This window comes from Mesoplodon densirostris, chromosome 19, assembly GCF_025265405.1.
Source record: "Mesoplodon densirostris isolate mMesDen1 chromosome 19, mMesDen1 primary haplotype, whole genome shotgun sequence".
In the NCBI taxonomy this organism is placed as follows: domain Eukaryota; kingdom Metazoa; phylum Chordata; class Mammalia; order Artiodactyla; family Ziphiidae; genus Mesoplodon; species Mesoplodon densirostris.
The window spans coordinates 2,321,065-2,392,463 of NC_082679.1; the positions used below are offsets into that span (position 1 = coordinate 2,321,065).

The following is a 71,399-nucleotide window of genomic DNA, read 5'->3' on the forward strand; positions in this document are numbered from 1 at the left end:
AGTAGTTGTGGCGCACAGGCTTAGCTGCTCTGTGGCATGTGGGATCTTCCTGGACCAGGGCTCGAACCCGTGTCCCCTCCATTGGCAGGCGGATTCTTAACCACTGTGCCACCAGGGAAGTCCTACCCAGATCATTTCTAAAGAATTTAACCCAAAGACTGACATAGAGCAAATGCCTCATACAAGGTAGCTATTTCATTGTAAGAAATTTGTTCTTGAAAGCCACTTCTAATTTAGTTGAATAAACTGGCAAGCCTTCTGTCTTTTTAAATGCTCTGGAACAATTTATACAGACCAAGAATAATTTGCTCCTTGGGCATCTGAAGGACATTTCCAGTCAAACTGAGATTTCAAGTAATTTCTGCTTCCCTAGAAAGTGATACGTTTCTTTAAGGTTTTTCCAATTTGTTGGCATAAAATTATGTTAGCATAGGGGTTGAAGAGTCTGACTCTGGAGTCATTTGCTAGGTATGCAGGTTTGAGTGAGACTCCATGACCTTCAGTTTCCTTACATGTAAAACAGGTCATGAGGTCACATATCTCAGAGGTATTTTATGAGGAGCTGCAAATACATATAATGCTTGATGCTGTATCTTGCATGCAGGAAGTGCTCAGTAAATATTAGTTTTTAATCTCATAGAGCCTGTGGGGTTGAAAATCCCTGTGCTAGGCTATTAAAATGTTCTAGAGAGTCTTAGTACATAGGAATTCTTTGTAAGGTTTTTCCTACTTTTTTTTCCTATTCCTTTGCTAGTCAGTTTTGGTAATTTTTATTTTCCTTGACAGTGTTCATTTTCATTAAAATCTTCATATGCATTTGTCTAGAACCTTGACTAATATTAATCAAGTTAATATTAATGTGTTTGCTTTACCTTTTAATAGGTAATTTATTTGTGTGGCTCAAAATTCAAAAAGGAGAGAAGGGTATACACTGAAAATTTGCTTCCCATATCCCTTCTCTCAGCCACCAGTTTCCCTCCCTGCAGATAACCAGCATCACTAATTTTGTGAATTATCTTTCCAAAGGTATTTCACGCATATTGAAGCAAATATATTGCGTTTGCCTTTTTGTTTAACAAATGAAGCATACTGTGTTCAAGGTTCAGCACCTTGGCTTTCACTTAACAATGTATCTTGGAAATCATTCCATAAGATATTTCTCATTATTTTTTATGGCTACTATGTATTTTATGGCTTCTATGTATATGTATATATATGTATAATTTATAAAATATGTATCTCTTATCTCCAGCTCTTTTTCTGCTTTCTGATTCATGTTTTCCTTTAATCTCAATGATTGTCTTTTTCCTGTTCTCTTTAGATTTATATTTGATGGGCCTTTGGCAAAATGAACCAGATAAGAGCCCATGTTCTCTCCTGGCCTGACGATCTGCATTGTGGAAGCCAGTTCACCTCTCCATAACATTCTAATCACGTTCTGAGGTGTTGACATGTGAGTATGTGGGGAAATCATGCCACTTTTCAGGAGACTTGTGTGAGGTTTGAGTGCTGGCTGGTCACCCCTGCGGGGAATTCCTGTGGCATGCCAAAGGTTGTGATTGTCAGGGATCTCCAGTCCTTAAATGGCCTACAGGGCTTTGCAAGGTCTGACTTCTTGCTCCATCCTTTGTCTTAAGCCAGTCTGTATTCTAGCTGCATGGTCCTCCATACTCCTCTCTGCCTCCTAACCTTTGTACGTACTTTGTACGTACGTTAATTAGGCGTGGAATGTCCTTCTTCAGCACCTGGTCCAGATCAGATTCTCTAATTATACATGCTTATAGCACAGTGTATCTTCATCACATTTACTGCTTGTCACTCATCTTATTCGTGTGGCTATTTTTAATTTTTTGGTGTCATCCATGAACCATATACCCCATGAAAGCAGCAACTGCATCTCCTTTATCATTTTATCCCTAGTGTCTGGATGTATTTGATAATACCTGTTTATTGAATGGTTGAATAAATGAGTGTCTACCATTTTGCCAGTTCAGGATTAGAGCTTTCTGGTTGGCAAACCAATGTGAGAAAAAAGTATGTGAATAGGGTTTCCCTGGTGGCGCAGTGGTTGAGAGTCCGCCTGCCGATGCAGGGGACACCGGTTTGTGCCCCGGTCCGGGAGGATCCCGCATGCCGCAGAGCAGCTGGGCCCGTGAGCCATGGCCACTGAGCCTGCGCGTCCGGAGCCTGTGCTCCACAACGGGAGAGGCCACAACAGTGAGAGGCCCATGTACCGCAAAAAAAAAAAAAAAAAAAATGTGAATAACCCTGGATTTTTTAAATAAGTATTTTGATTAGCATGTGATAACTTGACTTCAGAGTGATTTTGCTTCCTGTGAGAGAAGGTGCCTAGTGTCCTCTTGGACAGGGACATGTGAGCAGAACTTTGTATAGATGAGCCTTCCTGGCATACAGGAACTCTTGTAGTTCTGAACCTTAACCCCATCTGCCAGACTTGACATAGCATTTTTCTTTTCTAACATCAGACTTGTGACAGGGTTCTCCTTTGCCTATCTTTAATCTTACATGTAATTAACTGTTTGTTTAATATTTGAATTTAGAAGCAGTTTTTCTGAAATAGTTGGTTGCCTTTAATGTGAATGTTTGGTTTTCTGTTATCTTGAAATTCCTTGAGAGGGTTAACAAATAGAAGTAAGTTTACTCTTAAAAAAATTGGTTAGATTTGCATTACTGAGGAACTATACAAATTTGAATACTAAGATAATTACCTATCCAGCACCGAATGTGTACACGAGAGTACTAAATACTGGAGAACTGATTATTAAATTTATTTTGTAAAGTAGTGTTTATCTTAACCTGACTATTCACGCAACAAACCAGCTCTGTGCGGAAAACTTGCAGAGTCAGAGCTCTAGCAGACCTCTCCCGAATACCCACTCAACATCTTCCCTTGCTTGAGCATAAGCATTTCAAATATAGCGTATCCAAAAGGGAGCTCTGGGTTTTCTGCCCTTCCCCTGCCCAAACCTGAGACTCGAAGACTCACTAAACAACACTTCCATCTACCCAGTCACTCAAACCAGAAACGTAGGAATCATTTGCGATACTTTTCTCCTTTGCCACACATACACAAGTTATCAGCAATTTTTGTCTCTTTTGTGTCTTGTATTTGTTCACCTCTCCTTGTCTCCACTGCCACCATGCTAGTTCAGAGCAATGTCATCCTGCCTGGACAGCTGCCTCCTAACTGGTCCTCCTGCTTCCTCTCTTTCCTATCTCTAGTCCTCTAGTTTTCCACACAGCAACGTGAATCATCTCTCAGTGGATTGTGTCAGACCTTATTGAAGTCTTTAATGGCTCCTTATCACATTTAGGATTAAACTCAAGATCTTCATCTGAGCCTGCAGTTCCTAAAGAACTGGTTTTTGCATTACCTGTAAAACCTCATTTTATGCCCTTCCACCCCATTCTTGCTATCCTCCAGCCATTCTGGTGTCTTTTCCATTTTTTTCCTTTATGGTCTTTGTATATTGCTATTTTATCTGTCTAGAATGTTCTTCCCCTTGCTCTTCCCAGGGCTGGCTCTTTCTCACAATTTAGTTTTAGCTTCTTGTCCTCAGAGAAGCCTTCCCTGACTGCTCTATCTAACCACCATATAAAACCCTCCCCCTCCCCACCTCATTTCAGCATCCTGGTTTTTTCTTCAAAGTCCACACCGCAATTTTTAAAGGTTTATTTTGTCAACTTAATATATGTATCTTCCCAGCTAGACTGAAGCTCAAAGACATATATATCAAATAAATGAATTAGGGCAAGGGCTATTTCAATTTTATTTGCAGTGAGCCAAGAACCTGGCCTAGCACTGGTCCTTATATGTAGTAGGTAGTCAAATATTTGTTGAAAGAATGGATGAATAAGCATTCATTGAGAGACTTACATGTATTAAGCTCTGTGCTAATCCATGGGATCATACCACCCAGATAGTAGCCCAATGTATTATAGATTTATTGTAGACCAGAGGTTCTCAAACATTTTTGTCTCAAGACCCATTTACACTCTTGAAAATGATTGAGAACTCCAAAGAACTTTTGTTTATGTGGATTATACCTATCAATATACATAGTTTTAGAAATTAAAACAGAATTTAAAATGTATATTAATTAATTTAAAAATAGGTAGTCCATTACATGTTAACAGAAGCAATATTTGTTAAATTAAAAAAAGACATAATTCCCAAAACAAAAGATTACTGAGAAGAGTGGCATAGATTTACATCTTTGCAAATCTCTTTAACATCTGGTTTAAATGAAAACAGCTAGATTCTCAACTGCTTCAGCATTCACTCTTTCATGATACCACATGTCATATAGCCCCAGTAAAACTCCATTGTACACTTGGGAAAGAAGTGAGAACTACTACTATAGACAATTTAGAAGATAATATTTTTGATTGAGATGGTGCTGTGAGTTCTGCATTCACACTTCAAACCAACCTCTTTTAAATATAAACTTGTAATGATCTAGATATATATGACATCTGTATGGATCAAAAACTGAACAGAAAAACAAGGATTTCTGGGGTTAAAGACATGAACCTGCTGGACTTCTGATCTTTAAATAGGCAGAGGTAGTTAACAATTTGACTGCTGTGGATTAATGAGGTCCAGAAGCCTATTGAGGTCCCAGGCTCATTGTGTCAAACAAGGGCTGAGGTGATATTCTCCTGACGTGAAATGAGACTGCAAAAAGCCAGTAATAGTTACTCAGAGCTCCAGCTTATATTATGAGCAGTGGCAGGAGATAAAAACATGGCCATGCAGAGTGGACCCAGTCTAAGCTTAAATTTTGCTCAGTGACTAATATTAACCCTTTATCGCATGGCACAGAGCCCCCAGTTGATGATATAAGACTTGTCTCACGACTAAGTTTCTCAGGGGCAAAGCAGACACTACCAAAAAGAAAAAAAAAAAGGCTAGATATGGAGGGAAGAGATGGGTGGGGTAGGGGGAGATATCCCATAGGAGAAACACTTAGAAATTAAAATTGCAAAGCACTCAGTTAAACATAGGAAAACTTACAATAAGTAAGACAACAAAGTCAGTCAGGATATGAATTCATTCCTGACAAAATGCCATTCTAACAGTTTTAGTTTGACTTTAAGATTCTTGAAAGATAAAGAACAGTATTAATAAAATGTTCATCCATTTGAGAAAGGTGGATATAAAAAAGTACTGATTAAAAATCTGAGACATGAAAAAAAATAGCCATTGTAAAACACATGGGAAACAGTATGTTGGATGCAGTTAGAAAGAGGAGTTTCTCAGAAAAAAACCCAGAAAAGAATATGAAAAATAGAGAAGATAAATGGAGGATAGATTAAGAAGGGCCAATATACTCTAATAGTTTGAGAAGAATAGGATAGAGTTGGAATGACAGAATATATTGGCCAAGAATTCTCCAGAACGGAAGAAAGACCTTCATTGGTCACACAACTCCTGAGCAGGATAAACAAAAATAAATCCATATGTAACATCTTTTGAAAAGCTACAGAGGAAAAAACCAGTGTTAGGAACATTTAGCAATGTTAAGTGTTGAAGACAATAGAATAATATCTTCAAAATAAGGAGAGAAGGGGCCTCCCTGGTGGCGCAGTGGTTGAGAGTCCGCCTGCCGATGCAGGGGATACGGGTTCGTGCCCCGGTCTGGGAGGATCCCATATGCCGCGGAGCGGCTGGGCCCGTGAGCCATGGCCGCTGGGCCTGCGCGTCCGGAGCCTGTGCTCCGCAACGGGAGAGGCCACAACAGTGAGAGGCCCGCATACCGCAAAAAGAAAAAAAAAAAATAAAAAAAATAAGGAGAGAAGATAAGGGTCACTTTAGAATTCCATACCTAGGTAAACCGTCATTGAAAAAATACCTTTTAAAGCCATTGTTAGAAATACAAATAGACTGCCTGAAAGGCTTATTTAAGGATTTATTACAATGAGAAAAAAAAGAAGCTAGAGAGAAGGAGTAAAATTCAAGAAACAAGAATAAATTATCAAAATATCAATAAATATAATCATTGACTGTAAAAATTGTGCTTTTAGTTGTTTAAAAATGTATAGCTAAAATTCTAGACAGTAACCAGGAAAGTGGGAATAGGAAATTCAATGAATTGCTAAGATATGCCAGGATCCTTTATTATTTTATACTCTTAAAAAATATGTACTTGTATATAAATTAGGAATTTAAAGATAGACAATAAAACAACTGAAATATAATTCAAAGCTTTCAAATTAGCAAAGGGAAAAAAGAGAAGTAAAGAAAACTTGATCAACTCAGTAGAAGGCAGGAAAGTAGAAAATAAGAAGCAAAGGAAAAGGCACATTTAACAAGCAAATATATCAGAAATTTAAAATGTGATCGATTCACTCCCCTGTTAAAGGCAGACTTCTAGATTAATATCTTTGATATCTGCTTTAGAGGAAATCATGGACTTGTTCCTACCTAAAAACATGGCCTTGAAATATATAAAGCAAAAGCTAAAAGAATTACCAGGAGCAATGGATGAAACCATAGGCATAATGGGATATTTTATTATAATTATTTAGAACTGATATATCAAGCAGACAGAAAATTAATAAGAATACTGAAAATGTAAATACAAAGAAAGCTTGCTCTTATGAACATAAATAGAAATTGGTACCTGATAGTTAGAGAATGCTTATTCTTTTCTAATACATTGAACAATTAAAAATTGATTACATCCTAAGACCACAAAGGAAATTTTAACAAATATCCAGTAATCACATATAGGCCATATCATTTGGCTATAATGCAGTTAAATTAGAAATCTATAATCAAAAGATTTTTAAAGAACTTGAAAACCTAAACACATTCCTTAATGTGACTAAGAGGAAATCTAATTGAAACAATGGAATATAGTACTAAACAACAATGAAATAAATACATGGAATGCAGTTCAAGTGGTACTTGAAGGGAATGTTACAGCCTTAAATGTACCTGTTAAAAATTAAGAAAGGTTAAAGGTAAATGAGTTAAATATGCAACTTAAGTTGCTAGGAAAAGAAACTCAAATAAGTAGAAGGAAGGAAATAATAAAATAAAGAACAGAAATTAATTAAATGGAAAAGAATAAAGAATATGGTCAAAAGACCAAAAGCACTTTAAAAGACATAAAATTGTCAAATCTTTAGTGAAACTGATGATAAAAACAAGAATAGGTTAAATGATATTAGTAACAGAAAAGGGGACAAATTATTAATTACCAATGAGGACTAGATTAAAAATCAAAAGAAGGGCCTCCCTGGTGGCGCAGTGGTTGAGAGTCCGCCTGCCGATGCAGGGGATACGGGTTCGTGCCCCGATCTGGGAGGATCCCATGTGCCGCGGAGCGGCTGGGCCCGTGAGCCATGGCCGCTGGGCCTGCGCGTCCGGAGCCAGTGCTCCGCAACGGGAGAGGCCACAACAGTGAGAGGCCCGCATACCGCAAAAAGAAAAAAAAAAAAAAATCAAAAGAATACTGTGAATAATTATGTGCTAATAAATTTAAGTGAGGTGGACAATTTTCTTGGAAAATATAAATGACTAAAATTGACTCAAGACAAAGCAGAAATATAAGTACAAAGCTAAGGAAACTAAGTCAAAAATATTCCATGCAAAAAGACATCAGATTTAGACAATTTTATAGTGAGTTATATTAAACTTTCAAAGATCAGAGAATCTCTATTTTTTATGAACTGTCATAGAGAATATAAGCAGCAAGGTAATAATCCAAATAATTTTATAAGGCTAGTGTAACCTTGATGCCTAAAAGAAACAAGTATAATAAAGTAAGAACTTAGGTGCAAAAACAAAAAAATATAACCCAGTAGTATCCTCCTGTATGTGTATATAAATCAGACCCTCATAATCATGATTAAGTAGGGATTAGGAACGCAACATGTTTCAACATCAGAAAATTTGCCTTAATTCTCCACATTAACAGATTATATAAAACAAAGTATAATCTTCCCAATAGATAATAAAGTCATTATATAAAAATTAAACTTATTCATGATAAAATTTTTAGAAAACTAGAACTAAAGGGAATTTCCTTAACCCCCAACAAAGAGGCTCTACAAAAAAGCTTATTGTGAACATTTTTACTTGGTACTGAAAGAAAAGTATCCCCTTTCAAGTCTAGAACAAGTCTTATTCCATATCACCCCAGAATGCATTATGATAGAAATGAGATATAATTGTCAATAAAAATTAAAAATTGTCATTAATAAACAGTTTAACATTTTAAAATATCCAGGAAAATCTGAGAGAAACTATTAGAACTAACAAATAGAGGTCAGCAAATTCACTGGATTAAAAAAATCAACATATAAAAGGCAAGAGCAGATAATTCTTCTCAAAAACTCATAACCCAAGACAAATCATGAGAAAATATTAGACAAACTCAAATTGAGAGATTTCCTACAAAAACCTGACTAGTACTCCTCAAAACTGCTAAAGTTATGAAAAACAAGGAAATACTGAGAAGCTGTCACAGCCTGGAGTTGTCTAAGGAGACATAACAGCTAAATGTAATGTGGCGTTCTAGATGGGATCCCAGGACAGAAGGAAGACATTTATGGGAAGTTTGTAGCTTAATTACTAGCTTTGCACTAATGGTAATTTCTTCATTTTGACAACGTACCAAAGTTAGGTAAGATGTTAACCTCAGGGGAAAATGGGTAAGGAAGGTTTACACTATCTTTGCACCTTTTCTGTAAATAGGTTATTTTTAAAAAGCTATACTACTGCTGTAACCCCAAAATAACCAGTTAGGTAAGTAATAGGAAGAAAGACCTCCTAAAGTCAAATAAGATCTTAAAGGGAAAAAAATTACAATGTACTGTTGGTGGCTGTAGATGACATGAATAAATGGGTAGCACAGACCATAGGCAAAGATGGGAGGTCTTGATAAAACGTTTTCGGTCCTCTTTAAATTTCTCTATGGATTTAGTAAAATGTCAGTTGAGGGCTAAGAATAACCAAAGACACTTTTGAAAAACAAGCTAGGGCAATTGTCCTTCCAGTTATCAAGATACTGTAAAGCTCCAATAATTAATATGATGTGTAAATGCATACAGATAAACAGATGGGCCAGTGGGACAGACTAGAGAGTTTAGGAACAGGTCCACTTGTACAGAAACATGACATATGTCAAGAGAAAAATTAGATCCATACCACAGAACATACATAAAACTAAACCTAAAAAACTAAGACTTCAGGCTATTATAATATCTTTATGACTTCAACGTGGAGAGGGATTTCTTAAGGTATAAAAAGCAGAAATCTGAAGGAAAAGATTATTAAATTTTACAGCACAAATATTTAACATTCTTCCATGACAAAAGATATTGACGCCTTTTAACCTTATATGGATTTTAGACTTATATTGAAGTGTGTTTGGGGTAGGGAATAGGAGGTAATTCAAGCTGCAACACGATGTCTTATTCTCAGTTAAAGAAGATCACCCTGGATGCTGTCTAGAGAATATTGGAGGGAAGGGTTTGGAATGGAAGCAGGTAGTCAAATGAGTGGGCTGATATCTAGGGGAAATCGTGGTAATTAGGACTATCATGCAGAGGAAAAACATAGGACAAATTTGGGATGTATCTCGGATGTAGAGTCAGCAGGACTTGCTGACGAATTGGATGTTGATGGTAAGGGAAAGGGGAATCGAGAACAATTGCGAGATTTTTGGCTACTGCAACTGGTGCTGTTTATAGAAACGGGGAAAAGGGAAATTACTATTTGTTTTCAATGTTTTGAGTTGCCTGTTAGGCATCCTGGTAGAACAGTCAGCTGTTAAGCAGATAGTTGGATATATGAGACTGGGCTTCTGCGGAGAGTTCCGGGGCAGAGGGAGCTGTTGGCATGCAGGTGCTATTTAAACCATAAGGCTAGGTGAGACTACTACCTAGGGAGTGGACGTTGACGGAGAAGGCTAGTGACTGAGTTCTGAGCCTTGGGAGGTTGAACAAAGCAGAAGCCAGCTAAGAGGACATGGGAAAACCAGGGCAGTAGAGTGTCTCTGAAAATAAGATAGTTTTTGTTATCATTGTTTGTTTTAATGAGGATGTTGAATGTTACTGAAAGATCAAGTGAGATTAAGAACAAGTTTCCTAGCCACATGGAGAACTGCTGGAATTGCCAAGCAGTTCCAGGGGTGTGGAAAGGAGGGAGCCCGTGTGGCATGCCAGGGGGAGAGAATGTGTGGAAAGGCTGTTGAGTCGGTGACAGAAGACCGCTCTATCAAGAGGGCTTTTTTGGTGGGCGCAGGGAGAGAGTGCTGAGCAAAGGGGTAGTAGGTGGAGAAGCTCTGAGAGCACGTGATATTTGATGGGAATGAACGACCTGGGATCCAGAGAAAAATCTGTGTTGCCGATAGAGGTCTTTGAGGAGGAGAGAGGGGATGGGGTCCCTAGAGTGCATTAAAATCACCTCCTAAACCATAACCAGACTTTAGGATCCCCTGAGGAGCTCCAAAACAAACACCTCTCTGGGACCCTGGGCACCTGCAATGTTTGACAGCTCCCCCAGGGGATCCTAATGTGTGGCCAGATTTGAAAACGTCTGACCTAAGGGTAGTACCACAGTCACTTGTAGTGGTGCCTCTAGAATTTCTATAGAAGCTCCCGGGGAATAATTTTCAAAGGTACAGAGCAAACACAATGTTTTCATTCAGATTTTATGTTTATGTGGCACTGCTGGGTGAGAAGAGACTGCTGAAGACTTGGGGAGTTTCAAACATCCCCCACCCCAAAAGCCAGTAGTTCTTAATGTACCCAGCAACCACTGATTTATAAATATTTATACTTACTAAGTATAAAATTTAAATTTGGGTATCATGTTCTTTGTGCTTAGGTAACCTGCTTTTTGTAATTAACTGTATCTTACGAATCTTTTTTTAAAATTAAAAAATTACATTTTAACTGGCCACATAAAATTGCAGTGTATGGCTTTGCCAGAATACAATTTATTTCTTCCGCAGAGTACATTTTTCTAATAAAAAATGATGCTACGTGAATATGCCTGCATATAATCGTTCGTACCTCTTAGCTTATTTCGTTTCCCTTAGCTCCTGGAGAGTGGAATCGTTGGGTCAAAGGGTGCATCCGTGAGCTTTTTGTAATTCATTGATTCTACTACTGGGAAAGAGATGCGTATTTCTGGCCAGGAGATTCAAAGAGTATGGACTGGAGACGGGAAAGATCCCTCCTCCATCTTCCTTCCCCTCATCCCTTTTCCCTAGAGGTAACCCGCTAACAGTTTCTTGTACACTTTCCCAGAGGCTTTACCTGCGTGTGTGTTCATCCTTAACAAACAAATGAAAACACTTACCGGGTCGTGTCTGCAAACTTCGGCCACTTGAGTGTTTGACTAACTCTATTGAGTCCTCGGCCGTCGTTCGTCCCGAGTGGCGCTACTCGTCGTTTCCCGCCGCACACGGGTTTCCTCACGCGTCTGTGTGCCCTGCGCGGCCGACGGTCTGGGTGGACCACGGGTGGGAATGACCCAGCCTGTCCCAGGCGGCGACGCGCGAGGCCGCCTCAGGAGAGCATCCGCTAAACCGTGCTGGTCCGGGCTCTCGGTTTTACGTTTCTTTGGGAGTCAGGTCGTGAGTTTTGTCCTGTAGGTCTGTCAGCCATTTGTATTTTCCTGTGAATTGCCAGTTTCCTCCCTTTTTGCCCATTTTTCTGGCTTGGTTTGGTCTTTACCATATCGGTTTCCAAGAGGTCTTCGTTTATTAGGGAAGTTAGCCCCGTGTCTTTCATGTGTCCCAGGCGGAAAAGTCTCGTCTCCCACTTTCTCGTTTGTCTTTAACTTCGACATACATATTTTTGTCTGCCGGATTTTCATTTTCTTAGACAAATGTATGGGTTTTTTTTTTTTTCTTTTTCTTCAGAGGTTTTGCGTTTGGGAGTCGTTAGCGGGCCTTTCTCCGCGTCACCCCCCTTCTTTGTTTGGGGGTCGCACACCCATTCCCCCTCCCCCTTTTCCAGACCCTTCCTCAGGGCCCCTAGCGTTGGCTCCGTTGACGTCAGCCTCCTGCCTTCGCGCCAAGCCATCGCCACAGCAACCGCGGCCTGATTGGCAGGGCTTGGGGGCGTGGCGAGGGGGCCCAGGGCGTGTAGCGCTGCCTCTGATTTGCCCGCGCCGGGGCCCCGCCTCTGCGGAGAGCCTGACAAGGAGTCGCGGGCCAGGGCTCGGTGCAGACGCCGGGAGCTGCGGGAGGACGAGGTCGGAGAGGAAGAGTGGACATGTCCACCATGGGCTGGTGGCGCCGCCGGGTGCCCGGAGCCGTGTGGGGGCAGTAGACTGTGCGCGGGCTGCGCCGTGGCCGACCTTCGGCCAGGGGCGGGGCGGTGCCTTGAGGTGCGGTGTGGTGAGGTGAGTCCGGCCGCCTCGGCCCGCACATCCGCGTCTGGACGGTGCGCGGGGATGGGACGCCGGAGGTTCGGGACCCTGGTCAGCGGGCGGGGGCTGCCGCGTTTGCCGCAGCGGCGCCATCTTGCGCTGCCGGCCGGAGTCTGTGGTGGGGGCTCCCGTGCCACCTTTCCTGGGCGTAGTGGGGGACAGGGATGGCTGGCCGTCCTGGGCAGGGGGCGGGAAGGCCGCGGGCTCTTGTCACCGCAGTCCGCTGGGGTGGGTGCCAGAGAAGTGGCGGGCCATCCCTAACGAGCGCGGGAAGGCTCAGTGCGCCCCCCCCCACGCGCCCCGCCCTCCCGTTTCCACAGCTTGGTCAGAGGGCTGCAGAGGACACCCCATCCCACGGGGTTCCAGATTGGCCAGGTCCCCTCCGGCCGCCCCTGCATCCTTGCTGGTCTTTGGGGGCGGGGCTTGCTTGCCGCAGTGGCAGCGGGAGGAGCTATGGGGCGGGGCCGAGGGCAATCGTGCCTGCGGGATGTTTTTCTCTGGGCGGTGACAGACTGCGGGCCCGCCCATCCTGGCGTCACTTTTGATATGTCGGATAAGAGTGGCTGCGCAGGCGCTGTCCTGATTGGTTGGTGCGGGCTGGGGTGGGGCCAAGGGCTGTCTTGACTGCAGGTCTCAAAAGAGATCGACTGGTCGAGCCCTGCCTACCTCTGCGCCATCTTTGATGGGGGCGGCTGAGGATCGCTGCGCATGCGCGGCCTGGTCTCGGCTGGGTGGCCACAGGGGCGGGGCTGAGGGTAGCGGTGCCCTGTGTTCTTTGCCGTGATTGAAGGCTGCAGGGGTCCTGCTACCTCACACCGTCTTTGCTGGTCACGGGCCTGGCCGCCGACGCTTGCCGCCGACGCTTGCCGCCGACGCTTGCCGCGACGTGCCACCCTGACTAGCGTAGGTTTTGAGGTCTGACTTGAGATTGGGCGACGGCTGGTGACTGGGGGGCTGTTTTATCGGCAGGGTCCATGTGGCCCAGAGTTTGCCAACACTGTTGTTGCTGGAGAGCTGTCCTGAGGGACAGGGCTACGGGCTGTCATTGTGCCCGCTGTTTCTCCTTGGTTGGTCTGGGGGTTGCAGAGCATCACTCCTTGCCCTGTCGTTGCCTTCCCGGACTGCTTTCACCTTGGGATGTTTCTGGCTGCATCTTTTGGCTGGGGGAGGGCTGGGGCGGGGGGTGCCGCCCAGCCGTGTTTCGCAGGTGCCCTGTCAACTGGGCTGAAGGGGTGGGGCCGCGAGCCGTCTTTGGGGACAGACAGCATTGCAGAGCCCTGCCCACTCTGATCCTGTGCTTGTTGGCCGACAGGTGGCGCCTAGGCTATTTGAGCAGGCACTGTTATGAATGAGGGCGAAGCTGCAGGGGGCGGGCCGGGGGAGGGGCTGCAGAGCCCTGCCCACTCTAGCACTGTTTGTTGGCCGTCAGGTGGCGCCAAGGCTTACTGCGCAGGCGCCATCTTGAACGACTGTGGGGCTGCAGGGGGCAGGCCGAGGGAGGGCTACAGAGCCCTGTCCAGTCTAGTGCTGTTTGTTGACTGACAGGAGGCGAGCAAGGCTTACTGTGGAGGCGCCGTCTTGAATGCTAGCGGTGCTGTCTGCTGGGGTGGGCCCAAGGGAGGGGCTTTTATGCTTTGTATGAGTAACAGGGCACTGCAGACCATTTCCCATCTAGCGCTGTGTACTTTGGCCTAGGAGTGGTAGCTGAAGCTTACTGTGCAGGCGCCATCTTGAATGACGGTGGTACTGCAGGGGCAGCCCGAGGGAGGGGCTGCAGACCCTTGCCCACCTAGTGCTCTGCCGGCCGACAGGTGGCGGCCGAGGCCTACTGCGCAGGCGCCATCTTGACTGACACTGGGCCGGCTATAGGGGGCGGGCCCGAGGACAGGGCTGCGGAGCCCTGCGGCCCTTGCTTTCTGCGCATGCGCCATATTGAGTGCCAGTAGGACTGCGGGGCGGGCTGTGTATGGCGTCCTGGGAGATGGAACTCACCCCGCCGTCTCCGCTGCGCAGGCTCCAGGTGGACCGCTGCTTGCCGCTGCGGCACATCTTGGCTGCCGCGCGACGGCGCCGTGTTCCCTGGAGGGCATGCAGAGCCTTGTCCCTGGGACTGTGGGACGGGTTTCAACTGCGCATGGCCGGGGTCACTTAGGAAAGTGGGAATTTTAATAGATTTGGGGAAGGGGGGGATCCAAGTGAGAAGGCGGAGGAGAGGGTGGCAGGCTCTGAGGGCGGTGGGAGGTGACGTGAAGGAAAAGGCCTCAAGCCCGTAGACAGCCTGGAGAATGTGGAGCGCGGACGGTTATGAGGGAGGCGTGGCGTGAGAAATGATGGGACGGGGGAGGGGCTGGCAGGTGAGGCGGGGCTGGGAGGGGCGGGGCGAGAGGGAGCAGCCCTGGATTCCTTGTTTGTGGGCGGGACCTAGTTATATATCCGCCCATGACTGATAGCGTTAACATAAACCAGAGCCATAGTCCTGAAGGTGCGTCCCCTAGGGGCCTCTGATTGATCGAACGCATGCTCTGAGGCACAGTGGGACTTGAAACATGTTGTGTCCACGGGGATCATGTTGACAACCTCAACTATTGTGTAAGGTTAACTAATAATACCATTATCTACTGGTAATGTTGATGATAATAGCATTAAGATTGTAATATAAGCTAGTCTTTCATGCTACTTAGATGTACAGCACAGTAAAATTTCTGGCATTGCATCACTGGCTATCGCATGGCAGAACTGGAATTTTACTCACCTTTCTAAGGGGTGCCTATATCATTATTCCACAAGGTTTCCATGAAAAATGTCTGTAGATGTACTGTTTTCCAAACTGACGTTAGTTGATCTGTAATTGCCATGAGTTCTGAGGTTGAGTTTTCTGAGCCTCTGCTTTTTTGTGTGTGAAATAAGTAGAAAATAATGTGGTGGTGGAATTAACAGAGATGCTAAAAGTAAGGTGCTAATAAGCACTGTATGAGGCACGTAATTAGCAGTAAATAATACTACCTTCTAAGCCATTTTTTCCCTCCAATTTGTACCTGCAGTGTGTGTCCCTTGCGTTTAGAGGGATGGCCAGTGCAGCATAGCTAATAAGTGGGAGATTGGGGTCTTAAATAGGATTTCTCAATCCCAAGTCTTTACTGTTTTGCTCTGCTTATTAGAGAAGTTTCTAAGACACTCAGAGATTGGCTTGCACACGATTGACATACCCTCACTGGAAAAAAGCTATGATTATAGCCAGGGTACAACATACACCCCAGGGAGCAATGCCGATGGCCCTTCCACCCTGGGAGGAGAAGCTGTTCTTCTTGGTCTCATTTTACCTCTACCACTGTAGGAGATAAAGATGCAGCTGTGTGGGGTCATTTCCAGCCTGGAACTTCAGTAATTGGGAAGTAAGTTCGGTGTCTCACGTTTTCTTTTCCTTCCCCAGCTCTATCTCTTCTCCGAGACGACGTGCAAGAGGAAGAGGGACTAGGTCCAAACGCCAGGTGGCGGTCTCCAGGTGAGCTGAGTTCCCTCCTCACGGTGCCACGCCCATCCTTGAAGTGAGCACATTCTTCCTCAACCTGACACTTTCCTACTGTACACGTGTTCCATATGGCCACACGAGCACCCTGTGTGCTCTCTGAGAATGCACAGGCTCTTCTGGTGGATCATGTGTTCACCAAATTCTCCTTGGTCTTCGCAACATTCAGCTACTCCTTCAGGCCTGCCCTTTCTTTCTTATTGGGTGAATAAAGAAACATGAGAAATTCATTGATTCATCTATCAAACATGGCCCCAAGTGGAAAAGGAAGTGTTTTCCTGGAGCTCATAGTCTTTTGGGTAATGAAAGACATTGAAAAAATAATTGTGTGATTCATGCCTTTGAAAGAGAAGGTTCACTTCAGGCAGTTAACTTAATCTGGGAGAGGCCATGTAGGGTCTCCCTGAGAAGGTGAGGGACATTAAAGCTGAGCCCTGAAGCGTGGTGGATGGTAGTATGTCGTGAGAAGAGCAGTCTTAAGGGAGCTGGGAGTCCAGGATCTAGTCTAGGCTAGAAGCCTAGAACAAAGGAAAGAAAAGAGTGGTGTTTGAGGTGAGAAAAAGGTAAAGTGGGGCTGCACTGTGAAAGGCTTTGCAATCCATGGTAGGTAATTTGGCTTGGTCTGAAGCACCATGGGAAGCCATGGAGGTACCTAACCATGGCAGCACCATGATAATCAGATTTGTGTTTTAAAAATATAATCTGGTTGCAGGGTTCAGAAGGGGAGGGTAGAAACAGTGGGTCCAGGAAGACCACTTCAGATCTGGGTGAGAGATGGTGGCTTGGGTTAGGGTCACAGAAGAGGGATAAGTGAATTGGATGGATCTGAGAGAGGTACTGAAGAAAGGGACTCAGTAGGGCTTGTACTCTTTGTTCATGGTTTGCCGACTGATTCAGACCCTACTCAGTGAATCATATCATGGGGGGAAGTGAGCAAAATAGCCAAATATTGCTCATTCTGTCAGCAAGCATTGATACTGTGCCTGATCCGGGACATGATCCTGCTGGACTTCGGGTCTCTGGAAGTGAGTGACATAATCCGTGGTCTCAGTGTCTATTGAATGAGAACTCCAATTAAGTAGAGAGTAAGAAAGCATGCTTACCAAGATTGGCGGCCATGCTGATGGCATATTACCACCCAGGGAAAGACTAACATGCTGTCCCAATGAGCCCCCGGGGGTGGGTTGGTTTTTTCTGGCCTTGGTGAATGCTCCAGACAGCGGTCCAGTGTCTGGCGCTCAAGCCTTTGCAGACTCAGGGGCCCTACTTCACCTGAGGACTCATTTTACATCAGTAGATTCACGTTAACGAAGCTAAGCCATAATGAATTACTGGTTTATGTTGGAAAATAGTGTGACCAAATACGATGTTCCTGTTTTCTCAATTTTGGTAATCGATTCATGGTGGGAGAACACTACCACAGGAACCCAGATATTCAAAAGTACGCATGATCAGCACATTCTCTCCTTGTAGGCAGACCTAAATGGGAAAGGAAGCCATAGTGAGAGCTCGCTTGGTGAGTATGGAATCAGAATGAGAGGATGTGGAAAAGCTTTGGTAGCACTGGCCTGTAAGGTCGCCTGGGGATACCATCTGGTTTCAATGAAGCTCTTGCTAGGGTCACCAGGACACCAGAAGCCCCTTGTCTGCAGCCCCCGCCCTCCCCAGTCTCCATTCACATTAGGTCTGACCGGAGTAGCGTGTGCTCTCCTATAGATGGTTAAATGAACCATGCTTTGTGGTCTGCCTTTTCATGCCCTCACCCCTTTTAAGAAAAAAAAAATCTGATCAGCCAGTTACTGATGTAAAAATTGGTCAGATATGTCCTACTGGCACAGAAGAGGTTTTATCTCTTTAAAGTAACTCTTTTTCTTGAATCATTTGGGGGCTGACCATAAAACTAAACTCTTAGTTACTGTTTCCTCTTTTTTGAAATTTTTGGGGAAATTCCTCCAGAATGGACAACGATAAGGAACTTTTGCTGCAGAGTGGTAAGTGCTCAGTGTATATGATGGAGGTAAGCCCAGGGCGACATGGCGACTATCTGCCAGGAGCCACCTGAGAGTCCAGAGGGTGGAGTCGCGGCTGGTCTGGTAGGGGTAGTGTTTGTTTACTCCATGCTCACATTCCCCTGTGAAATTGTTACCCAAACAGCCTCTATTGTCCACATGTACCTGTTCATGGTTGACTGGACCACACTGGACGCATCAGCCTAGAGCAGTGGTTCTCAAAGTACGGCTCCTGGCATGCTTCCTGGATGGCTGTTTCCTGGGGAGCCACAGACCTCCTAAATACCCACCCCGGAAAGGCTGGTGCCTTTCTCCCAGGCACCCCAGGCTTGAGAGCCACATCCTGGAAGGCATCGAGCTGTAGTGTGCACTCGTAATGTCGGAGAGGGGGTGAGCAGAGGCACAGGCTGGCCCAGCTGGCAGTGTTGGGTACCTGAGCCGGGAGGTAAGGCGGGCCCAGGCTGGGACAGCACTTCCCTCCACGTGGCGCTGAAGGAGAGAATGTCGGTTTGCAGAAAGAGGCAGGAGAAAGGAGCAAACGAGCAGAGAAGAGACCGCACACCCTGCTGTCCCTGAGAAGCGAAGAAAGTAACTTCCTCGGTTCGTGACTTTAAAGTTCTCAATTCCAGCCCCCTTTAATGAGGTAGGTAGAATGAGAGAGGGGCTGAATCTAGGTGCGCTGTGATGAGGCACCAAATTAAGTAAGTAGAAACGGGCTTGGAGAAGAGACCATGAGCTTCTCTCACTCGTGGTGGGATGTGGGGAACCTGAGGTCACACAGGAGGCCACAGAATTTCTTTACCTCTCCTCACGCATCCAACCACATTTCCAGCCACCACTAGTTGAGTTCCTCCCAGTTCAGTTGGACACTTGACCCACTGGTCCTTTGATTGAGGCCAAAGACCCCCCCACTTGTGGCAGGGGTGCCTGATGACTTCCATCTTTGTTTCAGATGAATTAATTGTGAGACTGTGCTTTTGTTTTCTATGCATTTTTATGAAATAGAAGTAAAGGGCTATAAAATACTCAAGAGAATGGCATAAACACCTCCACATGGACCACAGGGGCAACACTTGTCCAGCAGGCAGGACCACTGCCCTGTGGTTGGAGTCCAGCTCTTGCCCGAAACTAACTCTGCATACACTGCTTACGACGCACACGTTTCATGCTTAGATGTCCCGTGCATTTAAGAACAGGTCTTTGGAGGTTGAAGAACAGCTGGAACCCCGTAATCCCCTCTGCCCGGTGTGGGGGGTGAGACCTTTTTCTGACCAGCTGTCCTTGTTTGTCTCCTCTCCTTCCCTTTCCTTGGAGTTAGTGGCCTCCCTTGGCCCCTATGACCAGAGTCAGACTGGGTCCCTGTGTGTCCCCATCTTCGCCCCCGTCCTCTGAATGTGGTCAGACCTTTGGCTTTTAAAATCCTGCCCTTGGGTACTACTTGACTCACGCTAGGACTCCTGCTGCAGAGAGAGTGCAGAGGGAGATGTGGGAGCTTCAGTAACTAGGGTGTGTGGGAGCCTACCTCCAGGCCCAGAAACAAAGCTGATGGGTTTGCCACGTGGCCAGAACTGAGTGTGAACAGTGAGACCGAGAGGACAGCTGGCAGTGAGGTCGGGGTCTAGGTGTGGCGCCCCAGCAGTGGTGCTCTGGCCCAAAGGGTGTGTGGGGAGGGGAGGACTCCACGGGAGCACTGTGGGTGGTCGGAGAGAGGGGGAGCCACCCAGGGGAGGGGGTGCTGATGCGCAGTGACTGGCGCAGAGGAGAGGACGGACAGACAGCAGCTGAACTTCCAAATTTATATTCAGGGTTTTTTTTCTGATGGTGAACTTAAACTCACATTCTAAGTTGAAATGCAAAATGAAGTATCTTTTATTAATCATTTATTTTTTTGATTTTCCCCACTTTATGCATGGTCTTCATACAAGTTTTTATGGAAGTTTTCTTCCAGTTTGGTTTTGTATGTACTTCCATACGTTTAAGTACCTATGTAGTTTTTTGGGTTTTTGGGTTTTTTTTACGTAAATGAGATCATGCCCAATTCACTAACACTTCAAACTCAGGCTACCAGAGTGAAGTATGTGGGGTGTTAGGCAGTAATATTTGGTTGTGGGAGAGTGCATGGTGTGCCATCTGGTGAGCTCATGTCACGTGCCCATCACGTTTACAGTCTCCATTATATGTGTGTTTCTGTGTGTGTGTGAACGTAATATTGTGCAGCTATTTAACAACATCTACAATAACTTCTGTATAAATACATCTCCATCTGCAGCTTTGATTTCCAAAACTTCATTTTATTCCATTGTGTGGACATCCTCATTGTTTTCTGTGTACATATAAATGAGTATATTTGCAGTAAGAATGCCACATATGCTGTATAATTTTATGCCCTTGTGTTTTCATTTAATGCTTTAAACATTTTTTACATTGGTCATTTCCATCAAGTGTAAATAAACTGGTATATCCATAGAATGGAAGACTATGTGGCCTTTAGAAAGAATGATATCAATCTATATGTACTGGTTGGAAAGATGTCTATCAAAAATTACTGGGTTTAAAATACACACAGAACTCCTGGTATGATCTCATTTTGGTAAAACCAAGATGTTATCTGTACAGACTTTAAAAGGTTTAGTACAGGAACAAATAGGATCACTGGACGTGGCTTGCAGTTTCTACGTTGGATAATCTGTAATGTTTGAATGTTGTACTGTCTTCTACGTTTGTAATCAGAAAATAAAGCTACAAAGTTTCTTGGCAACATGACTTAATGTTACATGACATTTTCTTAAAGATTTTATCTGTTTTCATTTCTTTTTGCATGATGAAATTTTGGAGGAATGCTCTCTTTTGAGGACAATGATTTATTTTTCTGAGAACAAAGTATGTTTGTCATTGGCCTTAGTGGCCTTTGCCTTCTAGAGATGAAATACTGAACTTCTTGGAGGAGAGGACAGACACTGGCACTGCTGTTATTGGTCTTTCCTAATGTCAGACAGAGGCCTGCTCCAACCTTCTTAGAAATCCATACTCGAATAGCCGGTCAGAAATGGAAGTGTTGGCTGACTTTTCTTGCCACTTTCCTTAAAATGACCCTTTATCATTTACTCCTAAGGAAGTTCCTAGTTAGTATTTAAACAGTTCATGCTTTTCTTGATTTAAAAGTCTTTCTTTACTATAAACTAAATTCCCACATGTGTATATACTTCCACACGCGTCAGATTCTGGAGTGTGTTATGTTCCATCAGTGTATTTGTCATTGCACCCCCACCCTTGTGTTGGAAAGAATACGTTATGTTCTTATATGTTTGGGTCACTTTATAGACAATCCCCCACCCTTGCTGCACACATACCTTCTTGTTCAGAATTGTCTTGATATTTCTGTACATTTAGTCTTCTGGAGAAACTGGATTCTCAGTTTGTCAAAACTCCCACATTTTGTTGGATTTTAACTTATATTCAAGGGAGGATTGACAACAATTTTCATGGTCCTGTGCAAAAACATATGTCGTCATTTATTTAGGACCTGTTCTGTGTCCTTCTGTACATTAAAAAAATTTTATTTGGAGTTGCAAATACTTTACTGAATTTATTAATGAGAATTGGTTTATTTATTTTGCTATTCCTGGCATTTTTTTTCTTGCTGTATTAACTGACAAGGTTCTTGAATTCAAAATAATGCTTTTTCCACATTTATACCTTTCACTTCTTTTTTATCAGTTGCATTAGCTAGGACTTCCAAAATAGTGCTGAATGGTGGGTATGGTGGAGGGCTTCCCTACCTTTAGTGTTTAATGCTTGCTTGCATTTGAGGTAAGTCTTTATTGTGTTTAGATGGTCTCCTAGTCTTACTCTTTGCTAGGGACATACAAGGAAAGGTTGAAGTTTGCAGATGCTTTGTAACGTGCGACAGTGCTCATGGAATCCCCTTCCCCCTCTAATCCCTTATATAACAGCCTACCCTAATGGGATATCATCCTTGTATTCCTGGAATAACCTTCCATGGTCAAGGGCTACTATTTAGACTTTTCTAGATTGGGTTTAAATGTTTTTGCATCTAAGTAGAAAAAAACCCAAACACACAGTTTATTGAACACCCTCTACGTGCCAGTCCTGTGAAGGTAACAATACAGTGATCAGAAAGGCGACGTAGTCCTTGCCTCAGGGACTTTGCGGCCTGGCGTAAGTACAGGTGCTCCCTTTCTCTGTTGGGCTGTGCGTCCCCCAGCACATCTTGATTCTGTGATGGCCTTTCTGGGCCGTCCTTGGACAGGCGTCCCCCTCGGCCTCAACGCTGCCTTTGGTCATGCCAGGCAAGCCCGTGGATGACTCTTCCCTGATGCTTTCTTCCTCTCAGCCACCCCCGACACATATCTTCTGTCCTCTTCAGTGGTAGGCATGGCTGTTGCCATGGAGGCAGAAGCTGGACTGGGGAAGTGGGGGCGCAGTGGGCAGAGCAGTTATGCTTTCGATTGGCCAGAGTTGCTGTCACCAGAGGAGTTCACCTGGGTCTTCCCAAGGGTGAGGTGAGTATGGGGCCCTGGCAGGTGCTAACTCAGCACCTGGCCTCACTCCTGGGTGCCCTTTGGGCTTCCAGCGGAGGACAGTGTGAGTCGGGGCTGAGGGCTGGGTCACTCGCCTCCTCCTGAGGAGCCACGTGCAGTCAGGTAACCCTGTAGGAGAACGTTGACCAGTGTTTCCTCTCCTGCTTTGCCTCTGGTTGCTGTGCAGGGATCTGCCCTGTGTTAGGACCGCCATTGCATAGTGGCACGTTCCCAGAAGTGCTCCTTGGGTGACGTCATGTCGCCTGCCATCACCTGCAACATATTTGAGAGTAGATGTACGTACAAGGACGTAGAGTGGTGGTGGGCAGCTGACTTTGTAGCTTTTTTTTTTTTTTTTAACATATTTTTATCTACTTGAGTGTCTTTGTCCTTAGGTGGAGACTTGCTGTTTCAAAAGGAATAGGCATTTTTAATGTTTTTTAGATATATGCCAAAATGATATCCAGAAATAGGATTCACACTTGTACCAGCTGGCTTCCCACCAACACTGATTTTTATTTTGAAATAGTTGACCATTTGGTAAGCGTAGAAAGTGTTCACTATAATATTTTTCATTTCTTTGATTTCTGATATAGATATTGGCTCCTATCACTAATTTTATGAACTGTGTATTAATGTTCTTTATTTTCATGTGGAGCCACTTACTTTTTTCACTGCTTTCTAAGACCTATTAACTGTCATCTATGTTACAAAATATTTTTCCCCCTCCTTTTCTGGTTTGCTTTTATTGTGATCGGTTTTTATAGTGTGGAAAATGTGTACCGTTCTTATTTTCACGTCTGCTGCATAGCAGTCAGTGGTCTCTGCCATTGAATCTGCTCAAACATTCTCCTGTCTGTCCCTGTTCTTTACTGTTGTAAACAGTGCTTCTGTGAACACCCTTGTGAACTGTGTCTCTGCTGGTGGGCACATAGGTCTGTCAGTTCGAGTTCAGAAGAGGAATCGTCAGGATAGGGAATGGCCTTGCATTTATGTACTAGTAGTTGCTAGAGTTGTGAGTGCTGTTTCAGCTTGGGGCTGCAGTTTCCCTAAGTACTTCTTGGGTCTGAGGAGTTTCAAAGTTGATTTTTTGGAGGTTTCTAAATTGCCTATCATATCGTCTGCAGACGGTCAGTTTAGGGTGTGACCTTGGACTCAGACCCGGGTGGGGGTGGGGTGGGGTGGGGTGGTGGGCAGGGAGGGGAGGAGACCCCTCAGCATTCAGGTGGTAGACCCACTCAGCGGGCAGCACAGTCTCGAAAGGCCTCCACTAGTGCTTTTGTTTATTATTTTGTTTTAACTGTGAATTTATTCTTTTGACTAGGTAGTACATGTCATGATAAAAATAAATAAAAACAAAAGGGGAATATACAATGAAAAAGTTAAGTCACCCTTCCTTCCCTGGCCCCCAGTTCCCTTCCCCAGGGGCAATCACTATTAATCACTATTAATAGTCTCTTCTGTGTCCTTCCAGAAATCGTCTAAGTAAATGACGTCTGTTTTTATAGTTCCTTAGCATGCTATGCACATTGGTGTGTCCCATTTTGCACTTAACTACCTTAGAGGTCGTCTCATATCCATTTATTTACAATTGCCTCATTATTTTAAAAGGTTTCCTAATCATAATATAAACATACCATATTTTGCCCATTGTCATAACAGTACTTCAATGAATATATTCTTGCACATATGTCATTACATATCTCTGGGATAAATTCATAGAAGTAGAATTAATAGGACAGGATATCACATTTTAAAATTTTGATCAGTAACCAATTTGCCCTTTATAAAATTTGCAGGATAGGTGTATGCCAGCTTTTTCTTCACACGACATGTATGTTATCTATCTTTATGATTATTCTGTCCCCAAGGCCCTTTCTTACTCTCAAGTGAATTTCCTCTGCTGTTGTGGGAAGGAGTAGGTAAGGTCCCACTGTTGTTCCGGTTTTTCTATGAAAAATCTTTTCTTTTTCAACACCCTTGCTGACCAAGGGCTGTTTCGTTGGCCTGGTCAGAAAATATTGAGCACATTTAACAAAGATCCCATTTGTTGACTCTAGTCCTGAATTTCTTGAGAAAAGGAATAGGTGAATTTTCGTCAAAGAAGTTGGTATCTACCTTGTGACAGGATATTTATGGGTGTTCACATCATCATATTATCAATGAGCAGGAAGTCCTCCATCTCTCTTCTGTGCTCTAGAAGGGTTTTTATAACATGGTAAATACTTCGCTCATGGAAATTTTATGGGAAGTTGCTCCTTCGATCATTTCATCTTTTTAAATTTCTTCCCTGGATTTTCCTCTGCTTCCTGAGTCAGGTTTGCCAAATATTTATATTTTCTTAGCAAAATTGTTGCTTCCTTATCAAACTTTTTAAGCCTACAGTTCTTAAGTATAGTTTTTACCTACTGGTGCTTTATGCTTCACACATGCGTAGTGGGAAGAAAAAATAATGTAATTAGAGAAGTATGTATACAAGGTCAAAGTTGTCCCTGTTTCCCAATTTTATTGTCAGATTAGAAGATCCCGTCCCTGCTCCAGGATTATAAAAATTAATCTTTTATTTATTTTATTTTGATTTTAGTTTTAGCATTCTCATATATGTTGTGACCTTTTTCCCCAAGTGAATGATTGGCTAGATCTCCTATTACCATTATTATTTATTGAAGTAATCTATATACATTCCTCACTATTTTTTAATGCCACTTTCATAGAGTCCTACATACTCAATTGTGTACATACAGTAAACTTATATTACAATTCTTAAGTGAATCAGTCTTTTTGTCCTTTTTGGTGTTTTTTTTAGGTGGTTGATTTATTGCTTTGGCTTTGATGGTATAGACAAGAACATCATTTGTTACTTTTATGTCATCTTTCTGCCTTTAGGCATCATACTAGAAAAGAACTTTCTTAACCCTGAGATTATATTAAGATACTTCTTTTTTGTGTGTGGTTTGTTGGCCTTTTGATGTATGAACTTTCAAAATATTGATCCAAGTGAAATTCTTTCAGGTCAACTTTAGAACCATTGTCAAGTTCCCCAACATTTATATTCTTTGAAATTCCACTAGGTAGTATAGGTTAATTTGGGGGGGGTATTTAGAGCTTTCATATGCTAGATCCCTATATCTCCCATGATTATCCTGTGTCTCTCTGGTTATATTGCCTTTTCTATTGCAATATATAATGTATAAGTTTGTTCCTATGGGTGCTGTCTTCTTCTGTTAAATCTTTTGTATTTTTACAATGGAGTTCTTCCCATTTTTTCAAATTGGTTATTGTCGGTACACATTTAGGGAGTCCGTTATAAATGGGTTTCTTACTAAATTATTATTATAAGGTCTTTTTCCACTGATTTGCAATATCTGAGTGGATGGTCTTACATAAGAGAGTGATAATTTTATATCTTTCTTTGTTCATGCCCCAGATTTTCTTGTAATTGGCTGAAACTCTGTAGAATGATGTTCATTAGTCACAGTGTTAAGACTGTTATGTCTGCTTTTATAAGTGAGTTTGGTCTGCAGTTTGCTAGTGCTCTCTGTGTCTTAGATGTTTTAATTATTCTGGTTTCATAAAATTTGAAAGCTTTCTGCTTCTTGTCTCTGGTTGGTTTGTATGACATGGGAATGGGCCTTTTCTTGAATATGGTATATAAGGCCTCACCCCCAATGCTATCTCAGTCCACAGCCATTTGGAGAGTGAATTCTCTGACACTCTTTACATTTCTTCCATGTTTATTTGTCCATGTATTTCTTTAAAATGTCTGCAGGTCCCTGGCATTTTGACTCTGTTCCTGTGGATAAGAACACTTGTTCTGAAGTTCCAGAAAGGATCCTATTCCCAAACAGGTGATTTACGTACCCAAGGGTGTCCTGTGGCCTCTGAGAGGTGGCATTGCTGTCATCTAGGGGACCGGAGTTCTCTCTGGAATTGGATGCCACAGAGCAGCCTTGGGCTCCCTGCCCACCCCTCTGTCCCGCACAGGCCTGCTGGCTTTTGAGGGCCCTGCTCTTGTCAGGGCGGTCCCTTTTAGCCAGTTGCTGGGTAAACTCGACGGTGTTCTCTTGTCCCAGCCGTCTCACCAGCTCTCCAGAGCCTGGACGCTTGCTCTTTCTTTCCCCTGCCCAGCAGGGTGTTATCTAGTGTCCTGTCCGTCATCGAGGAGGGCAGGGCCGGCAGGGCGGGAGTGGCAGGGTCTCCAGGGTCTCCGAATGGAGGTGCATCTGTGTGGTTGGTGCTGAAGCTCCAGAGGACGATGCAGAGAGAGTGGGAGGGCAGTTTACATGGGGCGGAGCGGAGCCCACCACTGTCTGGAGGGAGTCCCCTGCATTCATGCCCAAATGATGAAGGCTACTTTGAGACTGAATAATTGAAACACCTTTTGTTTTCTCTTTAGACATTAAAAAAAAATTCTTTTTAACTTACTGGTTTTTCCTTTTAAAACAAAAAAGAATTTTTGCTGCATGTGGTTTTGTTCTTCTCTGGAAGTAAAGCCAGAAGTACAAAACTGTCAGGTAAGTTAATTCACCCAAACCTAGATTTCTTTCCTGTATTGCCTACTTTCTTGCTCCAGTTGTGGCTGACCACTAATAACAAGGCTACATAATAGAAACCACATGCAACTAAAATGGTTTAGGTGAAGGGAAACGTATAGCCTTAGTTGGTTACGTTACACCAAAAGGAAAATGGAAAATCAGCTTTTATACTTGGTCTAAAAAGTTTTCTTAAGAAGGGAGGGGGCAGATACTAAAATAAAGACAAGTAAGGAAGTAAATGATACAGAGGATTATCAAAGTAGAAAGCTGGTTCTGTGGAGGCAAGCTAGATATTTGACAAGGTTGATAAAAGCAGGAGGATGTGCAGGGGTGTGAAGAAGTCTGATGGTCGCTCGATCACATTCTCACCATTGATGTGAATAATAGGTGTTTATCACCTGTGTAGGGTTTCTGTGGGTCCACTGGTACTTCATTTAACCTTCCCCCTCTGTGCTAGGCAGCGCTGTAAGAGAGCTCCACATATACCTCCCAGTGCTCCCCATGCCTCTTTGTCGGGAATACCGGGAAGGGGCTGGTAGAAAAGTGGGCAGTTGAGGGTAAGTGAAACGCCAGGGTGTTCTTTTGGAAACAGTGCCGCAGAACTTAACCCAGAAACTGCACTGTGCTTCTGCAGGCCTGTAGTAAGAATGCATGCCTGTGTCTAAAACCAATTTTAAAATGGGTTTGCGTACGTTATCTTCAACATGCTCTATCAGTGTTGATACCTGACTTTTCCAGTGACGGAAAAGTTCGTCTCTCATCCCTTTACCAGAGTTAACAGTGGGGGCACAGGCAAGCGAGCTCAAATATTTAAGACCAAGTGCAGCAAGTGCTTGGAACACTAGTAGAGGAAGTGAGTCTCGGGAAGGCTCCCAGAGGACGTGGTGTTCGCACGAGCCCAAGGCTGGGCGGTGGGGCAGACGCTCCTCAGAAGGGTGGGTACTGCTGACGCAGGGGTCCTGAGCTTTCCTGCAAACTCAGACGCTGTCTAGCCACTCTGGCCAATAGAACTTTCCCCCACAAGGGAGATGTTCCGTGTTGTGCAGTAGGGTAGCCACTGGCACTTGGAGTGTAGCTGGTGTGACAGAGGAGCTGAACTTTTAATTTCATTGAATTTAACTTAGTAACGGCGCAGGTTCAGAGAAGTGAAGAGCGCTTGCCCTCGCATTACCCAGAGCTGAGCACGTTTAACATGTTTATGCGGTCTTCTACCTTTCACGTGTTGTATGCTGTTGTAACAACCGTGTTAGGGGAAGAAATGCTCCGAAATGGCAGGATTGAGCCCCTCACGACCCCCTTTCCGTTTTTGCTAAGAAAAAATACCGACGTTCCATTTTAGTAACGGCCAGCACCTTGGGCATCCCCATGTGCTGTGTGCTGGGTGGTTAGGCCTTTTAGGTGTATTGGCTTATTTAAGCCTCACAGTTCTAGAAGGGGTGTAGGTCTGTTGTTCCCATTTTGAAGATAAGGGGACAGACTGCAGGACATAGGCTGTGTGGCCCAGGGTCACAGAACCAGTTAGTAGCAGAGCTCACTCCTCACATGGGTGTGTGTGGTGCCTTAACGCCTGCCTGTGCATGTGTGTGTGTGTTGGGGTTTGATGGCTCTCTTCTTCCCTTGGCCTGTTCACAAAGCATTGTTGGCGCCCTTGTCGGGCAGCCCCACACTGCTGCCTGGTCCTCGACTTCTGGGACACTTGTATGTCTCCTTACGATCCACAGGTCCCTGAGCACTGACTGTCCCAGGCTGCCGCGTCTTTCCTGTTGACTCATGTTGGGTTCCTCCAGTGAAAGTTGTCCTTAGAGAGATGCTGCCTCCAAAGTACTTGTCTGCCACCAAACCCAAGAGGTCTTGGGCCCCAAATCTGTGTGAGCTAGACAGTGACTTGTCTCAGGAGCCGGATGCCGCCATAGGAGAAGCCGCCACTGACTCTGAATTCTTTCATCAGAGGTTTCGGAACTTCCTCTACGTGGAATTTGTCGGGCCTCGGAAGACCCTGCTCAAACTCCGAAACCTCTGCCTCGATTGGTTGCAGCCGGAGACTCGCACCAAGGAGGAGATTATCGAGCTCTTGGTCCTCGAGCAGTACCTGACCATCCTTCCAGAAAAGATCAAGCCTTGGGTGCGTGCAAAAAAGCCGGAGAACTGCGAGAAGCTCGTTACTCTGCTGGAAAATTACAAGGAGATGTACGAACCGGAAGGTGAGCGGGAGAGGAAGGCGGAGCTCCCTGGGGTGCCCTGCGCAGCGCCCCTGATGTTCTAGGCCGATCGTCCTCTTCGCGGGGGGTGGGGGACTGCCCTGTCATAGGACGTACGTGGCCTCCCGGCCTTTCTGCCCACAACGTGCCAGTTGCACCTCCCTCCCCACCTGTGACAGCCTAATGAGAGCCGGTGCCCCGTGTCCCCGGGGAGCAGAATCCCTCCTGGTTAGGATGCGAGAGGGAAGGAGACCGTGGGCCTCTGATAGGAAGGGAGCCTGCACACACCGCGCCCTGGCCCAGGCTCCCCTCTGTGGAACCGGGGCGGGGGCAGGGGACACCCGAGCAGGTTGTACTTGGCGCTGCCATCGGGAGGGTCACAGCCTTGTTCCTGCCCAGCAGGGGCGGAAGGGAGGGGCGAGAGGGGCTGACCACTGCAGCAAGGGGTGGGGGCCACCCGGGGGGGCTACTTAGAGGGGACCAGCGAGCACAGATGAGACTTTAAGTCATGTGTGGTGCCCTCTCAGACGACAACAGCAGTGACGCCCACAGCGAAGGCAACATGAGCCGGAAGGCAGCAGAGTCCCCGCCGCCACACTCCGCCTGCTGCAGTGAGTAGCCCGGTCACCGCACCATCCAGGCCGCGCAGGACTTCCCTGGGGCAGGGCTGCTGCTCAGAGGTCTGAGGGGGCAGGAAATCAAGTGAGGATGGAAGGAGTCGTTCTTACGTCGAAGCAGACACGTGTGTGGAGTGAAATACAAGTGTTTCTCTTAATGATGAGAGAAAATGTTTAAAGCTATGTGAAATTTGCAGTAAGCTGTTTCAGGTTGTGTCCACAGCCTCCCAGGAGGGGCAGAGTTCATCACCCCTTTGCCTCCAAAGCTGTTTTATTTGTTAAAGGTTCTTCGGTGAACTTTTTGAAGGAGCGTTGCTTTTGGGGCAGGTGGGTGTTTCATTTCTTTGGGGTAAAGTTACGTGCACATTAAGACTGACCGGGGTAAGCCAGGCGGTGGAGGGTCTGAAGTCCGTTCTCGACCAGGAGAGTCTGAAGGGGGAACCAGCTCCTCAGCTCAGCGTTGGCCCTGACTGAGACCAGGCCCACCTAGGCGAGGCCCCCAGAAACAGTGGTCCGGGGCCCGGGTGTCGGGTTGCACTTGGGACCCCGGTTCGGGATCCGTCTCCTAGCATCCCTTCCAGGGGGCATGTGCACGTGAAGTGAGCACACTCGTGTCAGGGCACGTGGTCAGCTCCTGAAATGTCTGCTTCCTCAGGTGACCGGGACTGGGACCAGGACTGGGACCGAGACTGGGAGCGAGCCCGCGAGCGGGAGCACCGGAGGGGCAGAAGCAGGGACCTGGAGTCCCGGGCCCACTGGCCGTACGCCCGGAGCCCCAGGAGCAGTAGGTCCTCCTCCGACCGCTCCCCGGTGCGCGCGCCAGGTTGACTGTGCCTTGTTCCTTCATGACACCTGTTGTCTTCCAGGGTTTCATCAGCGGGATCTTTCCCTTCCTCTGATGGAGGAAGTGGCTTTTGCAAAGGAAAGAGAGCACAAGCGTTGGGACTCTCTGATGGATTATGAGACGAGATCGCAGGTATGCTTAGGTCTCCACTCATTCTGGGAAGGCTGTCTTCATTTCATGGCAGAGATGCCTTTCTTTCCCAAGAGGCTGAGTTATCTGCCCGCTAGAATCCTACCTGGGTTGGGGAGAGCCCCAGCGACTCCCCAGGAGCCTGTCCTGTCCCCAGGGCTGACTGGTGGCTGGGGAACTGCTGCCTGTTTTCTGGTTTGTCCACGGGGTCAGAGGAGCGCTTTTCCGCTCAGCGTTTGTGTCATGTGGTGAGTCGGCCGCAGCAGCTTTTCCTCCTGGGCCAGGGAAGCCCATCGACCCTGCAGGTGTTTCTGGTCCTCAGTAGGGAGCCAGGAAAGTTGCACATCCACAGAGCAGACTTGGGGGGAGAGCAGAAGGCCCCGGGGCCGGGAAGAGCTGGGTCTGGAGCCTGGCTCTGCCACCTACTAGCTGTGCAGCCTCAGACCATGGACGAAGCCGAGCCTCGGTTTACTCATCTGTGAAGTGGGCAGGCTGTTGTGAGGAATGGGTGAGAGTCACACTTAGATACAAAGGGCGCAGTGCGATGCCTGGCACGAGGGAGGCGCTGTGGGCATCGCTGGCTGTGGATGCAGGGAAGACGGGCCTTGAGAGAGAGGGTCACGCGTGACATGGCAGCGTGGAGGAGGGTGCGGGGCCTGCGGCCCTGGGCGCACGGTGGTGACCAGGCGGGGCCCGTCCTGGGAGCCTCCTGTCTTGTAACAGGAGGGTGTTCAGCAAGCATGTGGGGAGTCTCTGTAGAGAGAGATGCTGTGCCTGACGCTGGCTGTCCAGCTCGCTCTTAAGGAAGAGCCAGGGTAGCGGATGTCACAGGGACAGGAGCAGCTGGCCAGGTGCCCCCTGGGGCAGGTGATCCCAGGTGTTCAGGAGAGCCCGGCGCAAGCCCCGAAGCGGCACCAGATGAAAGCCAGAGTGGGTGGAATGCAAGGGCAGAGGTGCAGTCTCTCCCCAGTGCCCCAAGATGCAGTAACGGTGCTCCCTGTGGCGGGGTTTGAAAGGTGGGGTCAGGTAACACAGGGCTCTGAATTCTACCCCGAAAACTCTTGTCATTTGTCCTGTGTCCTGGAGACAAGCCAGAACGCGCAGGTGTGTGAGAAGGAGGGGGATGGCATCCCGTTACTGAAAGCAGAGCTTCTAAGGCAGCAGTACCGACGGGGGAGGGGATGCGGAGGGTGGGCAGGGTCGGAGGTGACCCCGGTGCTCCAGATGTGCATTATGACCTTGTCCCAGGGAGAGGCCCCTATGTGTGGGACACACTTAGTTTGTCACTAATTTTGGTTTCTTATTTGGAGAAACCAAATTGACCAAATTTATGAATCCAGATGAAAACATTAAATCGTAGAAACTTTGAAAAAGAAACCTCTTTAGTGTGCATTTGCCCCCACGAAGTGATGAACGTCAGTGGTTTCCAGTTAACTGCTCTGTGAGCCTGGGACCAAGCGTTCACTCATCTTCAGGGCAAACAGGAACTGTGGGTGTCCTTATTTGGGGGTGTTAAAGTACTCTTATGAAATGAAGGTGATAGCAGATTGGCAGTGGGATTGTGTCTTATTTTGCTTTTCAAATGCCCGTCCTCGCTACTGGAAAGCGTTGGTCCCCTGTGTGTGGTCCAGAGGTCTGGTTCCTCCTACCTTGGTGTCATAGAAATAACAAACAAAGTTCTCATCTTCCTTCAGCATGCATTGTTCATGTGTGTAGGTCACGTGAGGATGCAGCAGTGTGGGTGCTGTTCTCCGGACAGCATCTGGCACGGGGAACGTGGCGGCGGCTTGTGCCACCTTAGATCCGTGGTTGATCACAGATACAAAGAGGACAACCGCTTAGGGCTGCCCACTTGAATAGGTCAACTTAATTTAAGTCAAAGGAGCATTTTTCTTTCCTAGCAACAACGTAGTCCAAAATTTAACATACATGACATTTATGTTACTCAGATTAGGCAAACAGAGAGAAATAGATGAAAAATGCCCCTTCCCTTTTGCCATTGCCCTTTGGGGTCTGTTAGCACCAGGGATGGTGCCCTTCTGGCACCCTCAGCCCTCCGGGTTCTTGACCTCATCTGCTCTCTGGCAGCCCGCAAGTTAGGAGTTCTGGTTCCCTCCCTCTCCTACCACAAATACATCTGTGCTCCCAGCGGGCTTCTCCTGCATTGCAATAATCCAGGGCTAAGGCCTTAGGATGGAGGCACTATCGCCCCCGAGCATAGCGGGGTGCTCGCTCTGGGGAGCCGCCCTCTGACAGGAGGAGACGGGCTTCCACCAGAAGGGGTGCAGTCTAGCTTTCTGGCCGGTGGTGGTACCAGCCGATTTTGCAGAGAGTGCTTCCTGATCTTTTGTAGTGTGTTGTCCTAAAAATCCGAAGGCCTGGCCTAGTAAGAGTTTTCAGTTTTGAAGTTCTGCTTAGTTTTGGTGGTGGCTTTTTGCTTTTTAATCACTGCACATTGGCAGTTGTATTACAAATGAGGCTTTCCTCTTAAACCCCAGTGCCTGTGCCTGTTTATTTTGTTCAGTAGGCGATGCACCTGATTTTGTCTTTTTTTTTTTTTTGCATTTGCGCATGGCTGTAATATCTATGCCACTTCCCAGAAATGTAGCAAATTTAATATCAAAATATCTTTACATAATAGTTCAGTAGTGACAACAATTTACATTTCCTTTACACAGTTTTCCTCCATGCTTGAACAACAGATCACATTGCAGGACATCCACTCCCACATGCTGCAGGGCAGGCCGATGCCCTCCTCTCCGTTTCACAGATGAAGGACCTGAGGTTTGGAAAGACGTCTGCTCCCAGGGTTGCTCGGTCATAAACGGTGCATAAGCTCCTTTGACCTTGGAGTCTTCTCTGACCCCACAGCCTGTGGGCTTCCACGGCTCCACCTCGCTCCTTGAGTCTGTCTCCAGGCTCCCTGGGACCACGACTCCCCGAAATTAGTGACGTTCTAGTGCGGCAGTGAGAAGAGGTCCTGTGAGGTCCTGTGCAGGAGGCTGTCCTGTGTGATGTGGGGACTCCTAAGATGCTTTGCAGGGGAATGTGCGTCAAAGCAGAAAAGGCAGCTGGGAGAGGAAGGTGCTCTGTGCTTAGGTCACACCCGGGTTCTTTGGAACTTGTCCATACCCAGAAGGGCCCACAGAGTAGCAACAGTATACAGCGGAGGCGGACAGAGGACACAGCGGGCCTAGGGATGGAAGCCGGTCATTCTGCTGACCAGGTGTCTGGAAACGCTGTGTGCAGTTGACACTGAGCCTGTTGAAGCTTCCCACCCCCCCCCCACCCCCCACCCCTGTCCGGGCTGGAGTCCCACCACCACTTAACCACCCCACCCACGGCCTCTGCGGTCTTTGCTCACCATCCCAGCCCACCCTGAGCTGTCCCCCCGCTAAAGCCGCTTAGCACTGACTCTCTGCACCCCACTTTATTGTTTACTGTTCTCTGATTGTTTCTCTCCAAACAAATGATAAGCTGCATGAGGGCAAAGAATATGTGTCCTCCATCTTTGGGAGCTTCCTCAGAGTGTAGCACCAAGGTAGGTGCCAAGTAGGTCCCTGGTAGAACCTGACTTGGATCATTCGGAACCCCAAGTGGTGTGAGCACTTGCTGCACACCATGTGCACGTGTGTGTGTGGCTCCCATGCCGCCGGTGTTGTCCTGTCCTTGTCGTCCACGGGAGTGGACTCCACTGAGGAGAGGTGTGCATTTGCTGTTGCAGGATGCGGTGTCGTACCAGGATGTGGTGGCCCTCACCGAGGACCGGAAGCCCCAGAACCCAGTTCAGGACAACATGGAGAACTACCGGAAGCTGCTCTCACTGGGTGAGTGCTGCACTCCCGGCCTGGCCCCTCAGGCTGCTGCAGGGAGTCAGGGTCCGCAGTGTGTGTGGACTCGAGAGGTCAGAGGCCCTCAAGTGGCTCCCAGCAGAGGCATAAACGATGAGGCTGTGTTTTACGAATCCTCTGGCTTTGGGGGAAGAGTGTATAGTGTGGGGTCAGGGAGCCCAGGAGACAACTCTTGCCCCCAAGAGTGCTGACCCTGGAAACTTAAATACTCATTTCGGATGGGGTCCCAAGTTCCAGTTTGGATTCCCCTGGAAGACATCTGGCTCAGGTCAGGTCCTAGTAGGCAGTTGGCTCTGCAGGAGTGTTGTGAGGGCAGTGGAGCCTTGAGGTGCTCCCGTGTTTGGAGACCAGGTGGGGAAAACAGGCACGAGTAGGAGGAGAGCCAGGAAGCCCAGTGAACGGAAGTCAGGACAGAGGAGGTGGTTACGAGAAGGGGAAGACTGAAGAGCACGCACTAAATTGCGAAGGCACTTGGAGGTGGTTGTGCAAACTTCTAGGTGGAGTCAGGAGAATTAACTGGAATTCAGACCAGCAGAGGCTAAGGAACGAGTAATAAGGAAATGAGACTGCAAACAGAAGACACGGTAGGGCCTGCATAGGGGCCCCTTCACACTTGGTGGCTGAGAGAAAGACAGACATCATTTATGGTGATGAGTCTTGGTCCCCAACTCGAGTGTGAGATGTTGTGTTCTTCCTGTGGACAGGGGTTCAGCTTGCCGAGGACGACGGCCACTCGCACATGACCCAGGGCCACTCGTCACGGTCAAAGAGAAGTGCCTACCCGAGCACCAGTCGAGGTGAGCGCGCGAGGCCCTGCGGAGTGGCACTTGCACCAGTGAGATGGGAGCCGTCCGTACACACTGATACATGATGATACACAATTGATGCACAGAAATACAAGCATTTTACAGTTTATCTTCACACCACCATCACGGAGGTCCCAGTGTTACTTTGCACAAGTACAGGGACGAGGGAGCACTTACATTTGGGATTTCTTTTCAGGTCTGAAAACTATGCCTGAAACCAAAAAGTCAGCCCATCGGCGGGGGATCTGTGAAGATGAATCTTCCCACGGGGTGATAATGGAAAAGTTCATCAAGGACGTTGCGCGCAGCTCCAGATCGGGAAGAAGGGAACCTAGCGACCGGCCGCAGAGGTTCCCCAGGAGGCCAGACGGTGACTGGAAGGAAGCTCCATTCAGCAAGAGGGAGTCGGTGATTCAGGAGAGGGGCCATGAAGGCAATGCCTTTGGGGGAGGAGGCTTTAATGTGAACTCAAACCTTGTTTCCAGAAAGAGAGTTCTTGAGAGAAAAAGGCGCTATCATTTTGACACAGACGGGAAGGGCTCTGTGCACGGTCGGAGAGGTGGTGCAAGGAAGCGGCCCTTTGAGCGCAGCGAGGTGAGGAAGGCCGGGAGCGGGAGCAGCCTTAGTGTGCCGCCCATCCCCCAGTTGCAGCCCTTCGACTTCGGGGCGACGCCCTATGTGTGTGATGAGTGCGGGAGGTCCTTCAGTGTGATTTCGGGGTTTGTGGAGCATCAGATCACGCACACCAGGGAGAATCTGTACGAGTACGGCGAGTCCTTTCTTCATAGTGTGGCCGTCAGTGAGGTTCAGAAAAGGCAGGCCGGAGGGAAACGCTTTGAATGTAAGGAGTGTGGGGAACCCTTCAATAAGAGCGCCGCCCTGGCCGAGCATCGGAAAATTCACGCTAGAGGTTGCCTTGCGGGGCGTAAGGGCGAGGAGCACGAGGAGCCCTTCCTGCCCAGCCCAACCTTCAGCGAGCTCCAGAAGATATACGGGAAGGACAAGTTCTATGAGTGCAGGGTGTGCAAGGAAACCTTCCTTCATAGTTCTGCCCTGATCGAGCACCAGAAGACCCATGGCCGAGATGACAAAGGTAATGAGCGTGGGGAAGCCTTCAAACCCAGCCCAGTGCTTAACGAGCTTCAGAAGATGTATGGGAAAGAGAAAATGTACGAGTGCAAGGTGTGCGGGGAGACCTTTCATCACAGCGCATCCCTGAAAGAGCACCACAAGATCCACACCCGAGGAAACCCATTTGAAAACAAGGGCAAAGTGTGTGAGGAAACCTTCATTCCTGGCCAGTCCCTTAAAAGACGCCAGAAAACCTACCCAACAGAGAAGGCCTACGACTTCAAAGATGGTGGGGATGCCTTTAGGCAAAACTCAGACCTCATCGAGCATCAGAAAATTCATTCTCGGAAGAACCTCTTTGAAGGCCGGGGGTACGAGAAGTCTGTCATTCACAGTGTGTCTTTCCCCGAATCTCAGAAGAGTCACACTATAACAAGGCCACCTGAGGATGAGGAAGACGAGAAGGCATTCACTGTCAGCTCCAATCCTGATGACAGCCGGGAAGCCCTGTCCTATGAGAGGAACCCCTATGAGAGGTCCTTCATTCACAGCTCAGCCTTCCCTGGGGCTCAGAAAGGTCACAGCAAACCGAGAGTGATAGCAGAGGCGACCGTTCAGAGCTCGGGTGCCACCGAACATCAGAAAGTCCATGCTGGGGAGAGTACCTCTGAAAGAAAGGGGTATGAGAGGTCCGTCATCCACAGCCTAGCCGCTTTCAAGCCTCCCCGTGGTTGTGGTGGAAATGAGCTCCTTGGCTGTGACGAGCAGCGGGAGTCCTCCGCTTACCTCTCAGACCCTTGTGGCCAGCCGCAGAAGACCCCTGCCCGAGAGAGCCCCTATGCAGGGGGTAAGAACAACATCTTCAAGGGCTCTGTTGTCCACGGCATGTCCCACACCGGACCTCAGGACAGTCTCGCTGGGGAGGGCCCCAGTGGATGGAAGAAGGATGGTGAACCATCTGTTCCCAAGTCAGATGTGCGCGAGCATCAGAAGGCTCGTGCTAAGAAGAAGAACATTGAGCGTAGGATTTACGAGACCTCTGTAATCCACTCCCTGCATTTTGGTGAACCTCAAACGTTTCGCCCGAGAGAGAAGTTGTACGAATGTCCAGAGTGTGGAGAGTCCTTTGTTCATAGCTCCAACCTCACTGAGCATCAGAAGATTCATGATAGAAAGAAGCTCTCTGGAAGTGAAAACTACATACGATCTGTCATTCGCAGCTTAGCCTCCACGGATCCTCAGACCAGTTATGCGGGCCAGACAGCACAGATGAGTTATGCTGAAGAGCCAGCTCAGACCAGTTACGTGGACCAGTCAGTGCAGACAGCTTATGCAGGACCACCAGCTCAGACCAGTTACCCTGAACCGCCAGCTCAGACCAGTTACCCAGAACCACAAGCTCAGACCAGTTACGCTGAACCACCAGCTCAGACCAGTTACGCTGAACCGCCAGCTCAGACCAGTTACCCTGAACCACCAGCTCAGACCAGTTACGCTGAACCGCCAGCTCAGACCAGTTACGCTGAACCGCCAGCTCACACCAGCTACGCTGAACAGCCAGCTCAGACCAGCTACGCTGAACCACCAGCTCAGACCAGTTACGCTGAACAGCCAGCTCAGACCAGTTACGCTGAACCGCCAGCTCAGACCAGTTACGCTGAACCGCCAGCTCAGACCAGTTACCCTGAACCGCCAGCTCAGACCAGCTACGCTGAACCGCCAGCTCAGACCAGTTACCCTGAACCGCCAGCTCAGACCAGTTACGCTGAACCACCAGCTCAGACCAGTTACGCTGAACCACCAGCTCAGACCAGTTACCCTGAACCACCAGCTCAGACCAATTACCCTGAACCACCAGCTCAGACCAGTTACGCTGAACCGCCAGCTCAGACCAGTTATGCTGAACAGCCAGTCCGCAATGAATGTAAGGAGTGTGGGGAGTGTTTTGCCACTGTTGAAGACCTTGGCATCCATCAGAAAATCTATTCCCGAGAGAAATTCCATGGCAGGGAGCTGTTTGGAGACGCTGTGATTCAGGGTGTGGGCCTTGATGGGCCTCGACAGGAAGAGCCTCGGCAGGAAGGGCTGGACGAGCCGGATGAGCCTGAAGACACCATCTATGGGTGTAAGGACTGTGGGCTGGGCTTCGTGGATCGCACAGACCTCAAGGACCATCAGAAGGTTCACGGCAGAGAGTACCTCATCGACAGCCGCGAGTACGCGCATTCTGTGATGCACATGCATTCTGTCAGTGAGTATCAGAAAGATTACATTGGAGAGCAGCTTTATGAGTGCCCGGCATGTGGGGAATCTTTCGTTCATAGCTCATTCCTTTTCGAGCATCAGAAAATCCATGAGCAAGACCAGTTTTACGGCCACAGGAGGTATGATGAGCCCTTTATGCAGCCCTTGGTCATTAGCCCACAGCGGCCTCGGGCCCCACAGAAGAGTCCTCCTGCGGGGACGTCCCTGCAATGCCAGGTGTGCGGACGAGACTTCATCCACGGCTCTGTCCTTAACGAACACATGAGAGTCCACGCTGGAGACAGCCTGCTGGAGCGGAGCCAGGGAAGCACAGATGCGGTCAGCCCAGGCTCGGCCCCCACAGACCTTCAGAGAGACCAGGCCAAGGACAAGCACTATGAGTGTAAGACCTGTGGAGAATCCTTCCCCAGCCAGGCAGACCTTCGGGAGCACATGAGAATTCACGAGAAGGATGAGCCCTATGACTATGGGGCCACCTTTGTCCACACCTCCTTCCTTACCGAGCCCCCCAAGAGAGATTCACCCTTCTATGAGTGCAAGGACTGTGGGAAGTCCTTCATCCACAACACAGTCCTCACGAAGCATCAGAAGCTGCACCTCGAGGAAGAGGAAGCAGCAGCAGCCGCCGCCCAGGAAGTTGAAGCCAACGTCCTCGTTCCACGGGAAGTTCTGCGGATCCAGGGATCAAATGTGGAGGCCGCAGAGCCGGAGGTGGAGGCTGCCGAGCCGGAGGTGGAGGCTGCTGAGCCCAACGTGGAGGCCGCCGAGCCCAACGGAGAGGCCGAGGGGCCAGAGGGGGAGGCCGCCGAGCCCAACGGGGAGGCCGAGCAGCCCAACGGGGAGGCCGAACAGCCCAACGGGGATGCTGATGAACCGGATGGGGCAGGGGTCGAAGACCCAGAGGAAAGAGCCGAAGAGCCAGAGGGAGACGCAGATGAGCCGGATGGTGCAGGGATCGAGGACCCAGAAGAGGAAGGTGACGACCAGGAGATCCAAGTGGAAGAGCCCTACTACGATTGCAGGGAGTGTGGAGAGACCTTCACCTCCAACTCGGCCTACGGTGAGCACCTGAAAACCCATGCCAGGGTGATAATATTCGAGCCTGGAAGCGTCTACGGGGAAAGCTCCCACTACACCGAGCACGCCAGCACCAGCAGCAGTGACAGCGGCAGGGCTGATGACAAGTACTTCAAGTGTGACGTCTGTGGGCAGGTCTTCACCGACCGCCTGTCACTGGCCAGGCACCAGAACACCCACACTGGCTGAGGACTTGGGTGTCAAGGTTGGAAAACCTTCACTAGGACTGGACCCTTACTAAACTACAGAGAATTGGAACCAACCCACGATGAGGTCGGAAGGAGGCTTCCCTTGGCGTATACACACCTGACTTTGAACATCAGACAACTCAGCCTGGAAAGAAACTGAAGGTGGAGACTCCTCCGGACCTAGCTCTTCCCCATCAAACCTCCGCGTATGCATGTGGGAAAGCCATAGCACACAGCTTACCTTCCACCCGAGCATCTGCATTGACGGAAAACTAGAGGGGTTTTCAAGGCCACAGAAATCGCCCACATCTGTAAATGACACTCCTGGAACCTATATATAATGAATGTTTCCTGAGATGTATATAAAATAGCAAATCATAGCAAACAGTACTCATATTTGGACTTAATATGGTATCCAGTTACAGTTCACTTGCAGAGGTACCTTCCTTACCTGGTACTCTTTTGATTTTTTTTTTTTTTTTTTCTTTTTGGAGGAGGAAGAGAGCAACAAATTAGAATATATTTGTAAGCATCTTAGATCCTTAGAAAGATTTATTGTGCGTTATTTGAATCCCATCCATATTTTTTTGAGTAATGAACTGTTGTTCCTTACTCTTAAATATTCCTGTAGAGGTGTAGGCATGAAAGATAAAATGTCTTTTCCGCTTTGCTGTTTGAAAGGGGAAGTACTTGGAGCTTCCTTTTCAGCCATTTCGTCTACACCAACACTTTGGAACCTAATGCTGTGTAAGCCTTTACGATACGTGGATTGGCCTTTTGTAACCCCAAATTGATTGGTTGCCACCTTGTACTTTGCAGTGGTTCTCATGCAAAAAATAGTTACAAGTTTTGTTATTTGTTTTTAAACCAACTTGATGTCTGTTGGATAGCGAATTCACAAAAGCTGAAGCTTCTCCCTGTGCATCTTGCATCTTTGCCTTTCAAGAGTGGTTGCAGCCATCCCTAGATCGCGCGCGGGCCTGCCGAGGTTGAGAACCGCGGGGGCTCTCACGTAAGTTAGGACGGGGCTGCTGCCTTGTCACTCCCTTTGCGCGCTCCCTGCCTTAAGCGACAAGTAGCAACGGGGCTTCGTCCGTGTGTGCCGCTACAACTCAGTTTTTGCACCCTGGGCGCCCAGGGGCGAGTATCCTTAGAGCTTTCTAGCGTGAAACTTAATTCTCGTCTTTACCTGTCTGACCCTCAACCCCATGTCTAACTTGCATTTTAAAAAAAAAAGCTTTCTTTACAGTCGACTCAAGCTTACCGTGGACTCAGGTTCCCCAGCAGCCTTAATTTGTTCCGTTGCCATCTGTTCCTTCCTCTTAACGAGTGCCCCCCTAAGTAAGCAGTTGTCACCTGTCCTTCAGAGTGTCATGTCTGTTTCCCGTGCGATCACAAGTCGACCTCACAGCTCGAGGTTTCCTGTGTCCTCTTCTGTGGACCACCTGTGCTCCCTTTGCTTCCCCACCCCTCGCATAATGACTATTAAGAAATTTTTTTGGCTTTGAGTTGGCTGGAAAAAAAAATTAAAAATTAAAAAAAAATTTTTTAAAGAGGATCTGGTAGATGAAGGGAGCAGAAGATAAGAGCTAGATTATTGGGGCGAACAAAGTTCAAGTACCTGCCGGGGAGATGTGTCTAGATCCCCCTCTCCTAGGTCCGCACGGTTAGGGCTCAGGGAGAGCATATCGCAGCTGGAAGGAATGCCACAGTCGAAGGAGGTCGGTGGGGTGAGAGCAGGACGCAGACACGAGCAAGCCAAAGAACGGAGTCCTGACAACCTCACCAGACCCAGGAGGGCGAGGAAGCAGGTGGAAGCAACATGAGGAGCAGGGAAGGGAAGGCCAGTATGGGAAGAATGAATGAGCAGGATATCCTGGGCCTCTGAGAAGAAGGGGCCGTCTTGATGGCATGGTGTGGGCGAGGGCCAGCTGCGTATGAAGACCCGAGGTTGGATACCTGGGAGAGCTGAGGGACAGTGAGGCACGGCCTCAGAGGAGGACCCCTGAGGTGGGGGCCGGCGTCAGCGTCGGTGGGGTGAACCTGCGTTCCCCACTGTTGCCAGTTTTAACTGGTAGAACCCTTCAGAAAGCGACTTGCCAGATGTCAGGGTGTCCATCCCAGCCTTTGCTTAGTGGAACATGAGGAACAACTTACGCCAAAACTGGGAGGACAATTAAGGGAACTTGTCGGTGGACTCCTAATGCAGCTGTTTAAAAATGATAATCATGGAGAGTTATGTAGCAACATGGAAATATATTTACAGAATACTAAGTGGAAAAAACAGGACACAGAATTATATTTATACTACAGTTATAACTGTTCTAAAATGTATGCTTATAGTCAAAAGCTGTCGTGGTGGTGGTGTTGTAGGCTTATAGTCGAGCATTATTTTCTTAAATTCCTTGAATGTTCTTCATCGTAGTGTTACTAAAAAGTTTATAATCACGTTTCCATTGTGAACATAATTTGAACTCATTATCAGGCACTTGGAAAATACAGAAAAGTGGAGGAAAAAAAAATCCATATACCCCCCCATCCAAAGATGGATATACTCCTCACTATATTGTTTATCCTTGTTTCTGTGCACAGGTTTATGATTATAACTGTGTCAAAATGTGTACTCAGAATAACTGTTACCTTTGTGGAATTATGGTTAAACACTTTCATCTTAATGTTTTCAGATGTTCCTTATAGTAGTGTCCTGATAACAAAGTTTATTATGTTTGTTTCCATTACAAGCATAATACGTACCCAGAGGAATAATTGGAAAACACAAAATAAATTAGAAAAGTCGCCCATATCCCCAACACCCAACAACTACTGTTCACATCTTGATCTATTTTCTCCATCTCATGTCAGTGCACAAGCTTGTGATTATGACAGTGTTGAGTACGTGTGCCTAAAGTCTAAAATGAAAAAATATGGAAAATAATTAAAAGAGTGTTGTCGTTGTGGGATTATGGTTAAACATTTTGTCTCAAATTCCTTGAATGATCTTTGGTGTTTTGGTACTAAATCTTACGTATGTATTTTTCCATTACAAATATAGTCCATACTCATGGCAGACTTCGGGGAGATTCAGCAAAGCAAAAGAACAGACATTCACCCATATTCCCGACACCCAACAACCATTGCTGTTGACACCTTGACCTGTGCACAGTCTGACGACTGCGGTGTTTGTGATGAGTCTGCAGAGGGTCGAAGGTGGGAAGAGACACGGAGAGCAGTGAGGACATGGTGTGTGGTCACGGTGGGGTCACAGTGAAGGATTTCGTCTCGGTGTCCTGGGACAGGCTTTCGCACAGTGTTTTGGGAGCCTACCTTTATTACACGTATTTCCATTATAAACACGGTATGTATTCATTACAGAGACTTGGAAGTTACAGAAGTGTAGAAGAGAAACTCACCCATACTATCATCATCCAAAGACTGTGGTTAACATCCTCATATATTTTCTTCATCTTGTTTCTGTGCACAGGTTTTTGGTTTGTTAATATGGTTGTGGTCGTTCTATCTATCTGTAATAGTGTCAACAATAAAAATAAAGTTAAAAATAAGATAGTTCTCAGTCTCTTCTCTTGTCCATTTTAAGTGTTCGGGGTGGTTAAAAATCCAAAAACTTAGCGTCTCCTTAGGCCTTTAGGGTTAGTTTACAAATCTTATTCCAGTTTTAATTATCGCATATTTCAAGAGTTACTTCTAAGGGATCTTTTAGTACACACGATCCCACAGTTTTAACTGCATGAATAAAATTAAAACATATTCCAATAGTGGATTTTTTTTGCAGTATGCAGGCTTCTCACTGTTGTGGTCTCTCCCATTGTGGGAGCACAGGCTCCGGACGCGCAGGCTTAGCAGCCATGGCTCACGGGTCCAGCTGCTCCACAGCATGTGGGATCCTCCTGGACCGGGGCACGAACTCGCGTCCCCTGCATCGGCAGGTGGACTCTCAACCGCTGCGCCACCAGGGAAGCCCTCCAATAGTGTTTTCAACTCGATAATAACCGCAACAAGTATGTTTCAGTTACTTGAGTCTGCATTTAAAATTTTAATCTCATTTAAATATAATATTCTGTCAAAAACGATAATGATCCCGTAACATAGAAAACATGTTGCTGTTACGGAGTCTCTTTAAAGTGTCCGTCCCTCACTCTTCCGTGAGGTTAGCTGGTTACCCCTGGTGGTGCCTGACTGACTCCAGGGTGGTCACAGCGTCGGTGATCCTTCTACGATGAGCACCAGCGTCGGTCAGGGTGCGAGGGTCAATTCTCTTTTAAGACTATGAAAGGAAGTCTAGGAAGGGAAGGAAGTGAGGGTCGTTGGGGTTGCTTGACGGGCACTTTGGGAATTCTTTTCTCTACCTGCACCTCACTTGCAGGGGTAACTATGCCCCTGCCATGTTTATACCCTGAGGTTTGACCCTTCCCTGGCCTCAGCTGATTGGTGCCCATGGGTTCCCCGTGTCCAGTCAGACTTGGACTGAGGGCCACCTGGGTGGTCACACAGGCTGGGGCTGGGTGTGTTGGTGAACAAGGCCACGCGCCAGAGGGAAACTTGGTTCCTGGTGCTTCACCCACCCCAGTGCCTTGGGGATCCTGGCTGAACTGCCTACCTGTGGGTTCCCTAAGAACTCCTGCCTCATTACAATAATCGTCCTTGCACTTGAGCTGGCTTTGTTATTGGTGTAGTGTTTTGCTGTTTTCAGCAGCCCCAAATCATTTCCCCTTTCTGGGAACCACCGAGTCTTGTGGGAATGCCACAGTGCCCTTGCCCCTTCCCTGTCCAAAGGCTGAGCCCTGTGCCAATCAGGCTCCCTGAGCAGAAGGGCACACAGAAGTCATCCCAGTGGCAGCCGTGATCATACATGCGTTCCTGCTGCAGAGAGAGCCGAGAGCTGTCCGGGTAACTGTCCTTCCTGAGCCCTGATTGTTTAGTTCTTCCTTTGATTCTCTCAGTACCCATTATCCTTCCAGGCTACTCCTTACTTGCTTTACTTGGCCATAGTTATTTATAACCCCAGAGAGTCCTAACTGATACAGAGAATGGGTTGGAGATAATAAACCCTGAGGGAAATTGGGATACTTGGAAACATTCAGTAGTGGGCCTTGGAATGGGAAACTCAAAAGACCAAGGCATGTGGCAGTAAAATATTTAAGTACTGCCCATGGTCGGTCATCTGGAGTCATCTCCTTCCTGGGGTGAAGGGCTTGATAGCAGCTGTCACAAACAAATCCAAAGACTATGAAGGATGTCGTCAGGGGGCTTCCCTGGTGGCGCAGTGGTTGGGAGTCTGCCTGCCGATGCAGGGGACACAGGTTCGTGCCCCGGTCCGGGGAGATCCCACATGCCACGGAGCGGCTTGGCCCGTGAGCCATGGCCGCTGGGCCTGCGCGTCCGGAGCCTGTGCTCCGCGGGGCGGGGGGCTGCAGCGGTGAGAGGCCCGCATACCACAAAAAAGGGGGAAAAATAAAGATGTCGTCAGGGAGCTCAGCTCTGTGCTCTGTGGTGACCTAGAGAGGTGGGATTGGGGGTGGGGGTGGGGTGGGAGGCTCAAGACAGAGGGGATATATGTATACATACAGCTGATTAACTTTGTTCTACAGCAGAAACTAACAATACTGTAAAGCAATTTTACTCCAATTGAAAAAAAGACTATGAAGAGTGTTGAGATCAGAGGTACAGGTGGGTTTCTACCTTTAACCTGCATGGCTCTGACTTTGGTCAGTTAAACCCATAGCCTTGCCCTATTCCCAATGTGAAAAACTTGGGCAGCCCTAGGGAAACACGATCCTGGCAATCAGAATGGTGGGTCTAGGAGACCGGGAAACACTGAGACCACCCCGAAGCTCCAAACCCTTGAAAACACTCCTCATTCACCACTTCCATCCCACACAGAGGAAGTCGTGGGGGCTGCCCGTGGGAGGGGCAGCCGTTGAAATGCTCTCTGATGTTCTTGGCAATGGGAAAAACCTGAGTATTGAAAAGGGGGCCGCTTCTCAGAGGAAGCATGGCTGGTGTAATCAGATCCTGGGGGGATGGGAGTCCTGACACAGATTCATGGATGTGATGCCCCCCGCAAAGGATTTATATAACAAAATAAGCCAAAGTCTAGGTCCAAAAGAGGCTGACTAGGGCCACCATACTCAGAAGGAGAAAGAGAGAGAGAGAGAGAGAGAGAGAGAGAGAGAGAGAGAGAGAGAGAGAGAAGAAAGCCTATTTAAAGAAATAATGGCTGAAAATTTCCCAATTCTGGGGAAACAAATGAACATCCAGATTCATGGAGTCAAAGAATCCCAGCTAGGTTGATTTTTAAAAGTTCTACCTCAAGACACAAAATAATCAAATTCTCAAAAGTCAAAGACAAAGAGAATTTTGAAAGCAGCAAGACTGACCACAAACAAGATAGCCCTGGTAAGACTGTCAGCAGCTTTCTTTGCAGAAACTTTGCAGGCCAGGAGATAATGGGATGATACATTCAAAAGTGCTGAAAGGGGCTTCCCTGGTGGCGCAGTGGTTGAGAGTCCGCCTGCCGATGCAGGGGACACGGGTTCGTGCCCCGATCCCGGAAGATCCCACATGCCGCGGAGCGGCTGGGCCCGCGAGCCATGGCCGCGGAGCCTGTGTGTCCGGAGCCTGTGCTCCGCAACGGGAGAGGCCACAGCAGTGAGAGGCCCGCGTACAGCAAAAAAAAAAAAAAAAAAAAAAAAAAAAAAGTGCTGAAAGAGGAAAACTGCCAACCAAGAATACTATACCTGGCAAAGTTGTCCTTCAGAAATGAAGGAAGATAAAGGCTTTCCCAGACAAACAAGAGCTGAGAGTTCATCACCACTAGACCTACCTTACAAAAAATGCCAAAAAGTTCTTCACGCTGAAATGAAAAGACACTAATTAGCATATGAAAATATGCTAATTGAAAGCACATGAAAGCATATGAAAATAAAACTCACTGGTAAAAGTGAGTATATAGTTAAATACAGAATACTCTAATACTGTTATGGTGGTGCACAAATAACTTTCAATTCTTGTATAAAAGTTTAAAGACAAAAGCATCAAAAATAACTATAACTACAATAAATTATTAATGGATACACAATATAAAAAGATGTAAATGGTGATATCAATAACAAAGTGTGTGGGGGTGGTGGAGGAAGTGTAAGTATAAAGTTTTTGTGTTCAACTGAAGTTATCCATTTAAAATAGACCATCAAAGCTATAGGATTTCTATGTGAGCCTCAGGATAAACACAAATAAAAATAGTAGATACACAAGATATAAAGAAAAAGGAAATCAAAGCAGACCATTCCATAAATCATCAAATCACAAAGGAAGACAGCAAGAGAAAAACAAAGAAGCTACTAAAAAAGTCAAAAAACATTTACCGGGCTTCCCTGGTGGCGCAGTGGTTGGGAGTCCGCCTGCCGATGCAGGGGACGCGGGTTCGTGCCCCGATCCCGGAAGATCCCACATGCCGCGGAGCGGCTGGGCCCGCGAGCCATGGCCGCGGGGCCTGTGTGTCCGGAGCCTGTGCTCCGCAACGGGAGAGGCCACAGCAGTGAGAGGCCCGCGTACAGCAAAAAAAAAAAAAAAAAAAAAAAAGAAGAAAAAAAAAAACATTTACCAAAATGGCAATTATATGCCCTAATTTATCAATAATTACTTTAAATGTAAATGGATTAAATTCCTCATTCAAGAGACATAGAGTGACTGAATGGGTAGAAAACAAAACAAAACATGATCCAAATACATATTGCCTACAAGAGAGTCATTTTAGCTTTAAGGACACATATATGCTGAGAGTGAAGGTTTGGAAAATGATATTTCATGTAAATGATATGGTAACCAAAAGAGAACAACGGTGGCTATTCCTATATCAGACAAAGTAGACTTTAAGTCAAAAAGTGTCACAAGAAAGTCATTATATAATGATAAAGGGGTCAAATCATACAGAGGATATAATAATTATATATGTACCCAATATCAGAGTCCCTAAGTACACAAAGCAAATATTAACAGAGCTGAAGGGAGAAATGGGTAGCAATACAATAATAGTAGGGGACTTCAATACCCCATTTTCAATAATGGATAGATCATCCAGATAGAAAATAAACAGCAGTTTGGAACAACACTATCCAAATAGGCCTAGAGACATATAGAGCATCCCATCCAGCAGTAGCAAAATACACCTTCTTCTCAAGCACACACAAAACATTCTCCAGGGTAGATCATATGTTAGCCCACAAAACAGGCTTAACAAATTTAGGAAGATGGAAACCATATCAAGTATATTTTCCAAACACAATACACAACAATAGAAAAGATCAATGAAACTAAGACCTTTTTTTTTTAAGATTTTTAAAAGCTGACAAACCTTTATCTAGCCTAAGAATAAAGAGAAAACTCAAATAAATAAAATTATAAATAAAATAGGTGACATTACAACTGATATGACAGAAATGCAAAAAACATATGTATCATAAAATCCACCATGGGGGGCCTCCCTGGTGGCGCAGTGGTTGAGAGTCCGCCTGCCGATGCAGGGGACACGGGTTCGTGCCCCGATCCCGGAGGATCCCACATGCCGCAGAGTGGCTGGGCCCGTGAGCCATGGCCGCGGAGCCTGTGTGTCCGGAGCCTGTGCTCCGCAACGGGAGGGGCCACAGCAGTGAGAGGCCCGCGTACAGCAAAAAAAAAAAAAAAAAAAAAAAAAAAAAATCCACCATGGGACAATTATATGCTAGCAAATTGGACAACCTAGAAAAAACAAATACATTCAGGGGAACATACATTCTTCCAAGACTGAATTATGATGAAACAGAAAACCTGAAACGGCCAATAATGAATAAGGAGATCAAATCAATAATAAAAAAACGTTCCAACAAAGAAAAGCCCAGGATCAGATGGCTTCACTGGTTAATTCTGTGAAACATTTAGCAAGGAATTAACATCAATCTTCAAACTTTCCCAAAAATTATAACTGGAAAGAACACTTCCAAACTCATTTTGTAAGGTCAGCATTAACCTAATACCAAAGTCAGACAAGGCCACTATAAGAAAACTACAGGCCAATATCCCTGATGAATATAGATACAAAAATTCTCAACAAAACACTAGCACACTGAATTCAATAGCACATTAAAAGGATCATACAGGGAATTCCCTGACCATCCAGTGGTTGACACTTAGCATTTTCAGTGCTGGGGACCAGGTTCAGTCCCTGGTCTGGGAGCTGAAATCCTGCAAACCACGTGGCACAGACAAAAAAAAAAAAAAAAAAGGATTATTCACCATGATCAGGTGGGATTTATTCCTAGGTTGCAAGGATAGTTCAATCTCAACATGATAAAGGCCAAATATGACAAGTCAACAATTAACACCATACTCAACAGTGAAAAGCTGAAAGCTTTTGCTTTAAAATCAGGAACAAGACAAGGATTCCCACTTTCACCACTCTATTCAACATCTTACTGGAAGTCCTAGATAGAGCAATCAGACAAGGAAAAGAAATAAAGGAATCCAAATTGGAAAGGAAGAAGTAAAAGTCCTTTTTGCCATGGAAGGTAACGTATTCACAAGTTCTGGGGATTAGGATATGGACCTCTTTGGGGAGCTATTATTCTAACTAACTACCCCCTTTCCTTAATTTGGAAAGAGGTAAGGGACAGGATGTTGCCCGCTTTGTTTCCTAGAGTGAGAAGGGGAGGAGCTCTCCTTCTGGATGAGTCTCCTAAGGGCAAATATCACCTAGACCAGTGGTGAAAAGCACCCGCACTTGAGCCAAGCTGAGTCTGGGTTCATATCCCAGCTTCCCATGTTCTAGCTGCTCCTTACCATCTCTGTACTTTCATTTTCAGCAAAACAGAAATAATAATAATATCTATCCGGGACCAGTTGCATAATTTGGGGGACCCACTACCAAATTAAAACATGGAATCTCATGTTCAGAAATTATGAAGAATTTCAGACATACACAGCCGAGCATTAAACCTACCTGGGGACACATCTCCAATCCCATCCCCCACACCCAGAAAGGGGGTTTTCTGGGCATGGTGGGGGTTAGGGCTGGTGACACAGTGAGCCCAGGTTTTCCTTTCTGCTCACCCTCTCAAATAACCAGGGTCAAGGAGTCCCAGTGACCTGCAACTACCATCCAATCGACCCCTGAGAGAGGAAACAGGAATCGCTCCCCATACCTACTCTGGGCAGAGTCCTCCTGGGTAAGTGGCACAGACCTCTCTGGGTCTGAGTGACTCCAACCTGGACCTGAAGGGTTCCCCACCTCCACTGAGCCTGCCAGATCTGGAGAAGTAGTGGAGGAGCCCTCTCAGACCGAACCGCCAAAAGACTTCCTAGGGTCAAATATTTTCTGCTCTGGGTTCCAGCCACTGTCCTCCTTGCTATTCTTAGACACATTACTCATGTCGTCATCTCATCTCTTTGCATTGGCTGTTCCCTCTGCCTGGAACACGTCTCCTCCAGATATCAATAAATCTTGTTTCTTGGGATCTTTCAGAGTTTTGTTCAAATGTCATCTTTGGGGGATACCTTCCTTGGCCACCCTGAAATTTCAGCACTTCTCAAACACACCCCCTGTTTGATTTTTCTCCATAGCACTATTTTCCACTATCTGATTCACCACTTACCTTACTTATTTTTCATTGTCTCTCTTTTCCATTAAGAAAGAAATGCCACAAGGTCAGAGATTTTTGTCTGTTTGATTTGCTGTTTCCTCAGCACCTAGATTGGTGCCTAGCATAGTATGTACTCAATAAATGTCAGTTAAATGAGCAGTCAGCTACTTAGGCTCTGGATCTAGATTTCCTGGGATCAGATCCCAGCTTTGCCCACTGGCCAAATGTTGCCTTGGGCACATATTTTATGCATTCTGACCTCAGTTTTCTCATTTGTAAAATGAGGTTGTTTTCATGATTCAAAGAAGAAATGCATTACCCTGGTTACTCTTCCATAAATGACAGTTATTTTTGCTATTATTACCACAGCTACATCCCCAGATACCCAATGAATTAGCTTCTTTTGTTTGTTTGTTTTTATTTTTTCCAGCTTAATAGAGACAATTGACAAATAAACCTTGTATATATTTAAGGTTTATGATATGATGTTTTGATAGCTATATACATTGTGAAATGATCATCACAATCAAGATAAATAATATACCCTTCACCACAAATGGTTATCCCCCCTTTTTCTTGGTAAGAGATTTACTCTCTTAGCAAATTTCAAGTATACAGTACAATGTTATTAACTAAAGTCACCAAGCTGTACCTTAGCACTCCAGAACTTATTCATCCTGCAAAACTAAAACTTTATACCGTTTGGTCAGCATCCCTTCATTTTCCACACCTCCCAGACACTGCAACCATTATTCTATTCTCTGTTTCTAAGAGTTTGACTTTCTTAGATTCTACATATAAGTGAGATCATGCAGTATGTATCCCCATATTATTTTCCTTAGTAGCTGTATCAATTTGCACTCCCACCAACAGAATAAGAGTTCCTTTTTCTCACATCCTCACCAACACTAGTTATCCTTTGTCTTTTGGATAGTAACCGTCCTAACAGGTATGCAGTGCGGTCTCATTTTTGCTTTGATTTGCATTTGCCTGATATTTAATGATGTTGAGCCCTGTTGGATATATCTGTTGGCTACTTGTATGTCTTCTTTGTAGAATGTATATTCAGGTCCTCTGCTCATTTTTTAATTCGGTTGTTTATTTTTTTGCCATTGAGTTGTATGAGTTCCTTATACATTTTTGATATTAACCCCTTATCAGATGTATAGTTTGCAAATATTTTCTCCCATTCCACAGGTTCTCTTCACTCTCCTGATTGTTTCCTTTGCTATACAGCTTTTTAGTTGGATGCAATCCCATTTGTTTACTTTTTTTTTTTTTTTTTTTGCGGTATGCGGGCCTCTCACTGTTGTGGCCTCCCCCGTTGCGGAGCACAGGCTCCGGACGCGCAGGCTCCGGACGCGCAGGCTCAGCGGCCATGGCTCACGGGCCCAGCCGCTCCGCGGCACATGGGATCCTCCCAGACCGGGGCACGAACCCGTATCCCCTGCATCGGCAGGCGGACTCTCAACCACTTGCGCCACCAGGGAGGCCCCATTTGTTTACTTTTGCTTTTGTTACCTGTGCTTTTGGTGTCATATCCAATAAAACAATTGCCAAGACCAATGTCAAGGAGCTTTCCTGTTATGTTTTCCTCTAGTACTTTCATGGTTTCAGGTCTTATGTTTAAGTGTTTAATCCATTTTGAATTGCTTTTTTATATGGTGTGAGATAAAGGTTCAATTTCATTCTTTTGCATTTGGATATACAATTATATCCAAAACTGAGTATTCCAGCACAATTAATTGAAGAGAGTATCTATGCCCCATTGTGTGTTCTTAGCACCTTGGTTGAAGATCAATTGACTGAAGATGCATGCATTTATTTCTGGCTCTCTATCCTGTTCCATTGCTCTATGTCTGTTTTTATTCCAGTACCATACTAGTTTTATTGCTGTGGCTTTGTAATGTATTTTTTAAATCAAGAAATGTGATGCTTCCAGCATTGTTTTTCTTGCTCAAGATTGTACGGGCTAGTCAGGTCTTTTGTAGTTCCATCTGAATTTTAGGATTTTTTTTTCTATTTCTGTTAAAATGCCATGGAATTTTGATAGGGATTGCATTGAATCTGAAGATTGCTTTGGGTAGAATAGAAATGTAAACAATATTAATTCTTCCAATCCATGAACATCATATATCTTCCCATTTATTTGTGTCTTTGATTCCTTTCATCAATGTTTTATATTTTTCAGTGTACAGATCTTTTGCCTCTTTGGTTAAATTTATTTAATAGTATTTTATTCTTTTTGATGGTATTAGAAGAAGAACTGTTTCATAATTTGTTTTTCAGATAGTTTGCTGTTAGTATATGAAAATGCTATTGATTTTTGAGTGTTGATTTTGTATCCTGCAACTTTATTGAATTTGTGTATTAGTTCTAACTGTTTTTTGGTGGAATCTTTTGGTGGGGGTGGAGTCTTTAGGATTTTTGTTTGAATATCATCTACAAACAGAGAAAATTTTACTTCTTCCTTTCTGATTTGAATGCCTTTTATTTCTTTTTCTTGTCTAACTGCTCTGGCTAGTGCTTCTAGTACTATGTAGAATAGGATTGATGAGAGTGAGCATCCATGACTTGTTCCTGATCTTAGAGGAAAAGCTTCCAACCTTTCACCATTGATATGATGTTAGCTGTGGGCTTATCATATATGGCCTTTATTAAGCTGAGGTACAGTCCTTCTATAGCCAATTTGTTGGGAATTTTTATTTATCCATCATGAAAGGATGTTGAACTTTGTCCAATGGTTTTTCTGCATCTATTGAGATGATAATGTGGTTTTTATCTTGTCTATTAGTGTCGTATCATTTATTGATTTGCATATGTTAAACCATCCTGAATCCCAGTACATATCCACCAAAGATAACGACTCTTTAAAAAAACTAGTCCCAATACCACTATTGCACTTAAAATAATTTCTTAATGTCTCCAAATACCCCGTGTTCAAATTTCTCCATCAGAAATGACAATTTATTTTAAAAGTACTATTTTAAATCTATTTTTTTAAATTACTCATATAAAATGAGCATAAACTTGTGATCTTGTTGAATGCAGGTTTTTTTGTTTTTTGCTTTTCATTGGTTGCACATAGCTCTTGGCTGCACAAGGCTGCCGAGGGGTGCTGGAAGTTTTGAGGCAGGGTCTCCAGGGACCTCTGTGCTGCTTAATACTTTGCCTCCTGGTAAGGGGATGAGGTGCAGAGCGTGAAGCCCCCCTCTGCCCCATGCTCCCTCCATCTGCAGGAACCCAGGGCTGGGGTGAAAGGAGTGAGGCATGCCACTTCTTGCTCCCACCTCCGTCACTCTGGCGTCCCTGGACCGCCCCCTTCGGTCTCGGGACTACATTTCCCAGAGGTCCTCGAGCGCCACCCGGGCTCGAGCTCCTTAGCAGACACGGAGCGGCTAGCGCGGCGAGGCGCGGTGCCTTCTGGGACAGGTAGTTCGGTGGGCGGCTCTCGGAGCGCTTTGGTCCAGGTTTGAATTCCGCCCACCCGCATTCGGCTCGGAGGGAAGGCAGACAGTGCGCCGAGCGGTGAGTTTTCGATAGGAGAGGATGGGAGGTGGGCTGGGAGAGGGACTGTGTGTGTGTGTGTGTGTGTGTGTGTGTGTGTGTGTGTTTGTGTGTGTGTGTTGGGGGGAGGGCTCTGTATCTGCCAGTGGAGGAAGCGGGGATGGCTCGGCTGCGCGCTAATGGGGGTGACAGCGGGCGGGTCCTCGGCCACCCCTTCCTGACCTGTTGTGTCTCCGAGGGTGAAGGGTCTGGGTGTGGGTGTGAGTGAGTGACTGGCTCGCCAGCAGGTGGCTGTGTTAGGGTGGGAGTGTGGCTCTGCGGGGGTCCGGGGAGTGTGTGGCCTTGTCTGTCCGTCCCAGGGCGGGAGATTTTAATGGGATTCCACACAGCACGAATTCTGACTTTGTGAGGCGTCTGTGTGAGTCTGCGTCTGACTCTAAGGAGTTGTGCCCAAGGGTGTGCATTTTTGTCTGACAGGTGGAGTCAATGGGTACTTAGGTGTGTGTGTGTCTCTGTGTGGGTGTGTGACTGCAGCAGAGTCTGATTGTGTGTCTGAATTTGGGGAGCTCGTGTCTTCACTATGTGAGGGGCATGCTAATCTGATGGCTGTGGCAGACGGTTATTAAGGGGCCTCCAGGACCGTGGAGGGGTCAGTTACGAATTTGGCCGGCTGGGGGCATGGTTGAATGATTTGGGGGGAATACCTGAAGCAGTTTGGGGGGCGTTGGAGCTGCGAAAAGAGGGTTCTCGGAGGACGCATATGAAGTTTTGGGAATGAGAAGGGCCTTCGGAAAACGGCTTTTGAGCCAACGGTGGTTATGCGCATAAGTGCCCGGCTGTCCGGGGGGCCGGGAGCAGGACTGGTCTGCACACGTGACAGGGGGCAGCTTCTGGGCAACGGGACCTGGGTCTGTCCTGGGTGTCAGCCAGAGGGAATCATGTGTCTGGAGGGTGATTTTGAGTTTTGACATGTGGCTGCAGGTGTGTTTGTGTCCTTATGCCCCAGTGTCCAACGTGTTTATCTGAAAACTGTGTGTGTGTGTCTGTGTGGGTGTGTCTGCGTGGGTTACCTGTGGTTTGAAGTTGTGTGAATCTGAATCTGCACATTTGTAAGTGGGGAGCAAGTGGGTTTTATTGTTTTTAAAAGGCTTGCAAGGCTGAGGGGGTGACTCCAATTTTCCAGGTGTGTGTGTGTCTGTGTCTGTGTGTCTGCATGCCTGTATTTCTGTGGATGAATTTCTGCATATTTGTCTGTCTGATCTGCTAGGAGGTCTAAATTTTTTCAAGCCTACAAGGCTGAAGGAGTGATTCTGAGGTTTAAAGTGAGCCATTGTGAGTAGGAGCTGGGGGCGTCCAAAGGGGAGTGACAGGGGGCATCTGAGGCGGGAGGCTACTGGGGGGATGGGTCCCCAGGTGAGACTGAGGGTGGACCCTGGAGTGTGAGGCAGAGGTGGTCTGAGTGTCCCATAGGGTGCCCTTTGAGCTTTAAGTGTGCAGATGTGGGTGTCCTGCGTGTGTCTGTGCCTGGTGTGTCCAGTATTTGAAGCTGTGTGTGTCTGCACATTTGTGTGTGTGTGTGTGCGTGCAAGTGCCTGAGTGTTACTGAACCTCAGGTTGTGTTACTGCCCATTTGTGTGTATTTGGGGATCTACAAGTGGGTCTTAATTTGTACAAGTAGGACACCGAGGCCAAGGGGGTGTCTCTTGAGTTTTTGAAAGTATCCCACTGTGAGTAAGAGTGTGAGTTCTGGGCAGGAGGTCACCTCGTGGGAGGGATTCATTGTGTGCCTGATGATCCTGCAGGACCCACCCTGTCCCCCAACCTCCCCAAGGGGTCCCCAGACCCCAGTGCCTCTGATGCATGAGCCTCTGTGCCTTTCCTAGGAAAGCCTGGCCTGGGCAGTGGGGGAGGAGCGCTGGGGGATGGGATGGATTCTGAGGCCCAGTAGGAACCCCTCAGTAACAAGGATAGTGATGCTGGCAGGCTGGGGGGCCTTCGTGGAGGAAGAGGCCCCCTGACCCTCCCCCCTAAAAATACAATTACAGCCAACACTCTGACGCCTGTGCTGGTGTCAGAGACTGTTTTAACCACCTGACTTGTGCTCGGGGGCGGGGGTTGGGGGTTTGTGTGTCGCTGAGCAACTCATTCCCATTCATTCACGCAAGTTTGTTCACCGCCTCCTTGGGCATCTCTGGAGCCAGCGCTGCTCGGGCGCCAAGGACAAGCACTGAGCAAGCGCGCCCGCTCCTGCCCAGCGGCCCAGCCAGAACCTAGGTCGGGAGGTCAGTGCCAAGGCCACAGCTCTGAAGGGTCCCTGTTATCAGGGCGGGGACAGTTTGGGCCAGGGCGGCACGGGATCGCGCTGCAGAGTCTCCTCGGGGATGTGCGGGTGCGTTCGGGGCAATGGGGCGCAGGAGCTGCTGCCTAGGAGCCCCTGAGACCCGATGGTACCCGCGGTGAGGCCCCTTGAGGAACCCGCGTCTCCCCTGAGGGCGGTCGGGATGCTCAGATCCTTGTGAGCCGCGGGGTGACCCCAGGTCAGGATTTCTCTGGCCACTGGGAGGAGAGGAGACTGGAGGGGACAGGGGAGGCTGGGGTGTCAGTAGTAGGGGTGGCGGGGACTCCGTCCAGGACCGGTGGAGGAGGAGCCCGGGTCCTGGTCCTGAGGTTTTAGGGGGCAGGACGGGCAGACGGGGGACTCTGTAGTTGGATGGCGGAGGCCGGGGTATGGGGGGAGGGGACACTTTGGGAGAGGTCTTTTCGGGATCAGGGAGCCAGGTACGGAATTGGCCTAAAAGAACATCCAGAGGGACATTCGGGGGGCATGGAGCCCCTCCTGGAGGCTTTGGGAGGCGCCTGAGGAAGCTTATGCAGATTTACTTAAGAGAAGGACACTTGGCAAAGGGCTGTGCAGCCTCCAGTGATTCTGCGCTTGCACTTGCTTAGCTGCGGGTTAGGGCTGGGAGCATGCCAGGGGCATGCATCTTAGAGGGGCAGCCTCTGGGGGATGGGCCATGGGTGAGACTGGGGACCGGCCCTTGGTGTCAGCCAGAGGGGAAGTGTGTTGGAGAGGGTGACTTGTATTTTCAGGTTGTGCGTCTGCCGTTGTGTGTGTCCCAAGCGTGTGTGTGTGTGTGTGTATCTACTGGTGGGTCTCAATTTTTAAAACTAGGTCTGTGGGCTCAAAGGGTGTCTCAGAGGTTTTCAAAGAACATCATGGGGTGTTGGAGTGTGCGTGTGAGTCCCTGATGGGGACCACCAAGTTCCTGGGGGGTCATCGTGTGTCTGATGGTCCTGCCGGGCCAGCCCTAACTCCCCAGCCACACTTGAACTGTCAGCCAGGCCCTTGTGCCTCAGCTGCTCTGAAGCATGAAGCTCTGTGACCTGGGGGTCTTCTTCCATAAGCTTCTGTCTTCCCTGGAAGACCTGGCCAGAACCAGGGCCTGGACGGGTTGGGGAGGGGCGCTGCGGGAGATCGGAGGCCAGGTTGGAAGGTTCTGGCAGCAGGGACAGTGATGCAGGGAAGGTGGGGGTGGGAGAGGAGGTGGAGGAAGAGGCCTCCTAACCGCCCTCCCCCCCACCAATACCAGTAGGGTTGGATCCAACACATAAACTGCCTGACTCTGTGTCAGGCTGTGTTCTCAATACCTGACATGTGTTTAATCATATTCAACCCTCATGTTTAATCATTCATTGTCCTTATTTTTATGGAGGGGAAACCTGACAGCACAAGAGGTTAAATACCCGCTGAATCGGGGCTTGTTAGGTAAAATACAGGATGCACACTTAAATTTGAATTTCAGACAAACAAAGAATTACCTTTCAGTGTAACTATGTCCCAGATATTTCTTGCCTATACTTAAACATAACTTGGCAAAATAAATAAAGGGTGATTTTTTATGTAGACATGTCCCATGCAGTGTTTGGGAGGTACTTATACTAAAATATGATTTGTGTATCTGAAATTCAAATCTCAGTTTGCTGTGTATTTCTTGTAATCTTGTTGTTGTTCAATCTGGCGAGCTTGATCCTTGAGCTCTCTCGGCTAGTGACTGGCAGGCTGGAACCCCCCAGTGCACCCTGCAGACACACTGGCCCAAGTCCTGCCCAGGGTAAAGCTGGGGTGGAGACGGGTTCCCAGGACCCCAGAGCTGAGCCTGCTGCTAGGCACCATTGCAGCAGTACTGGCCCCTCCCCAGGGGCTGTGCTGAGGTGTCTGTGGACCGGCCCCCTCGTCTTCACAGCAGTCCTGAGAGGCAGTCACGTGATCATCCTGTACCAGAAGAGGCCCCCAAGGACAGGGAAGAGAGGTCCTGGTCTGAACCTTTTGGTCAAGCTGCAATGTAGCCTTAGGGCACAGCTGAAATACAGCACTGGGAATGCTGGCCATGAGCGCACTTATTTAGTGCCTGCTGTATGCCAGACACCAGAGGCCCTTTTGATATAAAGTTAACTGAGCTGCACCTTCAGGCCCCAGCACTTTGTGTCATAATATTTCTATTCTTTTCTTAAAGGGACATGAGACCCAGACATCATTAGCCGTGGTCTTGTCCTTGGCAGGTGCCATGCCAAATGCTCTCCCCACATCACACACTGGGCCTTGGAAGCCACTCTAGGAGGGAGGCATTGCCAACACTCCCCTTGGATGTTGGGGACCTGGAGACTTGGGGAGGGGCTGGAGCTGCCTGAGTCCATCCGACACCTGAGAGCGGTGCTGGGGTTCACAGCCGGGCCATCTGGGTGCCCAGCCCAGGCACTGACTGCTCTGGTCTCCTGTCCACAGGGAGCACCTGTCGTGTCACGATGCTGCCTCTCAGCACCGTCGAGGGCCAGGAAACGGAGGAGGTGCAGACCAAGCCGCCGGAGAAAGGAGGTGAGACACACGTGGGGTGGAAACCTGGGGGCAGGTGGGAGTGGGGAGGGTCTCCAGGGCATGGCTGATGAGGACAGGTTGGCCCTGAAGACTGATCCCAACCTCAAATATCTCCTAGTTGCTCTTCCTGGGAAGGGAGGGCCCTGAGCGGCACCCAGGATGGAACCTCCCTCACATCCCCTCATGTCAGTAGGTCCTGTCACTGCCCTGCTCGGACCCTTCAGAGATCTCCTGGGAGCTGAAGGAATTTGGGCTCCTTTTTGTGGCCTGGACACCCCTGTTGTCTTACCCCAGCCCCTTCACTCACTGACATTCCCTGTCTGTCCCCTGTGAGACTTCAGGATGCAATTTAATGCATGTCTGCAGGCACTGCTATGCAACGTCCCTAACCTTTCTGTGCCTCAGTTTCCTCATCTGTAAAATGAGATGATAATAATAGTTATTTCAGGGAGTTATAATGAACAACCAAACAAGCTAATACTTGTAAGATGCGTAAAAGCGTGCCTGGCACATAGCAAGTACTCCACACATATTAGCTCTTGTCAAGGGTTCACGATGAAGATTTTATTATTATTGTTTCTCAAGCCTCAGAGGGCAAGATGGCCTCATGCCTCTTTCCTCCTCCCGCAGCCCTGCCTTCTGGGGATCCTGATGATCTGCTGAACAATCCCTCCAAAAAGGAGGGAAGGATGTCAGCCAAACTCCTGCCGATCTGTCCCTTGGTAAGTCTGCTTGTTTCCTCGCTTGACCAGAGTCCCCTGGGTTCTGAGAGGAAAGGCACATCCGCCACCCCCTCTGCCCAGCAGAGACGCTTGGATGGCTCAGTGCCCCTTGTACCCTTGAGGATGTAGCCCCAGCTCTGGGGGATGGTTTTCTTGGAGATGCTGCCCTCTTTCCTGCCTTCTTTTCTTTCCTAATTCCTGCCTCTGCTCCAATGTCACCTCCTCCATGAAGCCTCCCTTGCTCACTTTTGCCCCATTTCTCTCTAACCCCCTGCCTTCCTGAATTTTCTTCGGAGTAATTAGTGCTACCTGAGAGCATACCTGTATCTGTGTGCTCATCATCTGTGTTCCTTACTAGACTGGTTCTTGGGGAGCAGCAACCTCCTCTGTTGTTCAGTGGCATATCCCCCTACCTAGAACAGATGTAACCAGCGTTAGGCACTGTATACACATGGGCTGATTAAGTGAGGGAATGAATTACGTGAGGGTCCCTCCTGCGTAGGCACCTGTGGCTTTGTCCACCTGGACACCATTCCTCCTTCTGCTACTAACACCCTTGATTTTTCTTGGGGGACCACCTGTCTCCATGCCCTTCGGATGGATCTGATCCCATCCTCAGACCAGCTCCAGGTATGCCCCTGACCAATCAGAGCCGGCAATGCCAAGGTCCCCCGTGATGGGTTCCAGGCTGGGCACGTGACCCAACCTTGGCCAATGAGGCGTCTGCTCTGTCTCTGGGATTCTTAACAGGTGGGAGGGGAGTTTGGAGCAGCCCTGATGGGGAACCATGGGAGCCCCGGGGAGAGGTCAGGGGAGGCTCAGGGTCAGGATGCTCGCAAGAACACATTTCCTATTAGCGCCTGCAGCAGTCCCAGGGAGGACTCTCTAGAAATGTTATTAGAAAAGAACGTAAGAGTCACAGATTTTGCAAAGCAGTACAAAGATCATCCAAATTCACCAATTGTTAATATTTTTTATTTTCATGTTCTCTCTAATATATATATTTATATATACATTCCTCAGTCTATCACCTTAGATATAGAATATACTCTTACATAAGTGTGGGACTGTTGTAACCTTCAGGCTTTTATCCTTATGCACACTTTCATCTTATCTATGTCCATATTCCTGTTTTGTGAATTAGCTACATACTACCTTTTTTTTGTTGTTCTTTTCCCCACAGCACAAGGTCCATTCTGGTCCAGGTATTGTGCTTAGTAATGTACCTTTAGACCTCTTTAATCTGGAAAATCTCCTCAACTTTTCTTGCCTATGACAACTTTGAAGACCAGAGTCACCCCACCCCATATTGTTTTATTTATTTATTTTTTTGTTTGTTTTTTAACCATTTCCCCGTGAATGAGATTCAGGTAGCTCTGATCTCTGGAACACCACCTAAGTGATGCCCTGTCCTTTTCTAGACATCACATCTAGGTGCACACGAGGTCTGTCTGCCGTCATTGCTGATGTACTTGGAAGAAATACTTGTCCGATTTCTCTACTGAATACTTTCTGATTTTGTTTTCTCCATGAAGCTAGCTAATAAGAGATCAGTTGGGACACCTTTTTCATGAAGCAAAAATCTTAGAAGTGGAGAGCATTCTGTTCGGCCCATTTTGGGTACTTTGCCCACCATAGAACCAATCATCAGCTGAGGGGATGCAGGACCCTAATTGCCCCAGCCTGGGTCACATGACCGTGAGAGTGTGTGTGGTAGAAGGTCCTTACCTTTCCCCAAACGCAGAGAACAGACGTATGGATGAGGAAGTGGTTCTCAACCAGAGGCAATGTGTCCCCCTGCAGACACCTTCAATGTCTGGAAACATATTTAGTTGTCACAGCTGAAGGGGTGATGCTGCTGGTGTACAGCAGGTAGAGGCCAGGGATGCCTCTCAACATCCTGCAATGCACAGCATGCAGCATCCACTGCAAAGGATGATCCTGCCCCAATATGTCCTCAGTGTGGATGTTGAGAAACCCACACTGAGGACATTTTGGGAAGAACTGTTCTGCAAAGATGAGGGCATGGAGTACAAGAAAACCCCTCTCACTGAGCAGCCAGATTGTTAAAGATCCTTTTCTTGGATTATCCTGTTCAATCCTCACACTCCCCTTTGAGAAAGCACTTGTTTATACTCCATTATACAGACGTGTAAACTGAGGCAGGGGAAGGTCAGGTCGCTTGCCCCAGGATCCCCAGCTGTTTGTAGCCAAGTTGGAATTCAGCCCCAGGTGGGCTGCCGCTGAGTGCACGTGCTCAGCCCTCACACTTGGGCGAGTGGATGCTACCCAGGACACTAACGTTCTCCTCTTTCTTCTGTGTTCTCGTTCCTTTAAGCCAACTGTTTGCTTCGCCTATTACTTGGAAACGGATGACTCTGACTCTGATTCCCAGTTTCTTCCTGAACCTTCGAAACCTGGCTCGAACTGCACCTCCCCTTCCAAGCCTGGTGCAGAGTACGAGGAGATCCAGGCGTGGGAATGTCCCCTCTGCTGCCTCAACATCCTCTGCCTTTCCTAAAACCCGAGGTCCCTCTGCTTCCCGCTCTGGACCCTGTGCTCCCAAAACATGCATGCTGGCCTCCTGTGATGTAAAATTCCATAATACAGCTGCTTAAATATGCCGAAATTGATTTGTCCTCCATGTTGGTGGTCTGTGTGTAACCTCTCGGGGCAAAGGTGCAGACATTCCTTGGATTCGGGCAGCCAGGGTCCTTTGACCTTGGTGCTATGTGCCACGTGGCTGGAGACGTCTCACCCCCCACATCCCGTCCACAATGTGGCTCAGGGGAAGGGGGAGGGGAAGAGGGAAGGGGAAGACACACTTCAGTCCTTCAAAGGGCAACTCCTACGAGATGCCCAGATCACTTTTCCTCAAACCTCATTGGCCAGAACATAGTCACATGACCACATCTAGCTGCAAGAGATGCTGGGAAGTGCAGTCCTTAGCTGGGCAATCCTGTGCTCACCTAATTGCTTCTATTATTATAGCAAAGGAGAATGGCTATTGTGTCCCTACTGACTGGGTCTGTTAAGTCACTTTATCCTCAGCACCAGGCTGTAATGAATACATGAGCGAATAAGTGTATTCTTCAGTTCTGTACCTCTCTCCCATTGACTAGGATCTCCATTTTTACACAAATATTTAGAATGATGAACATTTCTTGAGCACTGACCATGTGGTAAGCACTGAGCTAATGTCTTTACACATTTTGATCCACTTAATTCTCACAACCATATGGCTGGTTCTGTTCTTATCCATCTTCCCAAGATAAGAGAACAGAGGCACAGAGAGTTCATGTCACTTGCTTCGGGTCACACAGATCATAAGTAGCCAGCCAAGATTCACACCCAGGCAGGCTGGCTCCAGAGTCTGTGCCCTTAACCCTCATGGTAATAACCTCACACATGTGGACACTGGGACTTTCCCAGATGGTCACACAACTGTGAGTGGAAGAGCATCTTTCAACATTCATACCTTCCAAGATTCATGGCATCCGTTCACTTACCTCTTCAGATATTGCATAAATACTTGGAATATGCATGTAGCACATATTTAGACACAATAATGCCAGTTAACTACAACAACAACAAAATCCACAGAAATTGTTGACTGAAGTGAAAATGTACAATGTGAGGGCTGTGAGTTTCCATTTTGTTTGGGGTTTACTGAGGATTATAGCCCAGGAGACAGCCTCTCACAGAGCTCTGAGGAACTGCTCCAAAAGGCAGGTAGGAGGTCAGGTTCTATGTGATTTTGGAGAACATGTATGTGCAATGAAGCACACAGCTTGGTAGAAGGGTACTGTTAGTCACAAGGAACACATATGTCACTTATGATTTTAGCACTTTTCTAAGTATGAGACGATACAAGAATAGTGGTTTTTAAATTTTTCTCCTGAAAATATCTAACTATCTGAAAGCCTTTCTGCCAGTTTTCCCAGAGCATAGAGTACCTCAGCCTGATCTTCACTCTTAATTACTTTCCAGATGTATTGTTGGTATCAACTGCAGTGGCTAATGACTTCATTTTTGTAGAAGTGGGTGGTGGGGAACCTTCTTTTGTTGGCAGTGCACTCCTCTTTTTTTTTTTTTTTTTTTTTTTTGTGGTACGCGGGCCTCTCACTGTTGTGGCCTCTCCCGTTGTGGAGCACAGGCTCCGGACGCGCAGGCTCAGCAGCCATGGCTCACGGGCCCAGCCGCTCCACAGCATGTGGGATCTTCCCGGACCGGGGCACGAACCCGTGTCCCCTGCATCGGCAGGCTGACTCTCAACCACTGCTCCACCAGGGAAGCCCGGCAGTGCACTCCTCTTGGTCATAAATTCAACCAAGGTTTGGGAGGCATTTTATAGCCAATTTCTCCCTCAGCGCTAGTAAGGTTTGTTGCTAGTTCAGGCGAGTATTTAACTGATAGGCCATTCAGTGTGTTATTGCTGGACTATGCCCTGTTAATGGTAGCCATACATGTCTCTGGACCACCTATCTTACTAGTCCCTTATGGTCCAGGAAATGGTTCCCTCTTGTTGCTTCTTCCCATATCTAGAATTACACTATTACGATCATTGATCTCACGTAGAACTATATATTTGATCAGTTGTTTCAAGTCGCCTAGGCATCATTATATTTATTGGAGGCTCAGTCACACAATTCTTTTTTACTTTTTTAAATATTTCTTTCTTTATTTATTTTGGCTGCATCAGGTCTTAGCTGTGGCACATGGGATCTTTGTTGCAGCATGCAGTCTTCTTAGTTGCAGCATGCATGTGGGATCTAGTTCCCCGACGGATCAAACCCGGGCCCCCCTCATTGGGAGCGTGGAGTCTTACCCACTGGACCACCAGGGAAGTCCCAGTCACACAAATCTTAATGCAAGAAATAACAATATTGTAAATAGGCAGAATACAAGCAATATAGCTAGTAGCGTCATAAGTAAATGTTTAAGACAAGAAATTCCATTAGGTGCAGCCCAGTATATCCCAGGTCGTTTGTCCCTGTCTATTACATACCAATCACTAACTTTAAGAGAAATGATATATTAGCATTGTTCATAAAGCACCCAGCCCAATTCCCTGTAGTCATTAGGCTGATTATCCTTAGTATGACTTAATTTTCCTCCACATAAGGGAAACCCTTAAATTTCAATGACCATACCCTGATATTTGCAATATAAATTCATCCTGTAACTGAGGGGCAGTCCCTCCTAAAAACCAGAAAGTTATATTCTTTGACTGAAATTTCCCTCATTGCTCTGACTGAGCTTCAGTAACTTTTAAAGATGATTCATTTAAAAAATTTATTAAAGTATAGTTGATTTACAATGTGTTAATTTCTGCTGTACAGCAAAGTGATTCAGTAACACGTATATATACATACTTTTTTATATTCTTTTCCATTATGATTTATCATAGGATTTATTTATTTATTTATTTATTTATTTATTTATTTATTTATTTTTGGCTGCGTTGGGTCCTCGTCGCTGCACACGGGCTTTCTTTACTTGTGGCGAGAGGGGGCTACTCTTCACTGCGATGTGCGACCTTCTCATTGCAGTGGCTTCTCTTGTTGCAGAGCATGGGCTCTAGGCGTGCGGGCTTCAGTAGTTGAGGCATGTGGGCTTAGTTGCTCCGTGGCATGTGGGATCTTCCCCGACCAGGGCTCGAATCCATGTCCCCTGCACTGGCAGGAGGATTCTTAACCACTGCACCACCAAGGAAGCCCTATCAGAGGATGTTGAATATAGTTTCCTGTGCTATACAGTAGGACCTTGTTGTTTATTCATCCTATATATAATAACTTGCATCTGCTAATCCAAAACTCCCAATCCATCCCTCCCCCAACCCCCTCGCTTTGGCAACCAGAAGTCTGTTCTCTATGTCTGTGAGTCTGTTTCATAGATAAGTTCATTTGTGTCATATTTTAGACTCCACATATATATAAATGATATCATATGGTATTTGTCTTTCTCTTTCTGACTTACTTCACTTACTTCGATAATCTCTAGGTCCCTCCATGTTGCTGCAAATGGCATTAGTAGTATTAGTAGTATTAGTAATATTCCATTGCATATAAGTACCACATCTTCTTTATCCATTCATCTGTCGATGGACATTTAGATTGTTTCCATGTCTTGGCTATTGTGAATAGTGGTGCTATGAACATTAGGGTGCATGTATATTTTTGAATTATAGTTTTGTCCAGCTATATGCCCAGGAGTGGGATTTCAGGATCATATGGCAACTCTATTTTTAGTTTTTTGAGGAACCTCCATACTGTTCTCCATAGTGGCTGCACCAATTTACATTCCCACCAACAGTGTAGGAAGGTTCCCTTTTCTCCACACCCTCTCCAGCATTTGTTATTTGTAGACTTTTTAATGATGATCATTCTGACCAGTGAGAGGTGGTACCTCATTCTAGTTTTTATTTGCATTTCTTTACTAATTAGCGATGTTTAGCATCTTTTCATGTGCCTGTTGGCCATCTGTATGAAATATTATTCATTTTTATGGCTATGGTCAGAGCAAGTAGTTTGATTGGCTAAGTGAGGGGGTTCCATCTTGTAATATGAGTAGTGGCCCAAATAAAGCAAAGACACTACAAAAAAGAAAATTACAGACCAATGAATAAAGGTGTAAAAATCCTCAACAAAATATTAGCAAATTGAATATGATAATATATAAAAAGTATCATACACCAGGATCAAGTGGGTTTTATTCCAGGGATTCAAGGATAGTTCAATATCTGCAAATCAATCAATGTGATACACCACATTAACAAAAGGAAGTCTAAAAGTCACATGATCATCTAATAGACACCAAAAAAGCATTTGGAAAAGTTCAACCTCCGTTCATGATGAAAACTGATGAAAGTGGGTATAGAGGGAACATACCTCAACTGAAAAAAGCACATTTATGACAAACCCACAGGGAACATCGTAGTAGATGGTGAAAGCTGAAAGCATTTCCTGTAAAATCAGGAAGAAGACAAGGATGCCAACCCACATCACTGCTATTTTACATAGTATTGGAAGTCCTAACCACAGCAGTCAGACAAGAGAAGGAAATAAAACGCATCCAAATTAGAAGGGAAGAAGTAAAGCTGTCACCATTTGCAGATGATGTGATACTATATACAGAAAACACTAAAGTCTCCACCAAAACTATTAGAATTACAACAAGGTCCTACTTTATAGCACAGGGAACTATATTCAATATCCTGGGGTAAACCATAATGGAAAAGAATTTTAAAAAGAACATATATATATGTGTATAACTGAGTCACTTTACTGTACAGCAAAAATTAATACAACATTGTAAATCAACTATACTTCAATAAAAAAATAAAGCTATTAGAACTAATAAATGAATTCAGTGAAGTTGAAGGTTACAAGATTAATATACAAAAATCTGTTGATTTTTATACAATAGTAATGAACTATCACAAAGAGAAACAAGAAAACAATCCTGTTTAAAGTGGCATTAAAAAGAATAAAATACCTTGGAATAAAATTAACCAAGGAGCTTAAAAACCTATACTCTGAAAACTATAAAACATCGATAAAGGAATTGAAGATGATAAAAAGAAATGGAAAGATATCCCATGTTCATCATTGGAAGTATTAATATTGTTAAATGTCCATACTAAACAAAGCAAACTAGAGATTTAATGCAATCCCTATCAAAATACCAAGGACGTTTTTTCACAGAACTAAAACAAATACTAAAATTCATATGGAACCACAAAAGATCTGAATTGCCAAAGCAATCTTAAGGGAAAAGAATAGAGTTGGAGTAATAATGCTCACTGACATCGGACTATACTACAAAGCTACAGTAATCAAAACAGCATAATACTGGCACAAAAACATACACACAGATCAATGGAACAGAATAAAGAGCCCACAAATAAACCCGCACACATATGGTCAATTAATCTATGACCATAAAGGGGCAAGAATATGCAATGGGGAACAGAAAGTCTCTTCAACAAGTGGTGGTGGGAAATTTACACACTACATGTGAAAGAGTAAAATTAGAACATTTTCTCACACGATATACAAATATAAACTCAAAATGGATTAAGGACCCAAGTGTAAGACCCAAAACCATAAACTTCTGAAAGAGGACAAGGCAGAACACTCTTTGACATAAATCAGAGCAATAATATTTTTGGATCAGTCTCCCAAAGCAGAAGAAATAAAAGCAAAAATAAACAAATGGGACCATATTAAACTTAAAAGCTTTTGCACAGCAAAGGAAACCATCAACAAAATAAGGACACAACCTACTGAATGGGAGAAAATATTTGCAAATGATGTGATGGACAAGGGCTTAATTTCTAAAATATACAAAGAGCTCATACAACTCAATATCAAAAACAAACAAATAACCCAATCAAAAAAAGGGCAAAAGACCTAAATAGACATTTCCCCAAAGAAGACATACAGATGGCCAACAGGCACATGGAAAGATGCTCAGTATTGCTAGTTATTAGAGAAATGTAAATCAAAACTACAATGAAGTATCACCTCACACCAGTCAGAATGACCCTCATCAAAAACTCTATAAATAATAAATGCTAAGTTTTATAAATAATAATAAGTGTGGAGAAAAGGGAACCCTCCTGTGCTCTTAGTCGGAATGTAAGTTGGTGCAGCCACTGTGGAAAACAGTATGGAGGTTCCTTAAAAAACTAAAAATAGAGCTACCATATGATCCTGCAATCCCACTCATGGGTATATAGATAGATAGATAGATAGATAGATAGATAGATAGATAGATATACAAAAAAAAGAAAACACTAATTTGAAAAGATACATGTACCCCAGTGTTCATTGCAGCATTATTTACAATTACCAAGATATGGAAGTGACCTAAGTGTCCAACCCCACATGAATGGATAAAGATGTTATACACATATAACATCTTACACACACACACACACATACACACACACACACAAAATGGAATACTACTCAGTCATAAAAAAGAATGAAATTCTGCCATTTGCAACAACGTGGATAGACCTGGAAGATATTAGCCTTAGTGAAATAAGTCAGACAGAGAAAGACATACTCCATACTATTACTTATATGTGGCATCTAAACAATAAAACAAACAAATGAACATAACAAAACAGAAACAGACTCACAGATGTAGAAAATAAACTAGTGTTTACCACTGGGGAGGGGAGGAGGGGCAAGATAAGGGTAGGGGGTTAAGAGATACAAATTACTATGTATAAAATAAATAAGCAACAAGGATGTATTGTACAGCACAGGGAAATATAGCCATTACTTTGTAATAACTTTAAATGGAGAATAATCTATAAAAATATCGAATCACTATGTTATTCACCCAAAACTAATATATTATATATCAACTATACTTCAATAAGAAAAAAAATAATGGCCCCAACAGAAGTATAACTTCTTTCTTCTAGAATAAATTTCTTAAGGGCTATCCAATTAGAGTCTTGCAGAGGAGAAATCCACCAAGATAACCCAGTAGTACTGGACGTAGGTAACTGACCATAAACCCAACAACTGGAATAATCTTTAAACTCTGCATAGGATTGTGCTAATGATAGAAAAACATTTCATTCACATGCAAAAGTCGTCACAATCAAAAAACAGTATAAATAATCATACGAGTCAGGTCTGGCATCTTGGGATAGCCGTCTACTTCTGATGCCATCTTCTTTTTGTCCTGGTCTGAATATAATTTCTACTGTGTTTGAGCATCATTGTGAGATGAGGTTGAGGTCAGCAGTCCTCTCCATAGACCAGTCATATTCCACCTGCGATATCTACAGATTTGGGTTGTTTCCTCTCTTCTCAAGGTCTCCAACGTGTCTTGAGATTCCTCCACCTACTAGGAGGTATCCTTCCTTATTTACCTGGTAGTGTTGCTGGGAACTCTGAAGCAAGGTGCCAGGTTATTTTTCCAAGGGGCTTTATGGCTCTATAAAGTTCACCTTGGCTCTTTAAAGCTGTCTAGTCATATCTGATTCTGTGCATATTCTTAAATATGACATGCCAGTCAAAGCAATGGTAATAAAACAAGTGTTTCCATTTATGTCCCGTTATAAGGAGAATAGATTCTTATGGAACTTATGCAAATAACTATGTTGTAATAAAAATAAGAATACTAAGAGTTTCCAAATACTGGAAGGATCGGGTAGAGAGAAAATATAAATGTTTCAATTCTGCTTACAAAAGTGTAATTTACCAAACTGCTGTTATAATTAGTTGAAAGTAAAATGCTTCCTTATGTCTAGAAAACAAAAATTAAAAGCCAGTGATATTTCAGACAAAAAGCCATAAAAATTAAAAACATATTCATCTCTTCACTGAGTCCTATGGAACTAATCTTTGTTGATCTTAATATTGTGTTAACAATTTATGAAGTCATCAGGTTTTCCATTTGAATTCTTTAATTTCTTACCCAGTTCAGTGGTATGATTCGAAAGTTATCAGAAATCTGTATCTGTCAAAAAGACATTTCAGTGTAAACAAATTATACGTAAAGTTCAAAACAGTTTCTCAGCCCCACCAGGCACATGTCAGTGGCCAAATGTGGCCAGAGGCTACTGTACTGGACACTGCAGATACAGAACATTTCCACGGTCACAGAAGGGTCTGTTTCAGGACCGCTTTAGATGTCTTACATTATCAGAATTATTACACACCGTAGCCCCCAGAAAGTGAGGATGTGGGCTTGGTGCTGTGAGAGACTGAAGAAGCACAGCCAGGTGGAGCATCTTATCAATGGCTCTTGGAGACTCCCGGCTCCATGCACGGTCCTCTGGGCAGTTTGAGTCTCAGGGTGGCCAGTGCCCTGCCCGCAGGACAACCCCTCTTCCTGGGGCAGATTAACCAGTCGGTTACTGATAATGTAGATAAATGCTAACATTTCCTGGGCACTTTCCACCTGTCAGGTATGGAGCTGAACACTTTATATAGATGATCTACCCTTCACCAGAGTCCAAGAAACAGGAACTAATATGATCCCCAATTTGTAGGAGAGACGAACAAGGCTCATGAGAGCTTTTTAAAAAAGATTATTATTTCAGTTTTTGAACATAAATCAAGGCTCTATGGCTATTTTTTATATTACACTTTTTCAACTTCATGGGATTCAAATTTTCATAAACTATATCTTTAAAAAATAAAGTATAGCTGTTTTCAATTCTGCCCAAACTGCCCCTTTTCCAGGAGCAGCTTGGCTTTATCTACTGCAGGAGCTGGCACAGAAAATTCTCTTGGTCAAGGCTGGGCAGACTCTGGCCATCCAGCCCACAGCCTGTTGTATAAAGAAGGGCTCATTAGCACAGCCATGTCCATTCCTTATTTACAGTCTGGGCTGTTTTCGTGCAAAGTCTTTTAGCTGCAACAGAGACTTATTGGTTCAGAAAAGCTGAACTATTTGCTACGAGACCTTTGACGGAAAAAGGTAACTGACTGCTGCTTCTGAATAGCTTCAGGATACATAAATAAGATTGAGCCAAAGGGTGTGCTAGGGATTGAATGTGGAAGACCAAGGAATGGTGGGTGTCCTTTTTTTTCCCTTTTGGCCACACTGTGCAGCAT

At 46.1% G+C, this 71,399-nt stretch overlaps 1 protein-coding gene across 12 annotated transcripts; it reads left to right on the plus strand.

Annotated features, from left to right (window-relative positions):
* Window positions 1-12,224: 12,224 nt before the first annotated feature.
* PEG3 (paternally expressed 3) lies at window positions 12,225-43,220 on the plus strand. Of its 12 annotated transcripts, none has more exons than XR_009530624.1 (16): window positions 12,225-12,391; window positions 15,849-15,920; window positions 17,418-17,460; window positions 17,901-17,935; window positions 18,099-18,596; window positions 22,341-22,476; window positions 26,264-26,342; window positions 26,946-27,008; window positions 28,751-29,230; window positions 29,755-29,838; window positions 30,500-30,628; window positions 30,711-30,820; window positions 34,542-34,644; window positions 35,373-35,465; window positions 35,671-41,087; window positions 43,128-43,208. XR_009530624.1 is itself a non-coding variant. In XM_060084304.1 (16 exons), exons 10-16 carry the CDS (start codon window positions 28,837-28,839, stop codon window positions 40,074-40,076), a joined length of 5,319 nt encoding a protein of 1,772 aa, XP_059940287.1. In that variant the 5' UTR covers window positions 12,225-12,391; window positions 15,849-15,920; window positions 17,418-17,460; window positions 17,901-17,935; window positions 18,099-18,343; window positions 18,469-18,596; window positions 22,341-22,476; window positions 26,264-26,342; window positions 26,946-27,008; window positions 28,751-28,836; the 3' UTR covers window positions 40,077-43,220. The 12 variants fall into 12 exon arrangements, 11 of the variants coding, with proteins under 11 accessions (XP_059940287.1, XP_059940288.1, XP_059940283.1 ...); XM_060084304.1 differs by having other exon boundaries at window positions 18,099-18,343; window positions 18,469-18,596; window positions 35,671-43,220; XM_060084305.1 differs by having other exon boundaries at window positions 18,099-18,176; window positions 18,469-18,553; window positions 35,671-43,220.
* The last annotated feature ends 28,179 nt before the right edge of the window (window positions 43,221-71,399 follow it).

Bases quoted from the DNA above. Each gene is read 5' to 3' on its own strand.
- PEG3 (XM_060084302.1), top strand. From the start codon at position 28,837: ATGCTGCCTCCAAAGTACTTGTCTGCCACCAAACCCAAGAGGTCTTGG. The intron at 29,231-29,754 runs GTGAGCGGGAGA...GTGCCCTCTCAG, and splicing joins GGAGATGTACGAACCGGAAG to ACGACAACAGCAGTGACGCC. The intron at 29,839-30,499 runs GTGAGTAGCCCG...CTGCTTCCTCAG, and splicing joins GCCACACTCCGCCTGCTGCA to GTGACCGGGACTGGGACCAG.